Source organism: Eschrichtius robustus, chromosome 10 (assembly GCF_028021215.1).
Source record: "Eschrichtius robustus isolate mEscRob2 chromosome 10, mEscRob2.pri, whole genome shotgun sequence".
NCBI classification, from domain to species: domain Eukaryota; kingdom Metazoa; phylum Chordata; class Mammalia; order Artiodactyla; family Eschrichtiidae; genus Eschrichtius; species Eschrichtius robustus.
The window spans coordinates 76,174,641-76,246,729 of NC_090833.1; the positions used below are offsets into that span (position 1 = coordinate 76,174,641).

At 37.9% G+C, this 72,089-nt stretch overlaps 1 protein-coding gene and 1 long non-coding RNA gene across 3 annotated transcripts; one reads left to right on the forward strand and one right to left on the reverse strand.

Annotated features, from left to right (window-relative positions):
* Positions 1–16,086: 16,086 nt before the first annotated feature.
* On the forward strand, positions 16,087–54,482 carry LOC137770094 (uncharacterized). Of its 2 annotated transcripts, none has more exons than XR_011075124.1 (11): positions 16,087–16,131; positions 16,683–16,708; positions 16,976–17,131; positions 17,691–17,792; positions 18,522–18,645; positions 21,138–21,434; positions 24,797–24,917; positions 33,406–33,539; positions 36,208–36,293; positions 37,825–37,908; positions 51,646–54,482. It is a non-coding gene; the product is annotated as an uncharacterized lncRNA (long non-coding RNA). The 2 variants fall into 2 exon arrangements; XR_011075125.1 differs by having other exon boundaries at positions 51,649–54,482.
* LINGO2 (leucine rich repeat and Ig domain containing 2) lies at positions 22,002–23,852 on the reverse strand. The gene has a single exon (XM_068552841.1). It carries the CDS (start codon positions 23,820–23,822, stop codon positions 22,002–22,004), a length of 1,821 nt encoding a protein of 606 aa, XP_068408942.1. The 5' UTR covers positions 23,823–23,852.
* Positions 54,483–72,089: the final 17,607 nt, after the last annotated feature.

Below are 72,089 nucleotides of genomic sequence, written 5' to 3' on the forward strand. Positions count from 1 at the left end.
CATGGAAGCCAAGGGAGGAAAGTGTTTTAAGTGATGGGTGTGATTAACAGTGTAAAACTCTAGTGAGAGGTAAAGTAAAATGAGTGCTTACAAAAATGTCCCTTGGGTTTAGTGCCAGAGAGGCATTGATGATCCTTAGCATGAGCCATTTTGGTGGATGGATGCAGGTGGAAGGAAGAGTGGGAGGTGAGGAAACAGAGACAAAGGGATAGCAGCACAATATTTAAGGAATTCTGTGAGAGGAGAGGGATTAGTTGCTGGGGAGGAATGTGGGTTAGTGGATAGTGTTGTTTTAATAGGAGACTTTTGTGAGAAAGGACACCCGATAGTGTAAATTTGCTGAAATAAACGAGAGATAGGATTTAAAGAAGGAGGGGGCTGGACAGTTCCTCTGTTGTGATAAGAGGGAAGTGGGTTTAGGGGTGGGAATACTAGGAGTTTGATAGCAGGAAACTGAGGAGTTCCCATTTGATGGCTTTTAATTTTTGTGCAGTAGAAGTTATCTGCCGAGAGTGGAGAGCCATGGGGAAAAGATTGGAGATTTGAGAGGAGTTTTGAAATTGCTATTAGGGAGAATGGAAGAGGGAGATGATCATAAAAGGAAAAAGGACCAGAGCAGTTCTGCTGGGCAGTGTTGGTGATTATGAATTTATACATCTGAATGAATAGGCTGATGGGTAGATTATGGAGGATGGAGAGATAAGTTCAAATGAATTTACCTAGGCGAGTGGTGCCCAGACTGTGTTGAACAGGTCTTTTGTTAAATACCTAAGATGTGAATAGATACGTTGCTAAAAATAGAATAGCATGGCCAGGGAGGGGGAACCTAAAGAATTCTGTCTACTGTCTCCCTCACTTAGAAATTCACAATGTCCTTCATTGTACTGTGTGTCTGTGAGAAGTCTTAAAATGAAGTCTTCAACTTGCTAAATTTTGTTTAAACCAGTTTCCCCCTAGAGAGTTCTTCAAGATCTGGCCTCTGCCTGACGACCTTGCCACCTGTCAGTCTCCTGATCTACTGCCTCCCTCCCCATTTGTCCTGGACTATTTACATTTCTTTAAAATGCCCCAATCCTTCTTTCCTCAGGTCCTTTGCATAGGGTGTTCCCATAGCCTGGAACATCCTTTTCCCCACCCACTTTTCATATGACTGTCTCCAAGTAGAAATCACTTATGCCAGAAAGCCTTTCTCCGATCGCCCAAGCTTTGTGTCAGTTGTCTATGTTTGTCTGCTCTCCTGTTCTGAGGTCAGAGCACCCTAACTCCCTGTTGGCTTATAGTCTCTCCCACTGGGCTGTAAGCAGCTTGAAGCAAGGAAATTTGCCTTCTTTAGCACTGTTTCCCCAGCACAGGGTTCATTCAGAGTACAGGCTCTGTCAGTGGCTGGAGAGCCAATGATAAATGGTTCTTCCTTTCACCTTGTGCAGGGGAGGGGCGAGGTGCATGATTGCGAGGGATGCTGCGTCAGGTGGATCTGGCCCTGGGTGGGCACTGAATCAGCAAGCTCTGGGCTGGTGCTGGAGCCTTACGCTTCCATAGTTAACTTCGGTCATTGTTTTCTGCACACAGTTATATATATGCATGTTCCCATCATGCATATATGTAACACACATGCACACAATTTGCATTCTCTCTTTTCTCAGCTTTTACTTTTATCTTCTCCATCTGCCCTAGATTGCTTATGGAGTTATAGTTGTTTTCATACTCTTTTTATTCATCTTGATCTCTTTCCCTTCCCTTATAATGTTTTCCATAGTCATTCCTCTGGGCCTTTTGTCCTTTTATTTTGTCTTTTATTTCTTCTTCTTTCTAGGCTGCTTAAAGCGCCTCCCAACAGACTTTCAATAGGGATACAGAGGCTCACTTTGACGGTGCAGATGTTAAACAATGGCAATGTTCAGTGCTTTTCTTTTTTTTCTTCTTTTAATAAATGTATGTATGTATGTATTTATTTATTTATGGCTGCAATGGGTCTTCGTTGCTGCACTCGGGCTTTCTCCAGTGGAGTCGAGCAGGGGCCACTCTTCGTTGCGGTGCGCGGGCCTCTCATTGTGGAGGCTTCTCCTGTTGGGGAGCACAGGCTCCAGGCACGCGGGCTTCAGCAGTTGTGGCACACGGGCTCAGCAGTTGTGGCACATGGGCTCAGTTGCTCTGTGGCATGTGGGATCTTCCTAGACCAGGGCTCGAACCCGTGTCCCCTGCGTTGGCAGGCGGATTCTTAACCACTGCGCCACCAGCAGTGCTTTTCTTTTTTCTCTTTCTTTACTGCAGGGACTAGATGCATACAGTGTTTCACTGCTCATTCTTTGTAATAGTACAGCACAAGCAAAATGTTAATCAATTATGGCAGCAGAACTAATTAAAAAGCATGCATTATACATCTTGTGGACACAGTGTTCATTAGCATAGATTCTCAGCATTACACATTCATGTCAGAGGGAATGAAAAGGAAAAATTAAAAATTAAAAAGACATACATACAGAGAACCAGGCGCTTTGGTTTTCTTAAGACTTTTGTCAAGTGTATCTCCTTGTGGATTCAAATGTCCCTTTCATTTTTTGTGCGATTTTTAAAAGAAAAACACGATGTCCTGTTTTTATATATTAAAAAAAATCCAATAAACCTTATAATGACAAAGTTAATCCTGCTTTTACCCCCTCAGAAGCTTAAATGATACTCAGTGAATAGGTTTCTAGAAACAGAAACATACCTTTAATTTAGCTCTTCCATAACATTTCCTAATAGACATTTGACTGTGAGTAGCTCAGTCACTGGACTCTCATATTTGCAATGCTGTTGCTTTCAACTCAGTTCTTATTCCAGAGCCCAGCTTGGACAGTAGCAAGACAGGCCAAGTCAAGGGAAAGGGCAGCTCAGAATTGCCATAGAGTCCCTCCCTGTTTTTTGACTTCTTCCTTAGGAGGATATGTTGGCTCAGGCTTTTTGTGACAGTTTGGGCTTAAGGATACTGGACCACGTATCTTCTGTGCTGACACAGTTCTCTTGTACATAAGCACTTCTCATAAGTTTCTCTGTAGACACATTCACGTGGAAACCAATCTGATAGACAGTAGAAGTGCTGATATGGGGATGACCAGGCATCCTTTAGTCACTGAGCCAGGTAATGTGATGATTGGATTCTGCTTTTAACCATAAGTATTCATATCACTTTTTAGTTTCTTGCCTCCTTCCAAAATAGGATTCAAGAGCTTGAAATGCTGAGTTGATGACACTATTATAAGAGCTTTGCAACTCATCTCCCTACATTTACTCCTGGCCCATAGTCTATTCTCCACTCAACAATTCAAGTGAGATTCAGAAAATGTAAATCAGATCATACTGCACCCTTGTGTACAACTCTCATGCTTCCCATCATTTAGGAGAAAGTTCAGTCTTCTAAATGGCCATCTAGGCCCTCCTTGATTTGGCCCCATCTTTAATCTCATTTCTTATCGCCATCTGTCTTTTCCACTTTGCTCTAATAACACTGGCATTCCTGTTCCTTGGACATGTCAAACTCGCTTCCTCCTCAGGACCTTTGCACATACTCTGCCATTTTTTCTGACAGTCTTACCCCAGATGTAAGTATGGTTCGATCCGTCAGTTCATCCAAGTGTCTCCTCAGAAGGGACTTCTCTGACTACCTTTTCTGGAACACTAGGTAGCACTTATGGCTACCTGATCTTTAGTGTATATTTATTTGAAATGTCTTCTCTCTATCAAAATGCAAGCTCCTTGTGGTTAGGGGTTTTATCTCTCTGACTCAGTGTTTTTATAGCACAGTCTGGAAGAGTACCTGGTACACAGTATTCACTACACATTTATTGAATAAATGAATGAGTGAATCTTCTTTGGTGTACTTGAGTGAATACTGGTATTTAGATTTGACCAGTTATCAAATTCGGAAGGACCTGTTAGACACATGCCTCTTAATGTGAGCGCTTAAGAGGAAATTACATAGGATAGGACAGTGAAAAATATTGTAAAGAGGTGAGGCTGGTATTATTGCAGGACAATAATGCAGGGTCAGGTGGGATCTAAGTATACTTCATATAAAAGGACAGAGTGACAATATTACAGTTGCTTTCATCAAAACCTAAAATGGTTCATGAGCGTTCAGGGAAGAGCCCTCTTCTACCCAACTGCTCAAACTGTAAATTGGCATCTCTCTGGTGTCACTATTTATCAAAAGCCTCAAAAAGTTGCATTAATTTTTGACTCATCAATTCCACCTCAGATAATTTAGCTTACAAAATAATTAGGATCATGACACTCCTAATTAGCTCCAAAGACACTCGGTACAGTCATTGACAATAAGAAAAAAAATTGGAAACAACTTAAATATCCAACCATATGGCTTTGGTTAGATAAATAACAGTATGATTAGACAATGGAATTCTGTGCAGCCATTTAAAATAGAAAAATATTCACAATAAAATGCTAAGTGAAAAAAGAAGTTTATGAAACAATATGTACCCATTAAAAATACATATGTATGTAGTAAAATTGGTTTATGCTTATGTTGATTTAACTACCTAAATGTTACCAGTGGTTATCTCTTCATTTAGAGTGATTGGAAATTTTAAGTTTTCTGTTTTTTAATGATTCTATAAGGAACATTTGTTATGTGTGTATTTGAAAATAGACACCAATAAACCCCACAAAGAGTGAATGATTTGTGAAAGAGCTTCATGCATAGAAGTTTGCCTGTGAATATGCTTCTTCATGCTGTGACCTATCTTTGGGTTATGCACCCATTTATCTGACACACACTTAGTGAGCACCTACTGTATGCCAAACTCCATACTAGGTTATCCCTCTACCATGGGGATGCTGACGTCACACAACCCTTCCCCACCACTGTAGGCATTTCCCTGGGACAGAGGGGAGGCTCTCTCACACACCCCTTTATCTCCTTTTCCTTGAAGATATTTCCAAAATGTAAAGTGTCTGTGTTAGCCCAATCCCAAGGCTTTTCATTTTGGACAGGCCACTCTACTGAGATTTTTTTTTTTTTGCCCAGAAGAGCTGCTCCTTGATAGTAAAATGGAATGTTTGACCTGCAACAGTTTTTGTTTGAGGTCATCTCCCAACTGTGTCACTGGACTATGCGCCTGGCCTAGCTTCCTAAGACAGAGCTGATATACCTATTTTGTTTTCTACTGTACAAGCTGGACAGAGACAGGAATAAAAGGCACCTTGCTGAGTGACTTCCACACAGAGAAGTAGCTACAGGACAGGCAGTGATGTGATACCTCCTTTTCTAGGTGTCTTACTTGACGTGGGATCCCCAGCATATTAGCTCACACAGAGCAGGCACTCAGTAAATACTTAAGTGATTTACAAAGAGTCCAGATATCATCTTGCTTGTTTCTAATCTCACTGAAAGCACCCTAGAGGGGGGCCTGTTTCTCCATATACCAACTCAGGAACATGTGAAAATGTAAGGAATTTGGGAAGAGTACTATGTGTAGTAACTCTGACAAATGAAAGCATGCTATGGCAAAATGACCAAGATGAGAAGGCACATAAATAACCCATGTTGCATGGTACAGATTGCAAAAGCACACACAATTGGCCTTGGCCCTGCTTAATGTGCAGGCGTTTAATTGGAAACCTAAATAATAAATCAAGCTTTCTGTGTTGGAATCACTCTCTGTCATTCTGCTTATCTGTCCCTGAATGAGATGAATTTCCATAGCACGCTTAGATTGCTTTATTCGACACCAGCAGGCAACCACTGTTAATGCTTCTTTTCTCTCCTGGTAACTGGAAGGGAGTTTTCATCTTCCTGGGGGAGGTGGTTGAGCCAGAGTTGCCCCACAGAGTCCATCTGCGTCATTAACCTCTAGGAATAGAGAGCAGTCTCTGCCTCTCTCCTTCCCTAATTAGCAGAAGTTTCCACTGTACTTAATACCCAGTGTTCCCAAATTAGGCACATATGCTTCTGTGTTTCATATACCCCAAGACTTACCTCCCGTCTATAAAAAAAAAAAAGAAGGGTCTGCAGAAGAGAGATGATTTCCCATATAAAGCACACGAGGTTTCCTCTACCTATGGGTCTCACAATCTACTCTTATCTTCTGTTTTACTTCAACTCCAGGAAAATTCCATTCTCATCAAGAAAAATGTGTCAGCAAAAAGAACCCAGACTACTCTTGTTGTATAGGGGTTATATAACCAATTTCCCAAACCAGCTAATAAAAGGAAGCTTTATCAACATGAAGACAGGAGAGTTTTGAAGGTGATGAAGAGCAACAAGTTTTCTCCCTGTGGCGGCTATGATCGCAATCATGAGATGATAACTTCAGAGGAAGAGAAATGCCCCTTTGCCCTTTAAGATAGTCAATAAGCTTTTGCAAGCAGGCACCAAAGAGTCCACTGTACTCTCATTTAGGTTTTAATTAATACCAAATTACAGTTGTGTTTTCACAGCATCCCTCGTTAGATCCCCATTAGGCGTAAGAGAGTTCATCCGGATGGATGTCATTGTGAAGAACAGGGGATTGAGTACGAGATACAGGGCTGGTGCAGGGGGTGGGAACGGGGGCGGGGGACACGTGTAGAACAACGATCGTCACAGGCCCCCTTGTGACATGATTATAAGGTTTTGTTCTACTTAGGAGAGTTTCAGAGTTGAGGGGGCAGCATGGCAGAGCGCAAAGAGGAGGATGTTGACATTGGACAGCATCGGGTACATATCCTATAAAATGAGAAAAACTGGTGGTTGCCAGTGGGAAGAGGGGAGGGGAGAGATAGGAGTATGGGATTAAGAAACACAGACTACTATGTATAAAATAGATAAACAACAAGGATCTATCGTACAGCACAGGGAAATATAGCCACTGTGTTGTAATAACTGTAAGTGGAGTATGATCTCTCCAAACATTGAAGCCCTATGTTGTACACCTGAAACTAATACACTAGTGTAAATCAACTATACTTCAATTTAAAGAAGATGGTGCCCATCCACATCTAGGGTTTCTGGGAAGATTAATGAGCCTGTTTTTGTAAAGTTCCAGGTGCACGGTAGGTGCCCAGTCATCGGTGACCATTATTGCCTCTAATTTGCGTCTGTCAATGTCAAAGAGGGTCATATAGACTGGGCTGAGTAAGAGTAATTTTTTTTTAGAAGAATGTGAACTTTTAAGGATACAATTCCCACCATGATCACTGCAGAGGATTTTCTCAGACCCTCTTTTGATATCCTGAATGAGGGAGTAGGTAGGTTATTTCTCCTTTCTGGGCTCTTTTGTTGGCACTTCACCAGAGGCCCTGGAGTGTTGAATGGAGAGAAGGAGCAGGAAGAGGAGGAGGAGAAGGAACGGGGGCAGGAATGAATCATGGTGGTCGCAGCAAAACCTTTCAGATCTCTATCTTAAAACAGAGTTTACTCTTTAAAGAAGACTAAGAAGAATTGTACTGTGATAACAATTGCGATTGCCTTTGAAAGATAGGCATATAAAGGATGTGTTTTTTTCCTGTCCTCTCTGTATTTTCTACAATGAGCCAGCATATAGTACTTTTATAATTAGAAAAAATAACAGGAAACAGCCCCTTGTTAATTACTTCATTGTCCTAAGTCTCGTTCTAGACTTTTGAAGGAGTAAAGTTTGAGGAGCTTAGCGGACTCATGGTCAGATGTACATTAATAGGGCATGAGGGGTTTAGAAACTCAAATTCTAGCCTCAGAAAGCAGCACAACCCCAGTAGGCTAGGACCCTAGACCCCTTTAGAGTTTATAAAAGGCAAGGGCAGAGTATTCAATATGAAAGGATCTAGCTTCGTAAACATACCTCTAATCTCAGGAAAAGAAAAGTTGGTCCCTCCCTGATTTCTGGAACATTTTGTTCCAGTGTGGAACAAAGTCTAGGGGCCTAGCCTCTGATACAGAATTTTGGTTCTCTGGGAACCTCGGCGAACATGAGTAACTTGGACAATTGCTGGCTTATCACACTGAGCCTGGCACCCTGCTTCGGTACTATCAGCAAACCCAGTAGGAATTGCTACAGGGGAGCTTGGGAGCATCTTGAGTAAGTTTTAATTTAGGCAGTTATCTTCTTCAAACAGACAGTTTGGGACTCTTTCGGTCAAGCAAATGGTCTTAGCAAACACTGTGGTGCTTGTTTAGACGAGAACACTTCGATTGACGCTTCTGCACCAAAATAACTATGGAGAACAAGCCATTAGCCTGCCACTTAGCTCACATGGGTAAGCCAATCTGCATGCTGAAAATGGTACAGCTGACCTGGAATGTGAGTACATTTTGAGTAAATAGGAGAGAAAGAGATTTAAGAGGCTACAATTTTTTGCAGAATTATAACATAACTCTGGCGATGTGTTGTGAAAAACCAGAAGACACATCTCTTTAAGAACTTTGGTGCAACAGAATGAGAAGTCATATGCAATTGCAGAAAATTAATGACAACTAGGCCAGGGTCCTGAAGAGTCAAGGAGTAGTAAAGTCAGTGAAAACAAGGAGAGGACTTTTGTAGTTGTTGAAATCCCTTTTCATTCCAACTTCATTTGCTTGTATTGACTTAACTGACTTGTCTTCCTAATATTGTTACCAAACCAGGTTCATTTGCCTCATGCACACAAGTCAAAACCCTGAGACTCCAAGATTTGCAGCAGAGAAGGGGTTTATTCACAAGGCAGTCAAGTCTCAGATCCATCTCACTAAAGGAGAGGGGCTTGGGATATTTATGGCATAAAGAAGCAAGGTGGTCTTAGAAGTGGAGAGAGGTGATTGGAGGTAGGGAAAAGAGGAGGTAATCTGTGTTCTATGCAGGCATATCTGAGTTACATGCTTCTTCATGGGATGTATGTTTGAAAAAGGAGGTGCTTAGCATGATCTGAGGGTGGAATTTTTGGCCCTCTGACATCAAAAGGTCATTCATTGGACACCTGCACGGACCCAGTTTTAGGGTGAGTGTTCCCAATCAGACTTAGCCAGCTTGAACTAGACACAGCTGACTCCAAGTTCCTGAAAAACAACTTTGACAAACATCTTATTGTTTGGGCTAGGTGAAGGTTGCAAGGTATACAGTTTACAACAAAATAACTAAGGCAAGCTTGCTCACCCAAGGTGGGCTACAAGCAGATGGGATTTTAGCAAGCTGTAAGACTAGCTCAAGAATTTCTTTTAGTCACCAGTTTCTGTAAATCCTATGGTGCACCATTTCAGGATAGGTTTTTTAACTCGATGGGCCATGGTTTCAATATCATATACCATCTCTCATGCTCACGGTAAATAAAGGTGATGGAGCACTTGATTAATGTGCAGAAACCAACTGCTATGGACTGAATTATAGCAATAATTCACTATAATAATTATAGCACTCCCAATTAATATGTTGAAACCCTAACCCCCAATGTGATTGTATTTGGAGATAGGGAAGGAAATTTCCTTTTAGAAGGAAATTAAAGTTCAATAATGTTATAAGAGTGGGGTCCTAATCTGACAGGGTTGGTGGGCTTTATAAGAGGAGAGAGAGAAAGAGATATCTCCCTCTCCCCATGTGCATGTACTGAGGAGAGGCCATGTGAGGACACAGTGAGAAAGTAGGTGTCTGTAACCCAAGGAGAGAGCTCTCACCAGAGGCTGACCCTGCTGGCACCTTGATCTTGGATTTCCCAGCCTCCAGAACAGTGAGAAACAAATTTCTGTTGTTTAAGCCACCCAGTCTATGGTATTTTGTTATGGCAGTCCAAGCTAAGACACTAACGATGTTTTTGTTTTGTTTTGGTAAAGTTTCTTTAAATTACTATGGCAGAATCCTGGCCCAGAAATTTAAAAAAAAAAAAAAATCAAACTTAATTATTTTCATCTCATTTCCTAACTGACAGAGATAATATCTCATGGTTATTTCCCATCACTTGCAGTGACATTTTTTGCTGGAAAGAAAAGAGGTCATGTTACCGTACACCTTGGAAGGCCTGTTTCTTCACACCCATCTGTCTTAAGTGATTCCACAGTCAGCCTTGAATGTGGATCCCTCAGAATGGGTTCTTCTTAAATTTTTTCAATTCTAAATCTTGAACAGTTTTATTTTACTGTTTCCCAAGTAGATATAATTGAGCTATACCAATGAATGTAAGAGAAGGCTGAGCTTCTATTATAATTATGATTAAAATATGATAATAATGCAACACTATTAATGAAACATTAAAAGGATGAAGAGAAGAATAAATGGTATTTTAGAACATTCAAAAACCAAATACCTTTTTTTAGGAAAGTATTTTATTTTTGTGTCTCAACAGATGAAATTCATAACCTTGTTTTCTGATAAGACAATTCAAACGTACAAATCAATTACAACAATGTGCTTATCAGCTCCCCCCTCCCACCCCTGTATTTTAAAGCATCTGACAATTTTGAAGGACACCAACACAGTAGGGCTTAGCTAAACAATATGGCAATTAAAATTGGCCCTCTAAGAAAATAATTACAGTGGTTGTTGAAAAGAATTCGTCCTTTGAGCAAAACAGACAGCGTGAAAAGAATCATCATGAAACGGGAGGATTTTAGCTTCCCTTCCAACAAAAGGGAAAAGAGGATGTATGTTAAAACAATGGTACAGAAAGCTGGGTAGTCAGACTGAAAACAACAGAAAACCCTAGGCAATAAATTTCTCCAATGAAATGCATCCCCTTGAAAATATCCATTCAAACTCTTGTTTCATATTGAAGTAACTACCCCCACCCCCAGAACCTGGAAGGGAATCATTTTATTATCCTTTGTTAAAATTAGTTTAATAATTTTTCCAAGCTAACCTCTCTCAAAGAGAGGGAAATTTGTGATGAATCTTGTAGACATCATATTAAAGATAAACCAAGCCAATTGATGGTCAGTGCCATTTTAGATTCTAATTGTATTAGGGAGCAGACCTGGGCCTCCCAGGGGGAGAGGGGTTCATACTCAATGACCTTGTCCAGCCACTCTAAATCCTGTAGCACCTTTGTATTAGGCCCCCTATTCTACATACAATTCCCTCATGCTTTTACAATAAGCCTCACAGCACCCTTGTGAGGTAGGTAGTGTTACGGTCCTTTTGAGAGATAGGGATGCAGAGATGTTAAGTATCTTGCCCATTAACATGAATCCAGTGACAGAGCCCTTAGAACTTTTACTCCAGATCCTTGTCTTTTCAGTACTTAACTACACTGACTCCCTGAGAGTGGATCATTAAAGCAGGTAGGTCCTTAAAGCCAGATTAGTACCTGGCCATTTGGACACTAAGGCCCATCTCTACGTGATTTTGATGATGGAATGTGAAATAAGTTGTGATCAACTGTGAAAGCCAAAGTTAATACGGAGAAATGCAGGATTAAAGTTGGGACTACAATTTGATAACAATTTTATTTATTGATGTACTGTTAAGTTACTATGATAATGGATACTCAGTAGATGTTACATGATTAAATAGATGAATGAATGAATGAATGAGTGAATGAATGGAGATTGTGCTTGGATAGGTGGAAAATTAAATTTAGTACATATTTTAAAACTAGAACTAGAGAAATCTAATTTCCAATTTCTAATCAAGAATGAGAAGGAAAGAATTCAGTAGATTCCTGAATTTTCTGTGGGCATGTATTTGAGCTAACACTGACAGCATTTAAAAGGATATAGATACACAGACATTTAAAATAACTTTTAATATAGAATCTGTGTACTTACTGGTTTTGAATCCAAACTATGAAGATCAATATTAGAGGCATTGCCACGTACATAAATACCATCCATTTCTCTTCAAAACAAAATTCCCTTATGTATACCTATTTTCTCATTGCCATTTATTTGAAAAGCTTGTGCTCTCCACTTCTTATCAAATCCTATTTTGAAAATACATTGAACTAAAACAATGAACTTCTTCTCTCTTGACTCACCAGTCAGGGAACACTTTTCAATTACTTTCCATTTCTGTGAACCCATTTTTTTACTCCAGAAGACTCAGGACAGAAAACAGCTGCCATGTATTGAAACCAGCCCTGCATTAATACCAGCAAATTTTTTTTTTTTTTTTTTTTATTGCAGTGCCGTGGAAGGCTCTTGAGACCACTGAAGTAGAGGCAACTGGATTCTCCAGGTGTCGCTAAAGTAGAAGAGCTTATGTAAATCAAGATGGTGGAGCTGACTTGGTAATCTCTTTGCATTCACATTTGTTCTGTGTTCAGTAAATTAATTCCCAGTAGGATGTTTGAACTGATACACAGTGAGGCTTAAAGAAACTCTGGACACTATGGTATGGGTTTGTTTGTGTATGTGTGTGTGTGTTTAAAGAAGTGTTTATCTAAATTTCACGAGAGCCCTGAATGTATATAATAGATGTAACCTGTTAGTCTTTTGTACATCCAGCTAATAGCCCATGAGTAAAAGAATAGATTAAATGTAGTGAATTGTCTCTATGCTATGGTACCAGCATGCTTGATTTCTTGTGCTTAAGAATAATATGAGGAGTGATGCTGTCATTAGAAAAGGCTTATATAAATGAAGAGGATCTGGTAAATAGATTTATCTCCCAATATGACAGTGAACAAAATTATTCAATATATTCAATATACAACTAACTTTTGCAATCATGTTTAAGATTTAGGTCTTTCAAGTAAAGAGGTAACCTATGTAGTAGTATGTTGTTTCTCACAGAGACTTTCCGTGGGTTTTCATCTTTCAGACCCTATTTTCTTAGTGATTGAGTTCTGTTCTTAGTTTTCTTTATTAGAGGCAAACAGAATCGTGAGAATCCTCAGATAAACCATATATTTTACATCTGCCTTTTCTTTTTCCTTATCTTTCTCCTGGTAGCTCTTAGTAATTGTGTGTGTGTGTGTGTGCGTGTGTGTGTGTGTGTGTGTGTGTATCTGGCATTAAACTACATGTACTATATAGAGAGACTTCTTGACATGTTCTGACTTTCTGATTTACCCAGTTCAGAGTATTACGGAATGAAACAATGCCTGTATAGCTATAACAAGAGTTTTCCCTTCAATCCGAATTTTTTATAGAGGGTCATAATTTTTGCATTTAGTTGTTTATAAGAGTTGATGAAAGGCACCGAGTGACAAGCCCTACAAGCCAGTGTTTTCACATTTTCCATCCACCGGTGGCAGAATTCCTAGGTGAATTTCCGCTCAGGAATCCCATTAACGTTTCTCAATTTCCTCCTCTCCTCAACTTGGCCTTATTCCACATCAGTCTTCACATCCTGGGTTTTAGGTCTGACAATGAGGTAATTATGAAAAGAGTATTGGGTTCTATAATATACTTATCTGCCTTAACGGGAGTATGTAGGAACTCATAACTTTTATTTCTACTGTCTCAAATGACACAGAAACATTAACAGCCGGAGCAGGATGCCCATGACTAAGGAAAATGAGAGGGAGAAAAAGACCAACAAACATCCCCCCAACTCAGAAACTCAAAACTCTGATGGGCTTGAAGCATTCATGAGGCTTGAAATTTATGAAGCAACACATGGTCAGAATGTCCTTATAAGGACAGAGCCAGAAGCCAGACTGCTAAGAGTATATTTAGCTCTCATTTAAAAATGTGTCTTCATTGTATTGTCTTCTTCCCTCTTATCCTTATTTAAGAAAAAATCCTGAAGTATTGGGGCTATCTTTTCCCTGATCCGGGAACAGGTTATTGGACAACCTAACTTGTGATGTATTAGTTGGTAGAGATGTATTCCCAACATACTCAAAACTATATTCACGGAAAACCCTTCTCCGTTTCGGTCATGCTAGTTTAGTGGTATAAAATGAAAGCCCACTGGCAGAGATGTGACTCTTAGTTACGTAGCTTTGGCAGTACCAAAAAAATCTTCCAGGAGAAGGAAACCCCTTTCTGGTGGTAAGCTCTTCATTCTGCAGTTAAAGAATAGCAAGGCGGCCTTTTGTGAATTTCTTGCTAGCAGCCTCAGAATTTGAATATCTGCTGCTGCCTGGAGGTGAGTCTTGCTTGGACTTTCTTGTCATTTAGCAGTATGGCTTCCCGGTCCCATTCCTGCCAGGTTTCTGCTTCCTCCACTTACTCTTTCTTCACTGGAGGGCATCTCACAAGCTCTAGGGGGTGAAGATGAAACCACAGGATGACGCTCCCTGAGCACATCTCCCTAAAGCCCGTTCCCTTAAGCACCAAAGGTGAGGAGAGAGCACCTTTGCTCTCAGAAGAAAGAGTGCACAAAGGGCAGTTTTTACATTTTCAGTTCTTTTCCTCTCTTACACTAGACAGTCTTCTTTCCTTTTTTTACCAATTTGCCTGAAGACGAGAGGAAAGATTTTTCTCTTTTTAATATTTTGCGCCTTATCTTACACGATGTCTCGATCATAGATAGTTGGCTGAGTGAAAGCTAACTCGGAGAAGGTGACTAGATAATGATGATGTTGTGTGTATGGCTTGCTGAACCCTGCAGTTCTTGCTCAAATATATTTCATATCTAAAGTCATGGCCATTACTTGCTTTTGTAACCAACTCAAATGGATGAGATGATTTTGCAGGTGATACAGGATTTATCTTCAGTAAGGTTGAATATATTTCTAGTGTGGTTGATATGACCTAAATTTGGATATTCAGCGGGTCAAGTCATGGCCCCTTGGAATTTTGCTTACAATGCACCTGAAAACCTGGCCTCTGATTCCTTTCTGAGTGGTTTCCATTCACCCCAGCAGTAGAATCAGATGGCCCTGGGCCTGCTGCTTCTCTGACTGGAATTATTTGTAGATTATCTGTTCTAATAACAATGTTAAAGATATTTATGCAACCTCCTATTCCCGGTTAAGGCTCATATAACCTACCTCTCTCAATAAGGAAATATTTTCTGATAGATGACTCCAATTGTCTTTTATTACATTTCATTTCGTAATAATACCCAGATGGACTTAATTGAGATGTCAGAGGCTTAAGCCCTTTACATCAATAAAGAAAACATGTGTTCTTAACTTATTTTACATGTTAATAAAATAAGTTAACTTATTTTTACATGTTAAAAATAAAACATGCCCACAATAAATCAATATAATAATCAATGAAGCATAAACCTAAATCAAGATACTTTTGTCATTAGCACTAATTTTTTTTGAGAACAAAAACAAGCTATCAGGCATTTAAAAAAAAAAGTTTTATAGGTTGTTGTTTAGTAGCTTCCAGTCATGGGATGGTCCCAGAATAAGACTTTGATAAGACATTAAAGAAAAACACAGACACACGTTCTGCTTTCTTTTCTTTTTCTCCTGCTCAAGCTTATCAACTTTAAAAACAGTTACATTTTATACACTTAAAAAAAAATCCAATCACCCGCCCCTTCATATTTATATATGTATATATAAACAATAGCTTTAAAATTGATTATTATTTGGGGCATTTCATACCATACGGAAAAGGATAAAACGTAAGAAGACAGCTGACTTCGTATCAAAGCAACACACAGGTATGTGTGATACACCTGATTTTATAACTGGGGAGGAAAAGAACATGTTTCCTTCCAAATAGCCTCTAAAAAGTTTGTTCATGACTCAATTCCTATCTCTTGCCATCACATAGATATGTATATGACTCAGTGTGTTGCTGGACACACGTTGTTGTAAAGATTGAATTCTTTTTGCAAGTCTGAATTATCCTGCTGCTTAATCTTTATTTGTTGATTACATGGTATTGCAGATTATATTGATTTCATTGTAGTGGAGATTAAAAATAGTAAAGCAATTTAGAATAGGAAGTTTGCAAGAAAATGAAGAAAGTTAACATGGCAACCGAATTTCTGGGTTTTTGTTTTTTGTTTGTCCTTGTAGAATAGACCCAGCATCTTTGACTCTGACCCATTTGTAGTACGGAAAGTTATCTTTTGAACTTTATTGGAAGTAATACAGTTAACCAATTTAGGAGAATGTAAATTTGCATTTTTGCTGTCTTCTAATGGCTATTTTGCATATTAAAGGCAAAGCCTTCCTTAAAATATGCCGTACTCTCTTGATTATGCCAGCTCTTTGCTCATTCTGCTAAGGCTATAAATAAAGCTTCTATTTAAGGCTGGCATTATATCAACCCACCTGCTTCTAGAAGAGAGAGAGAGAAAAAAAATCAGAATCACTCAACCTGCAGATTGCTGTCAGCTTGTGATTATGTGAATGGTAAGTCTTAACTTTTAAAGTGTTATGTGAGATAGGCTGGAGGGCTTTTTAAAAAAAGCAATTTCCAGTTTAACAATTGCCCAAGAATTTCTGAGTACCAAAGAGAGGAGACTTTTCCCTGGGGAGAGCATTCATTGATGGGGTATGACAGCAGCTGGGGGGTGACAGTGGTGAGTAAGGCAGAACTGGAGAATGAGGGGTCATTTCGATTGTAGTATCAGGAAAGAAGGCAGGAATGGCGGGGTACGAAAGCTTTCCTCTCTCTCTGAGCTGTCTCAGGGGAGTTAGTAGCCCCTGATCATTTCCTCCTTCCTAGTCAGAATGTTCTCCAGGGAGAGGGGGAAGGGGAGGGGAGAAGAGGTATTAAAGACTTTGACCAACTGGAGAAGGGCAGTCTGGGGTACTTGCAAGCTTGTCTTGATCAGATCCCTGTATTTTGAAAGAGGAACATCAGCTTCAGTTCAGGCCTGTTTTAGAAAAACAAAGCTTTTATAAACTTCTTAATTATGTCTTTTTTTTTTTTTTTTTTGGCTGCAAACATTTTATTCTAGACAATCTGTTGAAAAGCTCACAACAGGTAAGCTGTTTCCATCCTCTAACATTTTTGAGAAAATATGCAGAGCTACATTTACTGCTACCAAAACAGAAAAGCCAACTTCAGATTTGAAAACCTGTCATTCGTTGTTGATTTAAAACATGGTTTACTTGGCTAAATCTTGCAAGTCTAGGCCTATGGCTGCTAAACCCATTTTTTGTTAGGTAACTTCTTAGCTAAATATCATGGCAAATCAGCTCTCATTTTGATCTTATTGACTTAGACTGTGAAGCTGTCCTTTCCCTGCAGCAGGACTTTTGCTGGAGTGAGACTGAGAAGGCTCTCTTTGGAACGGCTTTTGGAGGAGTTAAGGGAAGAGTAACAGAGATTCATGTCAAATGTTTGCCAAAGTACCAGGAAGCACACTCTGCTGCCTAACATGCAACTCTAAAATCAACAAGTCAGGTAATGGTTCATTCCTCAAGGCTTTCCACACACGAGGGCAAGCGTAACTCCAGAACGTCCTCAATCAGAAGAGAGCAAGGATTTTAGAAGAAAGGATGGGGCTCTCAAAGCCAATGGTGGAAAGTCAATGGAAATCACCAGGCACCTCATGTATTGATATTAGTCTAATGGGAAATGTTTCTAGGACTTTAACCCCAGGAATAAAGGGGATAAATCTTTACCTAAGTACTGAGTAGCATGAATGGCTTTGGCCTCATGTGCTTTGTTACTAGGTTCACGTGGCACAAAATCCATTTGGAATGGCTTATGTGAGCTATATAGATGTGACCAGGACATAGGTAATAGGGACAAAAAAGACACTGATGGAAGTTAAAGAAGAGGATAACCTCTGATGTTTCTTCAGTTAGAAGATAACTATAAAAAATAGTAATAAAGGAAATAGCATTAAAATGGATTCAAATGTCTCCCTCCAACCTTTCTTTAAACTTCTGATATTTTTTTGGTCAGGTCTTAGCCTTCTAAATTGAAAATGATGTGTATTTTTTTTTTTCTTTCCTAGAAAGCCTCAAGACATATTCTGTGGTGTTGAACAGCTTCTGAGAACAGTCCCTGAAGTTAAAACAAATGTCTTGATGTGGAGATAAAGAGAGACCCTGGAAGGGTAAGTGAATCTACATGGGGCTCTACTCAATTTTTCTTCTCCAAGATCACATCCTGTCTTTTGTACCTTATAATATATAAATATATTTGTTCCTGCTTGAGTTATGGAAAATGACAAAGGTCAGGCTTAAATGCAGGTGAGATTTAAATAACCCTTTTTTGAAAAAGTCATGGAAGATTGTAATGTCTGGACTCCTCTGAGAACTGAAGAGAACAGAATATTTGACAGAACAATGGAAAAAGAATCCACCTTGAACACTTTAGAGCAAATCCTGAATGCCTTTATACTACTGGGGAGTTGTTGGTGATAAGCAGGGAAACTTGAGCAAAACCAGAGCTCTGAAAATGTCCTCTGGGACTAGGAAATACAAGTCTTGGCAATTCTTGGTTTACATTTTCAAACTTTGAGAATATTTGAAAAGCTCATAATTATAAATGCAATGAAAATGAAAAAAAAGTAAGTAACATGAGAATTTGGAAAAGTAGAAATCCCTTGCCAGGAACACATTAGGCCAAATCGTTTGGTGAGTTATCATACTCTAATAACATGTATTTCAGACATTTGGGGGCATAGATCAATTCTCTGACCATTAGGGCTCTAGTCAGGGATTTTTCCTCTAGAATTTAATGCCTAGAGAGTATAAAATCTTCTCTGAAGATGCCTAATATGCACACAGAACTGGTCAACCCGGAATTAAATGCTGAGCCAAACAACTGTATTTCTTCTTAGGACAGTTTGAACAAATACTCTGGGAAGATGATGACCCCGAGATGACTACTCAGGGAAAAATTTGGCCCACTTGCTGATCTAAACTGCTGTTGTTTACCACAGTCTAGTTGGACCTAACAAAGAGGTAAACTGAGGCCATAAGGGAAAATTCCCTTTGTGAAATTCAATCCTAGAGCCCCAAAATTCTAGTCAATGGAACCCAAGATCAGAGCTTTGCAGTTATAAAAAGGAACCCAAGATCTGAACAGATAGTGAGAATGTAGAAAATTAAGTGGCCATTCAATTACCTATAAATCCTTTACTGTGATGCTTCAGACAGAAAGTCACAGATTCTCCTAGAACTATCTGGCCAGTACATTTTTATGATCAGATCACTTATCCAGGTGGCATATTTCTTTTTTTTTTTTTTGTAATCTATTGGAGCCCAATTCAAATAGTAATTTTACTCTTCTTGGAAACATTGGGTTTAGGAATAATTCGGAAGAGTACTACTTTAGTCCAATGTTGACCAAACTGGGTTCTGTGGAACTCTAGTTTTTCAAGATGTTTAACAGTTGCATCATGAGAAGAAGTGCTTCATGCTCAGATAAGTTAGAGAAATCCCAAGGTAAACAAAATTAAACAGGATTCTTGTTTATTGGACTTTTCAGAGGATTTATTAGGCTCAAATATATATTGAACCTCCAAGAGGTGGTTACAGAATGCCCCATTTTCCCCAACTTATTAGTTTATGGGACTTTTTGGGAAGAACACTTATTAATATCTTAAATAACTAGTGTTCCAGGGATCAGAGTATGGAAACCCCTGAGAGAGTGCAATCTCTTTTCTTCCTATGGAAGAATAACTAAATCTTTTCACGGGTGCGTTAACTTTAATCCAATTTCATTTGACTAAGCTTTTTGGTCAACTTTTATTTTGACAGAAAATAGCAGTTAGAATTATAAAGCCCTTTTATTAACTGCTAAATGTTTTTCTCTCTCTGTTTTTGTTGGCCGATTAGTTAAGTACTTACTCCATGCAAAGTACTCTCCACTAACTTTTGGAAGACTATCTCTCTAACTTTGCTCAGTTTTAAGTTTGAAAGACTCCATTCCATTTGCACACAAGTTGGAATTCTGATAGAATTTGTAAGATCTTGATTTGTATTGTTAGATATAAATAAGGTAGTTAATTGCCATAAGAGGGAAATGAATTTCTAAGGGATGTATGATAATCATCAGAAAAGTCAAATGAAAAATGATTCAAGCAGGCAATTCTTCAATCTTTCTATCTCATTTTCCGCCCTTTATTAAGGGAGACATGGGCTTAACCATGTTGCTATCCAGTTGGCAAAACAATTTCTGGACCTGTCACTTTTTTATTGGGGTCAATTTAATTTTATTGAAGTTACTCAAAATTTCAAATACTCAAAAAAGCCAGCTTTTTGAAAGTCAAACCTCCAGTCTGATATGTCAAGAAACAAACCCCAGAGACCTTCTACTCCAGCTTACATGCTGTCCAAAGGGTGCTCTTTTTTAGGTCTCTCTCAAAGTGTGAAAAGAGTAGATATCTATCTATTCTATGCTAATTAAATATATCATATGTCATGAATACACTCTATATTCAGTGCTTTCTCAGATCACATAAATATAGTTGACCCTTGAACGACATGGGTTTGAACTGTGCAAGTCCACTTATACACAAATTCTTTTCAACGGTAAATACTATAAGTACTATGCGATCTGAGGTTGGTTGAATCCATGGATGCGGAATTGTGGATACACAGGGCTAAGTTATATGAAGATTTTCAACTGTGCAGAGGGTCATCACCCCTAACTCCCACGTTCAAGGGTCAACTGTATATGCTTTGAAAACCATTGACTCATCCTTTAGCCAAATGGAATTATGTCTCATTTGAACCAGGTCACTGGTGGTAATGGCATGACGCCATTTTTTTAAACTATAATATTTTAACTTTGAGTACCAATCAGTAACACAAATTGAATTGGACAAACAGCCTTCATTCAGAAGGGTGAAAGTGTCAGCACAATTTAACCTATTTATAGGGGTAAATCTTAGTTTTTCCTCAGTAGAGAGGAAAAAAAAAAAAAAATCCGTAAGTGCTTTTTAATCTACCTTGTTTTTTGCCACTTCTTTAAAAACAAGACAGATTCTTCTTGTCTACACCAGACAATTTTCAAAATAAAAATCAGTATCTACTTGGAGAGGAAGCAGGGAGAAACCCTGAAGTTGTCCATTTAAGATAATACTGTGTTTAAAGTATTTGAATAGACAACAGCAGAGTTGCAGTAGCTAGATGATTCTTTAGACTGGAAGCAATCTAGCCTTCAGACAGCTATCATATTTTAAACAGATCCTTAGTTGCATGGATCATGTAATGCATGGATCACCCTGGTTTGTGTTGGAATCTGAGCAGAACTCCTTCTTATCCAGAGAGCTTTTAAACATCCGAATTGTTGATCTTAGCTACGAGCTGAATATTGCCCTATGAGTATATATAACAATCACATCCTCTTCCATTTTCTATTAACCCATTAGTAGCAATGGATGAAAGTAAAATCAAGTTGTGGTTAAATGAATAATTTTCATTATTAACACCTACCTTGCATTTTACAGGTATAAACAGTGGCACACCACCTTCTGGAGAAACCAAGGACTTTGTAACAGTAAACTGGTCCAGTGTGATACCACAAGTATAAAAAATATTCCATTCTGTATCAAAACTAGGCACATGCCTTTATTTATAGTAACAGAAGTTAACAGAATTGAGCATTTTTGCCTTGGGTCCTATTTCTTGGCATCCTACATCAGACAAACACATCTTTCAACATATATCCGCCCATAACTCCAGGGATCTAATCTCAGGGTTATCTCTATGTAAAGGAAGGTGAAATCACACTTGGATCGATAGTGGTGAGTAACTAAAAGCACAACCTCTCATTCATATTGCTTTAAAACATATACAGCATATATGTTTCAAAAAAAAAAAAGAGTAAAGAATATATTGATTTCTTTGTGGTGTTGAACCAACAATACGGTATGATGCAAGGCTTTAACAAATGAGAATCAGAGATACAAATTTTTCTGTAGAGTATGTTTTGGACAAATGTGTCTTTTTAATATGTAAATCCTACATTGTAGGTTGTTCCTTTTTATTTATTCTTTTGTTTTTGCAGTGGTAGAAAATGTTGAATAACTGTCCATGAGCATGAGCCAAAGGTCAGGTTCATTACTGAGATCCCCAGAATGCCAATATTTGCAATGCAAACAATTAGTATCCCACTGTGTGAAGGGCTCTGACACATGCCTGCCTGCCTTTAGGTGGCGAGTCTCCATCAGAAGTCCTCCTGCTTCCATGGACCCTGCTTTGACACAGGGACAGCCGCACTAAGCTGCCTTTTAACCTAGTGCTTTACTGTGCCAGGCTGTCTTACTGGTTACCAACAATGACACGGAAACAATAGTGGGAGTGGTCGACCCTCAAATCATTTTCATGTTGAATCTCCTGGGTCCAGACACCTCCCCTTCCACAACAGCACCATTGCTTTTTCGGGGCACATACTCAAGGTCAATGCTGTTTTTGTGTTTGCCTTTCCCTCGGCTCCACACAAAAAGAAGGAGAAAACAAAATAAAACCACTCCCAGGAATGTGAAACAGCCCATGGCTGTAGACACCAGTATTGTTTTAAGGTCCAGGGAAAAAGTATTGGCATTGGTGCCATTGGAAACGGTGTCATTGGAGTCGGTCATGTACATAGGGGTCCTGTTTGCATAAAGGAAGCGGTCTGAAGTGAATCCTTTCACAGTTAAGGAGGCTGTGAAGGTGTCATTCCCAGCGGCGTTGCTAGCGATGCAAACATACATCCCGCTATCTTGATCCTGGGCAAAACGGATTTCCAAGGTGCCATCGCCCAACACAGTGGCTCTTCCATTGGACTTGGTGGTGATGAAACGCCTTCGAGGTGTCACCCAGGAAATCACAGGCTCTGGGTCTCCATCAGCATTGCATTCTAGCTGGACCGTCTGCCCCTCATCCACTAGCAGATGCTGCAACTTCTTTTCACGGATTTTGGGTTTTTTGCAGGTAAAGTAAAAAGAAAGGGCAGTGCTATGGAAATCCTTGAATGACCTCTCACGAATGGTGTCTGGGCCAGCACACATGGGCTGCTGGCCACCGAACTGCAGGGTGGGGTGACGCTGCAGGATCCAGAGAAGGCGGCAGTCACAGGCCAGTGGGTTGTTATTAATACTCAGGACCTCCAAAGCCCTAGGGGAGGAGAAGACATTCTCTTCCAAAGTTTCCAGTAGGTTCTGAGACACATTGAGCACACGAAGGAAGCGGAGCCCTTGGAAGGAGTGAGGCTCAATGGTGCGGAGCTGGGCCCCCACTATATGAAGCTCCTGAAGGCGGATCAGGTCCGAGAACATGCCTGCTTCGATAGTGCTGATGGGATTGTAGGAGAGGTTAAGGTGGGTCAGATAGACCAGGTGTTTAAAGGCAAGGAAGGGTACAGTGGACAGGTTGGTGTTGGTGATTGAGAGGGATGTGAGGTTGAGACCATAGAGGCTATTGGCAGGCATCATATCCAGTAAAGGCCAATAGTCAATCTCTAGATGTTTCAGGTGGAACAGTCTTTTAAAGGCATACACGGGCATGTTGTTGATATTGAGATGCTTCAGATGCAGGCTGATGAGGCTGCGGAGATGGGAGAGGGCTTCTGTTGGTACCGCTGTTAGGTTGCATTTCTCCAGGGTGAGCTGCTCCAAGCTAAGCAGCCCACTGAAGGCCCTATGTGATATATAAACCAAATCATTATCCCCCACTTCTAGAGACTTCAGGTTATGCAAATCCTGGAACATGTAGTCCAGTAAAATGACAATCTTATTCTCACTAATGTCAAGCTTGGTGAGGTTGGTGAGGCCCGTGAAGACCCCCAGAGGGACCAACTTCAGGCGATTGCCCTTCAGGCGGAGGGAACGCAGGTTGAAGAGGTTGTTAAATGCTCCTGGCTCCACATTGGCGATGATGTTGTCACTCAAGTCTATCTCCTCCAGCAGAGGGTATGAGATGAATTCTTCAGGGTTGACACTTTTCAGCCTGTTCTTGCTGAGGTCCAAGATTTTGGTCTCGATGGGAATGCCCTCTGGGATGGCGATCAATCTCCTTCGGTGGCAGCTAACAGATTTGTTCTGGGCTGAGCACTCGCAGCGAGCAGGGCAGCCAATGGTGGATCCCATGAAGATTAAGACCACAGCCAGACCCAGGAATGGCTGCCAACATGATAAGGCCGTGTGAAGCATGACTCCCCCTCTTAGTCTTACACCTTGGTCACGGGCCTGCAGGAGAAGGGGCCAAAGAAAGGAGGAAGAGAAATTGAGTTAGGACATAGATAGGTAAAGAGACATAAATGAGACAGTGAGTACAATGAAAAAGACCCTGGATTTGGAACGCTACAGATCTGAGCTTTAAACCTGAGAGCTGCCATTGTTAGCTACACGATCTCAGGTAAGTTATTGCGTCTCCCTGTACTTCAGTTTTCTTGGCTGTAAAATGGAAATAAGGGGGATGATAATAGTAGCTTCCTAGAGTTATGACAATTTCATTATTGGACAACTAGAAAGAGACTATTACAGTGTCTGGCACAGACTGTGGAGCAAAACAATACATTTCACAAAAGGTTCTATTTTGAACTCAAAGGACCGAAGCAGAGGTCAATGGCTATGGGGACACCTCTTCAGTTTGAATCAGTGTCTGCATCTCTGATGTTTGGGATGTCATCCTCTGTTCAAAATGAAGCTAATAGAAGCTTCATTCACCATCAGGCCCTTGGGTTCCAAGTACAAAACAAAGTGACATTCAGAGGAAGAGGATGAGACCTTTTTACCTTCATATACAAGTTTTCTATTAAAAAGTCCCTTTCAGTTAGAAGGTGTACCTCTTTCATAATTCAGTAAATTTTGATTTATGAAGGGTTTTTCTTTTTTGAGGTAAACAAAAAGATCCTAAAAATCTCCCTGTACTCTTCGTGTTTATCATAGAGATGAGGCAGAATCAAGGCATCATAGTGGCTATGATGATGAAAATGCTTTCTTTAAGATTTTGGGTTAAATATGTAAGAGTGAGAAGAGTCATCATTTTAAGGAAAAAAGTGTTTTTAAATAATAAATGGACTATCATTTCTTCATATTTAAATTCAAACCCAGTAAACATGTTAACCTGAAATTAAACAGGTATCAAATGAGATTGGAAATGAGTATGTTTTAAATGTATATAGTTAAGCAGACACTGAACTTACGGCTCAACTGAATAGCGAGAGGTGTGTTACGGAGCAGTGCTTCTCAACCTGAGATCCCTGGGGGTGCACTTCATCCAAAAACACCATATTTTACTCAAAGGTAAGTTGTTTAAGGCAATATTTTTAGATAAAAAGGTATTTGAAGAAATTTCAGCATTTGCTGCTGAGCTGTAAGAGTATAATTCTCCAGTCAATGTTTACATATATGTCTCTGTCTGTATAGCTATGTCTACATCTAAACAAATCTATCCATAAAAAATAACAACTAGGAACAAACTTAATACTGAATCACTAGAAAAATGGCCTTAAAATGTAGAAAAAAAGTGAAGATGCAAAAAGTGCTAGCAAAATCAATTATAGAGGAACACAAGATTTAGTTTTGCCACATCTTTTCCAATAATTATATCTTTGTAGATCAAACTAAAATCTGTCTTGAAAACCAAAAGAAATCAACTGAAAAATTATTAGAACAAAGAGAATAAGTAAATGAACATACTGCAAAATGAAAATAATTTTCATATATATAAATCATTTAGAAAATATTACTGTGTAAAATGATTCCAGTCACAGCATCTCTGAAAAAAATCAAATTCCTTAGAATAAACTAAACAAGAAATACACAAAGTATTACAACCATTCAGCCCTACTAAGGAAACAAAATAAAACTTAACTAAAAAGAGGGATATAGTATATATATTTCAATAGAAAGATTCCATATTATAAAGACATTAATTCTTAGTAAATACATACATTTCAAAGAGATAATATTTTTAACTTGAAAAATTAATTCTAAAGTTCATTTGGAAGAATATAAATATGAGAAATATCAGAAATATTAAAAAATAGTAATGAAAACAGACTTACCCTACAAAATATTTAAACATAAATTACAAAAATAAAAAATAGTATCATGTTGACACAAAAATACAGAGTTAATGAAACAGAAAGAGTAAGGAATTATATCTAAATATATCTGAGAAGTCAGTATATGTGAGAGGTGGCATTTTTTTTTTTTTTTTGAACATCTTTATTGGAGTATAATTGCTTTACAATGGTGTGGAAAGGTGGCATTTTAATCCAGTGAGAAAAATATAAGTGGCTAGATATTTAGTGGGAAAATTTGCACATCAACTTCACTGGTTCCAGTACGATAAATTCTAGATGAAGGTTTAAAATGCAAGAACAAATAATTAACCAGAAGAAAATTCATTAATATTACAATAATAGAATTGAAAAGCCTTTTCTATGATGAAACCTAGCAACCATGAAAGAGAAGAATAATCTATTCAATTGTGTGTAGTTAAAAAGTTATAGTATAACAAGCAAATAACAGACACACACAACCACAAAGGCCATTGCTAAAATGGAGAATATCTTTTAGGTTTATAATAGATGAGGGATTAAACATAGTACTAAACAAACGGTTCTTATTAATCAATAAGGACAAGAGGTGAATGTCAATAGAAAACTAGGCAATGAATGTAATAAAAACTAAAAGCAGCTAATAAATATGTGAAAATCTGGCTAACTTCATTAGTAAGCAAAGAAATACAAAGTAAACAACAGGGGTATATCACTTTTGCTTATCAGATTGACAAAGTTCAATAATTATTTTTGCCTAGAATTAACAAGAGTAGAAGGAACTGATATAAGAAATATAAACTGGTATAATCTTCAGGAGGTTGAGGTACAACAATGAGGAGGTTAATGGATAAATTAAATTAAAAAAAACTAAGTTCAATATATTCATCCCTTTGAACCATTTTTTTCCTTGTAAGTTTTATTTATTTTTTTAAACCACTTTATTGAGGTATGACTGACATACAGAAAACTGTACATATTTAATGTATAGAATTTGAGTTTGGAGATAAGTATGTATCCATGAAACCATCACCACAATCTACGCCATAAACACATGTACCACCTCCGAAAAAGCGGGTAGATCTTATGAAGCTTTTCTTTTTCCCTAGCAACGTATCATAGGGAAATAATTTAACATAGATGTACATAGATGTTTGGTACAGGCTTGTATATAATATAGGAAAACTGGAAATATGTAATAGGAGTTTAGTTATACATTAAGATACAACCATACTATAAAATATCATGTAGCCAATAACACATAAGACTTAGGTCTATACTTATTAACATGGAAAAATGAAATAGATATATACACCTATTTGTGTGAATATGTATTAATATTTATATATATGAATATATAAATATATGTAGGCAAGGACAAAATTGGGATGATATAATGACAATGTTGACCATTATTATGAGATTGTGGGATTAAATGTGATTTCCATTTTCTTATAACTTTACATGCATTCTATTTCTTTCCACAATATACCTGTATTACTTTTATAAATAGAAAAACAAAACTATTTTGATTTTTGAAATTGCTTTGACATGTAAAATGTCATGGATATATTTTACAATAAGGGATCAAATTTGCATTGATATTTTTAAAGGTTATTTAAATTTTCATATAAATCTTAGCATCACTTGCCAATTTCTAAGAGTCTGCTGGGACATTGATAAGAGTTGTGTTGAATCTATAGGTTTTTGTGGAGAATTGATATCGTAACAACATTGTTTTCTAGCCCATGAATGTGGTACTCTCCATTTATTCAGGTCTTCTTTAATTTCCTTCAGCAAGTGTTTCTTCCTTTCTAACTTTTATGCCTTTATTTTTGTGCCTTTTTGTGTTTGCTACTACCTCTATGATAATGAATAGAAGTACTGAAAGCTATCTTCCTTACTTTGTTCCTAATCTTAAGAGAAACCATTCCTTTTTTTTTTTTTTTTTCACCATTAGGTTTGATGTTAGCTGTAGGTTTTTTCTTTTTTTATATAGATGCCCTTCATTAGATTGAGCAAGCTCTCTTCTCTTCCTAGTTAACTAAGAATTTTTTATCATAAATGAGTTATTGAATTTTGAAAAATGCTTTTCTGCATCTATTCAGGTGGTCTTGTTATTATTCTTTTAGTATGGTAAATAATATTGATTTTTTTGAATGTTACACCAACTTTCAACTTTTGGGATAAACCCCATTTATATAAAGTGTGTATATATATATACACTTATATTTTGTTGGGTTTTGCTAGTATTTGGTAAATAATTTTTCTATTTCATGAGAATTTTTTCTCTGGTTTTTAGATCTCTTGTGATGTATTTGTGTAGTGTTACTATGGGTAATAGAGACCTCATAAAATCAGTTGGAAAATATTTCCTTGGCTTCTATTTTTTAAAGGGTTGGTGTAGGATTGTTATTTCTTTCTAAAATATTTGATAGAAATTACCAGTGAAACCAACAGAGCCTAGAGTTTTCTTTGACTTACCTGTCAAAACATTCCCACAATTTCCTCTGCATATATTGAAATATTTAGATAATCTATTTTGTGTGTGTCAGTTTCAGTAATTTGTTTAAGGAATTTGTCTATTTCATCTAAGCTATCAGATTTATTTGCATGAAGTCATAAAGTTCCCTTATTCTTTTAATGTCTGTAAGCTCTCTAGGTCATCTCTTTCATTCCGGATATTGCTAAGTTGTCAATTTCTTTTTTTCGTGATAAGTTTAGCTAGAATTTTGTCAATTTTATTGAACTTTTCAAATACAAACTTTTACTTATATTTTCTCATTAATTTCTGTTTTATGCTTATTATTTCTTTCCCTCTATTTACTTTGGGTTCAGTTTGCTTTCTCTCTTTTTTTTAAACTTCATAGGGTAGAACCTTAGATCACTAATTTTGGACCTTTTTTCTTTAATATAAGCTTTTAAAAGTATAAATTTATACAGGACTGCCGTAGCTGCATTTCGCAAATTTTAATATAATTTTAAAAGATTATCATTCAGTCAAAAAGTTTTTCAAATTTACTTTGTTGACCTATGGATGGTTTAGTTTTGAGTTAGTTTATTTCCAAGTATTTAGATCTTTTCTAGATTCTTATTGTTTTTTATTTCTAATTTAATTCTGTTGTGGTCAGAGAACAAACTGCAAAATTACAACCTTCTAAAATCTACTGAGACCGTTTTATGGACCACCATACGACCAATCTTGATGACTATTCCATGTGTATTTAAAATAAATATGTACTTGCTGTTTTGGGGTGTTGTGGTCTGCAAAAGTCATGAAGATTAATATGGTTGCTTGTGTTAATAAGGATTGGAAACTTTTTCTAAGTAATTCTATCAGTGACAGAGCTGTGTGTTAAAATCTCCAGATATGTATGTGAATTTGTCTATACCTCCCTAAGTTATGTAGGTTCTTGTTTCACATATTTTGAAGTTCTGATATTAAGCAGATGTTCAGTTTCTGATTTACTGAATTTTTTTTTTTATCATCAGAAAGAGTCTGTCTTTGTCTCTGGTAATACTTCTTGTCTTTAAGTCGCTTTGAATGATTAATATAGCCACTCTAGCTTTTCAAGCTTAATGTTTTCATGGTACATATTTTTCCATTCTTTTATTTTCAACATATTTGTGTCTTTGTAGTTAAGAGCATCTCTTGTAGGTAGCATGTGGTTACATCTAGCTTTTTAATGTCTGATGATAGCTGCAATTTCTGCATTTTGTTAGACTGCTTAGTCCATTTAAATAGAAAATAATTACTATTATGGTTGCATTTAAGCATGCCAGTTTGCTAATCTCTTGCATTCTTTTGCTCCTCTCATTCTCCTGTCTTCTGTTTTAAACAGTTAGATTTTAGTGTGCGTTTCAATTCTTCTTTCTGTATTTATTTACATTATTTTTATTTGTTGCTGTATGGATTAGAGTATACCTCTCTAACTTACCACAATTTACTTACACTTTTTAAAGAATTGCTTCAGGTAAAATATATAGTAGCCTTGCAACAGTATATTCTCGTTTATAGCCTCCCCCCACCATCCTTAGTGGAGGGAGGTAATAGTGAGTTCTAGACAAAGGGAACAGTGTGTGCAGAGACATGGGAACAATGGAGAACACTCTGTGACTGGGGAATTAAAGTATGTAGTTCAGAATGGCTGGAGCAAAAATGCAAGAGAAATGGAGAGGAAAAGAGGCTGAGTGGTAATTAGGGGAATGATTTACAAGGGGCTTGTAAAGTGTGATAAGCTGTTTGCACTTTATCCTGAGGGCAATGGCAAGCCATTAAAGTGGTTTATGCTAAAGAGTGATATGAACGGATTTACATTTGGGGAAGATTAATCTGACTGCAGCATGAAAAATAGACTTGCAGGAGGGGAAACCTTGAAGCTGGAAACTCAGGAAGCTGTTGCATTAATTCAAGCCAGAACAAAGTGGTCTCGAGCAGGGTCATAGGAGTAGGCTTTAGTAAATGGACAGATTCGAGAGGTATTTTGAAACAGAGTAGAAATGCTTTCTTTATGAATTGACTGTGAGGGGTGGAGGAGAAGAGGCAAAGATGATGTCTAGCCCTCTGTCAACTGGATGGGACCTGGTGTCTCATTCACTGAGATGGCGAGCTTAGCAGTAACAGGATGAGGAATTCCTAGTTCCCACAAATGTGTCCATCACTGGGCCAAGATGTGTGGGCAGATTAATGATTTTCTACTCCTTGAAAATAATATTTTTCAAATTTCTGGGGGGTATTTCTTTGGTAAGGCAGGGAAAATGTACTTTCTATTACAGATTTGATGTTCAAGATAAAAGTTTTATTACGCACTCTGTACTTGTCAGTTTATTTTGACTTATGGTAAAGAATGAGTTATTTTTTACGAACTCCACTGCAGAGTGTAGTCTTTTCTGGCAGAGTTTGCCCAATCTACATATCACCAGTTAGAGAAGGAGATAACTGACATCCTAGTTCTGATTTATTTTAGTAATGTTTTGGGGAAAGGTTATTTTATTGCTTGGATCCCTTAATCGGGCTCTACGTCCAACATGGAAATGACAGTATCTAATTCAATCATGGCTGCAACTTAACCAGAAAGGAGTTCAACTAAAGGTGGATAGAAGCAAGTATCTTTTTCCTTAAAAAATTTGGTACTTTTGGTTCCAAAGTGAAGGACCATCACAAAGAAGGATGGATAAGGGCTCAGCAAGCTGGCAGCAGAAGAGCTCCCTTCTGGTCTGGACAGCTCCCTCATTCTACCTCTGTCTTTCAGCTAAGCAGAAGTAGATAATATGGGGCCATATCTCATCATAGTTCTTTGATGTGGTTTGGAAACTGTGTAGGAAGGTTGTGCTTTATTATTCTCATCACAATATTTCTTCGTTTTAGTCTAGAAGGGCAAACTGCTGACTCCATTTAGCTTCCACTGTCAGCGGAAGTCTTGTAATCAAAGCTTTCTCTTAATGTCTGACTGTGGCCACGGTTTGAAAAGATGAACTTCATTTCATTAAGAATAAAGCTGGAAACTAAAATCCATAGGAAGCCGACTAAGGCCTTTCTATTAATTCTGATCAAAGGGACTCTCAGGTGCAATGATGAGTACGTTTTTAAACCTAGTGTGTGAAGTTGGATATTTTCATACTTCAACTTTTTGTGTGCTGAGTGTATTTTACAACTCATTCTATTAAAGTATGAAACAAAAAAAAAAACCTAAAGGACTTAAGGAAGCAATGGAAAAATAGAAACAATATTTGGACACAAATACGTGGCTCAAATTCTGAGTTTGACATTTGTTAGACGTGGGACATGGGTAAGCTGATACCATCAGTGATTCTCGTTATCTTCTATGTTAATTTGTGGTAATAAAGCCGGATAAATATGAGGATTAAAGATGGTGTATGTAAGGTGACTAGCACATAAATAGCTGCCATTATTGTAAATTTTTAATGGGATAATGGCTTGGTTTGTTGAAACAGTATCTGTCAGAAGGCATGGCAAAGAAGACATGGATTTCCTCTGAGGACAGATTTGGAAGATACTGGAGAAGGAAATCCTCAAAAGGATGATACAGTGATAAAGAGAAAAGGAGAGTTTAAAACAGCCATCATTTAAAAAAACAAAAAGAAACGTAAGAAAGAAAAGAAAGAGGTTATGGTGATTGTATGTTGTTTAAAAAGAAAGCTTAGAAGAGAAACAGCTGCTTTGATGATTGATAAGGTAATGATAAATTTCTTAGCCTGGGAATTCTATGATTAATTTAGTTTTCTGACTGGCAACTGAACAAGGGCACAAAACAATAAATGGATAGCACAGAAATCTCTTTAAACCTTCACACTACCAAATGATAGGTTCATTTGTTTATTTATTTCCAGTAAATCTATTTCCCAAATGGAGAGATGTGGGTGATGAGGGAGGTAAGGTGGGGAAGAAAAGAAAGTAGAGGATTTAATGAAAAAAAGTGTCCAAAATATGTCTGAGATGGTAACTTCCAGGTTTCTAAAACCACAAATTCATAAATACTGGCCTGTGCCCAAATCAGATACTGAAGAGTTGTGAAAGTTGTATAAGACATTTGAAAACCAAGAGAAATCAATTTTAGTGTAAGTCTTGAAAGTCACCAAGGTTACCTAAGTTCTTTGAAGGACCTGAGTGAACTTGAGATTGAACCCCAAAGTCCCCGACCTGGCAGGAAACATTGGACTTGAACTGTTTTTCTGCAAAATAAAAATTATCCTTCTATGTGATCCCTAATTACCCTCCAAAGTATTGTATTTTTACCTTTTTCTCTCTACTCATTTTTGATAGGGAGGAAAGGGAAACTTTCAATATCAAGACTCCTCTTTAACATTCAAGGGGGAAATGGAAACAGCCAACATGAAAGCCAGGTTTGGAAGGCATCTGATGTGTTTTATATTTTTAAAACAAAACTCACAGATGTAATGATAAAATTACTTAGTGGCTCTTGCAGGTAGGTAAACAGCTATCCACCATTGTAGATACCTCTCAATTAATCACATGCAGATGAGCAATTCTGTAAATAGCCAAAGAGCATTTTGATCTTGAGTTACTTGGATAGAGACTGTTAGATGCTTGCAATTATCATTTGATTTATAGTCTATATAGATAATGTGAGATTCTGTCTGTATGAAAATTAGCTGTTAATGTGATTTAATGCAATGAAATTTATGTGAAATGATCATACAACTAGTAAACTGAACAAGCAGGACTCATGGATGTCGTCACATAGCATCTTAAATTTTACCCTCTGTTTTCCCTTTATAGTTAATTCAGAAGGGGTAAGGAGATCAGGAAAGTTCTTATTTAACTAGAACCATCATAGATAACTTAATGTTCTCTGGGACTTGTAGATTTTAAAGCTGATCCCTTTTATGTGGCAATTTCTGGGGCTCCTTGGGAGCCACAATAAAGGGATATCTCATTCATAGTTCCCTTGACCTGGATGAGTCAGTCTCTATTCTGGTTTGTTGAGTAGTCATCCCACAGTCCCCAGGAATATTCACCTCCAGCTAATGTTTGCTGAGGTCCCATTATCCTCCTACATGGCATTATAGTAGAGGACCTAAGACACCGTCCTTACTGGCTTTCTCATGCATGTTGCCCTCATTTGGCATGGGGAAAACTCATTTGCCCAGTAAAAACCGCCACCAGTGTAGCAAAATCCCAATACAGCAGCAACTTCCTTTACTGTGCCACAGAGAGGCTATCTAGCTTAACAATTGTTCTTTAGATTTCCCAGGAAGAAGTCAGACTGAAGTCATGGTGTGCCCTTAACTACAGTGGAAGACTCTGAAGGATTCCACAAAGCCTGTTGAAGCACTTACCTCTTGACTTGAGGAGAAGGTGGAAGTACCCTTCTTGCCTGTGAGTCATTTGCCTAAGATTATATAGTCCTAGTCAGTAATGGAGCCAGTATTTCTGTGCATTTTTTACTTCGAAGGCAGAGTTCTTACCATTTACCCTGTACTTCTTCCATCCTTTCTCACACGTTTTCACTAAATACAATTCATCTCAAACAGATGATAGCAACTATAACTATTAAAAAAATTTTTTTACTAGTAATGCTTTAAAAAAAAAAAAAACAGAGAAAAACATAAAATTCCCTCATCTTCCCTCTGAGCCATACTTTGGTATCTTTTTTCATGGTTCTGAAACAGCTTTCCACTGGACTGTATCTACTTCAAAACTGAGTTCATTTTGTATTCAAGTGACTAGTAAACAATTAGTAAAGCTTGTCCTAAGTCATTAATTAGTAGTTTCTGTTTAATCTTTCCTGAAACTGGAGCGCCCTCTGTTCTTGTGTTTATTTTGATCTCTTTGAAATGCAAATCATTTGCTCTTCTGCTATAGCTCTGAGTCTCCTTTTGGCCTACATAGAAATATTTGGACATACAGAATATGCCTGTTCTACTTAAATCTTTTACAGATGAAAATGGTTTTTGTCTAGCTTTGAGATGTGTCTCTTTGAAATTAATATTATTAACTATAGGGTAGTTGGCTTAAGATGCCTGATGGCCTCACTAATATATTATGTAGCGCTCCAAATCTGTAAGGCAGTATAAGGTAATGGCTAAGAGCATAGGTATGCAACAATAAAAATGTGTTTAAATCTTAGCCCTTTCTTAGTCTCAGTTTTCTTACCTCTAAAATGGGAGTAATTGTAACTAACCTACTGGGTTATTGTGAGAATATAAACGTGAGAGTGGATATGAAGTCGGATCTCCATACATGTTAACTAATATTATTATTATCATTATTATTTAGAGAAAGGAAATATTACAAATGATATCTCCTAGACATCTAAAATCTCCATTGAAGGGAGTACTTACAACCTTTCCTGATTAAATAGTCACTTTCAGGGACAGGCGATCTGGAAGCACTGGATTAGTTTATTAAGGTAGATATTAATGTCTGTTAAGTATCTCATATTACAAATGAGAAAACTGAGGTAACCACAACCCCGGGCAAAAATCCCTATTAATAAGTTACTTAAACCCCTCTGATGATAGAGTTAGGAAAAGCTCTAAAATAAGTACCTCACTATGGAGTGAAGAAAAGGTTGGCTGCCTTTCTGTGGTAATTACTCAGTCCTCAAGATCCACCCAGGCCAATCTCTATGAAATGTGTGACCACAGAGGACCACTTCTCTCTTTCATAAGGTTATTAAATTTTACTTGGGAAAATGAGATCAAATGGAGAAGAATTCTGTTAAGTAGTTTCCCTTTCAGATTCTTGAATCTTATCGATTATTCTATGAAAAACTGGACTTTTTCAAGTGTGGGTATCATAAATGGAGGGGAATCTCTCTGGAGATTACCTGATTTTAATTAGTTGGTGCTGACAACACCCAGACTTTTTTTTTTTTTTTTAACATCTTTATTGGAGTATAATTGCTTTACAATGGTGTGTTAGTTTCTGCTTTATAACAAAGTGAATCAGCTATATCCCCATTATCTCCTCCCTCTTGTGTCTCCCTCCCACCCTCCCTATCCCACCCCTCTAGGTGGTCACAAAGCACTGAGTTGATCTCCCTGTGTTATGCAGCTGCTTCCCACTAGCTATCTATTTTACATTTGGTAGTGTATATATGTCCATGCCACTCTCTCACTTCATCTCAGCTTATCCTTCCCCCTCCCTGTGTCCTCAAGTCCATTCTCTACATCTGAGTCTTTATTCCTGTCCTGCCCCTAGGTTCTTTAGAACCATTTTTCTTTTTTCTTTTACATTCCATATATATGTGTTAGCATACGGTATTTGTTTTTCTCTTTCTGACTTACTTCACTCTGTATGACAGACTCTAGGTCCATCCACCTCACTACAAATAACTCAGTTTCGTTTCTTTGTATGGCTGAGTAATATTCCATTGTATATATGTGCCACATCTTCTTTATCCATTCATCTGTTGATGGACACAGGTTGCTTCCATATCCTGGCTATTGTAAATAGAGCTGCAATGAACATTGGGGTGCATGTGTCTTTTTGAATTATGGTTTTCTCAGGGTATATGCCCACTAGTGGGATTGCTGGGTCGTATGGTAGTTCTATTTTTAGTTTTTTAAGGAACCTCCATACTGTTCTCTGTAGTGGCTGTATCGATTTACATTCCCACCAACAGTGCAAGAGGGTTCCCTTTTCTCCACACCCTCTCCAGCATTTATTGTTTGTAGATTTTTTGATGATGGCCATTCTGACTGACACCTAGACTTTTTAAAAGCTGTTCAGACAAGATAGCTGTTTTAAATCCCATGAGGAACACTCTGGAAATGAACAAATATAAATTTCTTCCAGCTTTTGTAACAGATAAGCCCTAATCTCAGTGGCTTAAACCAGTAGTTTATTAGTTCTGTTTCAAGAAAACACCGAGGGACTTGTGCTTGTGTATTTTGTGGCTCCACACTCTTCTAGAGCTTTCTTTCAAGTCTTTGCCATTCCATATGGAGAAAGACAAAGAAAGAGGATTATGGATAAGAGGTTTTCATGAACCAGACCTGACAATAGCACTCGTAATTTTTGCTGTTATTTCATTCGCCAGAACTCAGTCATGTGGGTACACCTATGCATGGGAGGCTGGGAAATGAAGTTTAGCTACGTGCCTATGAGGAAGAGAAAATAGGCTTGGTAAGTAGCTAGCTATTCTCTGACAATATATAGATAGAAAGTATCAATCTATACGCATGGTTATATTTTAAGCTTCTATTGTTTATTTATAAGTTATTCCAGAAGGGATTTAGGCATCTGGAAAATTACTTTATCATCTATCTAAAATATTATTGATGGAATTTTACGTTCATTCAGCTGTTTTTTTGTTTTACGTATTGGAGAAATAAATACAATCCTATCTCTCCACATGAAGGTTTAAATTTGGTGCTTATTGATATAACCATCTTTGCCAGATAGAGAGTTGCATCTAATATTTCCATTTACGTGCCTATTCTGTTAAGAATACTAAGTCATACTGATAATGCTAATAATGACTTAACTAAGTATACTAAGTATAACTAAGGCTAATTAGTACAACTAGGTGTAACTAAGTCATTATTAGATTCCTGGGTGATTGATAGGAATTTTATCATTTTTCTAGCTACTTTGTAGATGAGAAAATGAAGGCAAATGAAGCTTTTATTTTAAAGCTATAAAGCAAAAAAGCTAAGCAAGGACATGTAATTTTTATATCTCAAGACACTTTTAATAGATTTTTGCCTCTAACTTTAGTAGATACTTGAGGACTTTATTTTAGCAACTGATGGCTGCCAAATGATTGCTTGAATTTCCTCCAGAAAAGAGTGGGAAACTACCCAAAAAGAAAGTATAATTCAATTCAACTCAATAAACACATTATAAGTACCTTGTATGTTCAAGGCAGAGAGCTGGGGACATAGAGTTAATACAATTCTTGTTCTTAAACAGTTAATAGTCTAGTAGGGAAACTGTCCAGTAAACAAATTAATGATTCAGTTTTCCCAAATTAGAATCAAATTACAACTTTAAACAAAGATGCATTTTACTACATTATTTAATATGTTAAAATATTACATAAAACAATGTCCAGTCATGGAGAAATAATTACATTATCTGTAATTCATCTCCTTAAACTGATTATTATGCAGGAATTAAAATCATGGTTATAAGAGATATTTAATAACTTGGAAAATTTTTACATGTAAAAATGTTAAGTAAAAAAAGTAGGATATAAATTTGTATCTATACTATGAATATAATTATAGGAAAATAGCCTTATGCATCAAACAAAAGATTGAAAAGAAATACACCAAAATGTTAAGTGTCAGAATAAATACCCATTAGTTGTAGCAACAGTCTATCAATTGTGGGATTTTTTTGTTTATTTGTCTTTGTTTAAAAAATGTTTTCAACGTGCATTACGTTCCTTTGAAAAAATGAACAGAACATAAAAATATAATGAAAGCCTTTTGAAATTCAATCACAGCAAGCCTCTGTTCTAGTGGATAACTGATATATAGACATGAACTGCTATAGCTTTTACTTAATCGGCCACATTATCAAGTTAGGAAAGAAGGCAGGTCCCCTTTTTGGTTACTCTTTCTATTTTCCCTGTCAATGTTATAGTGCTCTATAACTACCTTATGATTTCCTACCATATATTATGTACATGTCGTATCTTCTCTCCTAGAATCGATGCTCTTTGAGTTGACATCCAAGGACCTTAATGGAATAGCAGTTCTCAACCATGGTGCCTCCAAACCACAAATCTAGGGTAAGTCAGTGGAAAAGGACTCAAGTCATAGATGCTAGAAAGGGAACTACACATAAGCCTCAGCCCATGTGATCTGTGCAGTAGCTCTTTTCATACATGAATGTGCCTATTTGTGTCCTGAAGGAAAATCTTGTGCTCAACACGGTATCTTGCCCAAAGCATGGTAACCCTTTATTAACAGGTCCTAAGAACCAGAGCACAATGTTTCCAGATGCCAGTCCTTTGTTACCATAGCATGAGTTTTGTTAAATCAGTGTGTTATGTGCACTATTATTTAAATCAACTCATTTTTAAAACCTAAATACCCTAAAAGTAAAAATTTACCATACAATTTTAAATGGAAAACCAGGATGGAAAGTAGTAAATGGGAAATAATTTTAAAAACATAAATAATGGAAACAAAATAATATCACATTCTAGCTAAAATTTCTTATCTTCCAAGGCTCTGAGCCAGAGACCGCATCTCCATTTGGGACAATGGTCAGGGTTGGAGAGGTCTTAAAACCGAGTCTTCCTCTTCCTTGTAATCAGAAGATGGACAGTAAACTCAAAAGGGAATAACTTTATCCTCATTAATTCAGGGTTACTCAACTTTTTGTACCTGCTAAAATCAGAGGATCGCATTGGAATGCATCCCACACTTTGGGAAATAGGCAACAAGCTTTTCACTTCCGATATTTCAGTTAGAATGCTGTAGGAGCAATGAGACAGAAAGGATGATTTCAGAGTCAGTCAGATACCTGACAAACGCTGGAATAGGGACGTGCACTCAAGCCCTCTGTCTACACGCTCAACATTCTCTAACTCGCATCTCCTTCCTCTAATACCCTCTCCTCTCCGTTGAAGCCCTGGGCATCTAGTTTCATCTTATTGCTTGGCATCACTTGCTGTTGATAGAGTATTCATGAATATTCCATCCTTCAACTGAGTTATTTCTAATGAGGGCTCAGAGAAATCACAACTCAATTTCTTGTTTATTTCTTTCCATTGAAAATATATACACAGGGCTGAGAACTTAGTTTATATATACATATATACATGTGTGTGTTTTAGATTGAGTTGGTATCTGTGTGTCTCCTTGGAGATTACACATACATATTACTTATGTTTAAGACACACTATATATACATCATGGATACATGTGTGTATCATCTATCTATAGATATATACACATATTAAGGAGGCTTACATATGTTTGCCAGTTTATTTATATTTTGGTAAACATTTCTGGAATCATAGGGAATCACATCTTAAATATTATGTTTACCTTTATGCAATATACATGCCAATTATCTTCATTTGGATAAACTGTGTCGAAAGAAAACCAATAAATGGCTCAGCAAACTGAGATTTTTTTTTATGACTAAAAATGAAGGTGAAAAACAGATAAGGTATGAAAGAGCTCAGAGAGTATAAAACAGCATACATAAGGAAATAATTCTACAAATTCTAAATTTGTTTCATGGAAAGTAATGTCATTCAAGGTTTTAAATCAGCCAATTCAGGGGTATAATTCATAGGTTATGTTTATGTGAACCTTTGGTTGACTATTTAAAACCAGGTGAAATCTTAATTTGGTTTTCAGATAAGACCACTGTGATTTAAACTAGGCCAGTTAGTACCTAATAATGTGGGTCCAGAGAAAAGGCAATTTTAACAATTTATAGGCCTTAAGTATCTCCCCATATTACATTTCAAAATGATGACAATTAAAATATTTATTAGATGCTTACTTTATATGCATTATATTATTTAGTTGTCAAAATAACCTCCCTCTGAGATAAGAACTGTTCTTGTTACCATTTTCTATAGACAAGAAAACTGAGTCTCTAGGTTAGGTTAAATTTACTCATCCAAGGTGGCGCAGCAAAGAAGTGGTACAAGTGATATTTAAACTAAGGTCTCTGTGGTTCTAAAGCCCTAGTGACACTGGTAAAAACAACCCTGGGTGGTAGGTGGTATTATTCCTATTCTCTTGGTAGAATATGCAATTGAGCCTTAGGGAGAGCTGAGCAGCCAGGTCAAGGCCATTCTTGTAGCAAGTGGCAGGGCAAGGATTCTAACCCAGCTCTGTCATTGACTCCAAAGCCTAGCTGGGCTTCCTCTGCCCATCTTTGAAAAAAATGTAGGTCTGCCATAGCAGAGAAACAAAGAACTGCTATTTTTCAACATATTTTATGAATTACATAAGCAGCATTTATTATATAATTGGTCTTAGCTTTTCTAAGGCCCCATGTTCTCAGCATGGCAAAACCCAAGGTTGGGGGGAGGTACACCTGTGTCCACTCTGGTGATCTAGGTTTTATACAGGTAGAGTGACCATAGAGGAAACCACCCAAACTGGGACACTCCTGTGAAGGGGTGGGTGCACTATTCATAATATTCTGGGCAACAAGTAAAAAACATGAAGTGTCCCAGTCAAAGGAGGCATTTGGCCACTATCCCGGGAGCATGTAGATTTCCCTCCTGATGGTCACAGGCTGGTGTTTCCCTTGGTTCAGGGGTTCTGTTACAACTATTCTTCCCCTGGATGCTGATCTCAAAACTGAGTTCTTTCAACATCAATATGACGAAAAATATATCTTTTGATCTTAATTGATTGATCTAGTTTTAGGAAAAAATTGTCTAAGATTAAGTAAATGGTCTGGGGTTAGAACTGAGCAAATTCTCCTGACTTTTGAGGGCTACGCTATCTTTACAGCCAGGGGACTGGAACAGTAAGAAGTTACCCTAAGTAAACAACATTGATTTTTGTGTTCTGTTTTTGCTCTGGGAAGAGCGATGCTTTTGACTTCTATTAAACCTGAGGAAATATTGCCTTTGACTCTCAGTCCTTGTTCTGAACTCCAGTGTGAGAAATTTGTACAGTGGACTGTGCTATTTTCTGTCAAAAATGTTATAATGGGAAACCAAGTTCAAAGACTTGGAATTGGCAACCAGTTATCAAGAAATCAGGCATAATGGTATGCAATGGAAACAGACACATCATGAAAATAGCTGACATGGAAAGGGAATAGGAAATTTTGGACAGTCTTACCTGACTCCAGTGCCCAATCTTGCAACTGGGGAGAAGTATGTTAACCATGGCACGTAAACTCAGGGAGTCTCAGTTTCATAATGTCAAGGATAATATCTCTACCTTTCAACTATTGGTTGAGATTTTTAAATAAATTAAGTACATAGAGTAGTTGGCAGATAGGAAGCCCTTACCAAATCTTGGTTCTCTCCTCATTTTACTTAAAGTAGCAAAGTCACACTCCAAGTTCTATATAACAAGACTGTTTAACTGTATTTTTCACATCATCAATCATATAAAGTCACAAGCTCTCTTTCTTTTCTCTTCCCTTCTTATCTTTCTTTAGTCCTCCCTCCCTCCATTTTTCCTTCTGTCTTTCTTTTTCTCATTCCATCTTCCTCCTTTCTTCCTACTCTCCCTTACCTCTTTCCCATCGTATTCAAACAAAGACTTAAGGTGGCCAAAGTATTATAAAATGTGACCTCCTGCACACAAAAAATAATTTGATGGAATTAGAAATTTGACCTTTCAAGAATTCATCATTATCAAAATAATTAACCATTTAATTAATCATATGTCAAGTTTGTTTATAAGACCTTTTGGGAAGGATTTCAAAGACCACATCTCTTATAAAGCTAACACTTAAAGAATGTGCAAACTGAGGACAACATTTTTCCTCTGGAGAATAAAATTCTCTATAGCAAATAGACACATGAATATTAACTTTAGATAAAATGCTCTTCAAATTTAGTTTGATTCCTTAAAGACAAATACAAAAATATTAGAATATGTACATATTTAAGTCTTTTACTATCCTTAGATGGAAACTTCAATGTTAGTGTTCATGTTTTTTTTTATTCTTTTCTTTGACACTTTCCCCATGGGACTTCAATAATGGGTCCTGGAATGGAACAAAAGTCACAGAAAGATTTATAAAAGGGGAATGAAGGTATGTAGGTAAAAGAAAGAGAAGAAAGTTGAATAATCAAACTCTTTTGTCTTGGTTTAGGAGATGGTGAGGGCATCTAAGGATTTATTGTATGAATATAATTTTCCAGTACTTTTTAGCATCAGCAGCTGGGTTCTGGTAATTGAACTCTGATTACTGCATAAAGAAGTGAAAAATAGATGTTAATTAGATAAAATTGTCTGAAGAGAATAGCAATGTTTAGGAAACCTGGGACACGAGAAAGGCTTTCTTCAAGTCTGTTTAACAAGGGAAAGTTTCCCCTCTTCATCCTAATCCTCCTTTCTCTATCTTCTCAAAAATCCTCCTCAGAGTCCTCTAACAACCTGTCCTGAACAAGTCAATGCTCCACTGTACAGAGTCTGGGATAACACTGACCTGTCCAGTGATGGAAACCTTGGGATTTGAATGTGGCACACCACCACCACCAATCTACAATCTCTTCACCAGCGAGGCCAATTTAAAGAATAAAAGGCCTTACTGTCTTTCGTCCAAGTAGAAATTTTGGGGTATTCCAGATGAGAGCGCTGACTTTGTATTTTCTGGACCAGTGAAAATGAAGGTCCCAGGCTGCTATGTTGGGGATGCAGGAGAGAGGCTACTCCGAGCTGCTATCCTCTGCGACAACGCCATCTGGGTCCCTTTACAGTCTTCCTGGGATTGAGGTCAACAGCTCCAATTGAAAACCTTTTATTTCTCTGCACTCTTTTATTAGGAGTCATCACAGGTCTCTAGAGAAAGCTTTTGGGTGGGTTTTGAGTGCTGGGGGACCTGTGTAGTTTTGTAGAAGGATAGGAATGCATGGAAACAGAAGGCAGAGTCAGCTTCCTATTAAGTCACCAAAGGCCTGCAGGTACTATTTATTGGGATAACGGGAAAGTCCTTGACAAACCTGTAACACCATCCACCCAAGGCCAGTCACCATGACTGTGTTCATTGCCACATAGTATTGCATGCTTTTATTCAGGGATTATCATCAGAACAGTAAAAGTTCCCAGAATAAAAGCACTATTCTTCCTGTTTACTGAATGTAATTTTTGACCATTGATAGTTGGGTTTCACAAACAGGGAGTAGGTAATTAAAATATCATTAAATGCATTTGATTTACTCAAAAGTTGAAACTGCAGCCATCATTAAGGTGAGTGAAGAGAAAGTTAATTTCTTATCACTTTAGGGGTAAAAAGAGTCAATAGGAGAAATATATGAATACTATTCTCAGCCTAATTGGGGAATTCCAAGCCTATTTAATGCTAGAAAATCCCAAAATGCTACTTGTTTTTTGGAAATATTTGCTGTAAGAGTCAAAGATGGGAGATTTAGAAACACTGTGATAACTTATCAAATCTGCCCCAGACACACTCAACATACTTCATTTTGTTGCCAGAGAAGTTATTAAATATCTAGACCTCTGATTTGCATTCTAGGACTATAAGAATAAAGACCTGGGGACACTTTTTCTTCATCATGGGTTTAGCTTTGTGGACTCTGACTACAGAAATAATTATTTAGATAACAGCAAAGGGATGAGAGATAAATTCTGTGTGCCTAATCCACATTTTTGGTTACTGGCAAGAATTCAGTGATTGATTAGAGTTAAGAAGTCAATACTGTGATTAACTCTCTACTTAATGTGCCAGTCTTAGTAACATACTATTTAAAATATCTTTCTTTTTAAAAGTGCCCTTTAAGGAAAATGTGTGTGTTTGGTTCAGGATACCTGACCTACTGGAATAGTGGTGTGCTGGTAAATGTTTAACAGCCAGTTTTCCAAAAGAAAAAAGTCCCCTGTTTTCTAGCCATTACTGATTCCTGTGGTGTAAATACTCCCACTAAAGCCCATCTCTACCTGACATGATATCAGCATATTGATAATTTTTTGTGAAAAATTATCAATTGACTCTTGCAAAACTGGTACAATTTGGATCCAACACACATAGTAACTGAAACCTACCACTTTGAATTAAATAACTTCATATATATTAACTAGGGCAGTATTTTATAGATCGTATATAATTTTGTATATAAACTTTATGTGATCAAATGTGGTAACAAATTCCCTGTATTTAAAAAAATTGTTATTGACTGGGGGGTGGAGAGACAAGATGGCAGAGTAGAAGGACTTGAGCTCACCCCCTCTCACGAAAACACCAAAGTCACAACTAACTGCGGAACAAACCATCAACAAAAAAAGACTAGAACCTACCAAAAAAGATATTCTACATCCAAAGACAAAGAAGAAGCCATAATGAGATGATGGTAGGAGGGGTGCTTTCATGAGAAAATCAAATCCCGAACCCACCACGTGGGTGACCCACAAACTGGAAAACAACTATATCACAGAAGTTCTCCCACAGGAGAGTTCTGAGTCCCACGTCGGGCTCCCCAGCCTGGGGGTCTGGCATAGGGAAGAGGAACTCCCAGAGCATTTAGCTTTGAAGGCAAGTGGGGCTTGAGTGCAGGAACTCCACAGGACTGGGGGAAGCAGAGACTCCACTCATGGAGGGTGCACACAAGTTTCATATGCACTGGGCCTCAGGGCAAAGCAGTGACGCCATAGGAACCTAGGCCAGACCTACCTGTGGGTCTTGGAGGGTCTCCTGGGGAGGCAGGGGATGGCTGTGGCTCACTGGACACTGGTGGCAGAGGCCCCAGGGAATATTAATCGTTGTGAGTTCTCCCAGAGGTCTCCATTTTGGCACTGAGACCTGGCCCTACCCAACAGCCTGTGGGCTCCAGTGTTGGGCCGCTTCAGGCAAAACAACCAACAGGGTGGGGACACAGCCTCACCTACCAGCAGACGGGCTGCCTAAAGTTGTCCCGAGCCCACAGCCACCTCTAAACACACCACTTGACATGGCTCTGCCCACTAGAGGGACAACAGCCAGCTCCACCCACCAGGGGGTAGGCACCAATCATTCCCACTAGGAAGCTTGCACAAGCCCCTGGACCAACTTTACCCATCAGGGGACAGACATCAGAAACAAGGGGAACTACAGTTCTGCGCCTGCAGAATGGAAACCACAAACACAGAAAGTTAGACAAAATGAGATAGATAGCAGAGAAATACATTCTAGATGAAGGAACAAGATGAAACCCCAGAAGAACAACTAAGTGAAGTGCAGATAGGCAATCTACCTGAAAAAGAATTCAGAGTAATGATAAAAAAGATGATCCAAGATTTTGGAAATAGAATGGAGGCACGGACTGAGAAGATACAAGAAATGTTTAACAATGAGCTAGAAGGTTTACAGAACAAACAAAAGGAGATGAACAATACAATAAATGAAATGAAAAATACACTAGAAGGAATCAATAGCAGAGTAAGTGAGGCAGAAGAACGGATAAGTGACCTGGAAGACAGAATGGTGGAAATCACTGCCATGGAACAGAATAGAGAAAAAAGAATAAAAAGAAATGAGGACAGTCTCAGAGACCTCTGGGACAACATTAAACACAACAACATTCACATTATAGGGGTCCCAGAAGGAGAAGAGAGAGAGAAAGGACCTGAGTAAATACTGGAAGGGATTGTAGCCAAAAACTTTCCTAACATGGGAAAGGAAACACTCAAGTCCAGGAAGCACAGAGATTCCCATACAAGATAAAAACCAAGGAGGAACATGCCAAGATACCTATTAATCAAATGGACAACAATTAAAGACAAAGAGAAAATACTAAAACAACAAGGGAAAAGCAACAAATAACATACTAAGGGAATCCCCATAAGGTTATCAGCTGATTTTTCAGCAGAAACTCTGCAAGCCAGAGGGAGTGGCAGGATATTTTTAAAGTGATGAAAGGGAAAAACCTACAACCAAGATTACTCTACCCAGCAAGACTCTCATTCAGACTTGACGGAGAAATCAAAAGCTTTACAGACAAGCAAAAACTAAGAAAATTCAGCACCACCAAACCAGCTTTACAACAAATCCTAAAGGAACTTCTCTAGGTGGAAAAGAAAAGGCCACAACTAGAAACAAAATTACAAATAGGAAAGCTCAATGGTAAAGGCAAACATACAGTAAAGGTAGGAAATCATCCACACCACAAATATGATATCAAAACCAGAAATTGTGAGAAGAGGAGAGCACAAATGCAGGATATTGGAAATGCATTTGAAATTAAGAGACCGGCAACTTAAAACTATGTATCTATATCTATATCTATATCTATATATATATATACCTATATCAAAACCTCATGGTAATCACAAGCTGGAAATCTACAATAGATATACACACAAAAACGAAAAAGCAATTGAAACACAACACTAAAGATAGTCATCAAATCACAAAATAAATGAAAGGAAACAAAAGCACGATGATGCAAAACCTATGGGATGCAGCAAAAGCAGTTCTAAGAGGGCAGTTTATAGCAACACACTTTTACCTCAGGAAATAAGAAAAACCTCAAATAAACAACCTAACCCCACACCTAAAGCAAGTGGAGAAAAGAGAACAACCAAACCCAAAGCTAGTAGAAGGAAAGAAATCATAAACATCAGAGCAGAAATAAATAGAGACAAAGAAAACAATAGAAAAGATCAATGAAAGTAGAAACTGGTTCCTTGGAAAGATAAACAAAGTTGATAAAACTTTAGCAAGACTCATCAAGAAAAAAAAAGGGAGAGTACTCAAATCAATAAAATTAGAAATGAAAAGGAGAAGTTACAATGGACACTGCAGAAACACAAATGATCATATGAGACTACTACAAGCAGCTATACACCAACAAAATGGACACCCTAGAAGAAACAGACAAATTCTTAGAAAGGTGCAACCTTCCAAGACTGAACCAGGAAGAAATAGAAAACATGAAGAGACCAATCATGACTACTGAAATTGCAACTGTGATTAAAAACCTTCCAACAAACAAAAGTCCAGGACCAGACGGCTTCACAGGCGAATTCTATCAAACATTTAGAGAAGGGTTAACACCTATCCTTCTTAAGCTATTCCAAAAAATTGCAGAGGAAGGAACACCCCCAAACTCTTTCTATGAGGCCACCATCATCACCCTGATACCAAAACCAGACAAAGATACCACAAAAGAAGAAAATTATAGGCCAGTATCACTGATGAACATAGACGCAAAAATCCTCAGCAAAATAATAGCAAACTGAATCCAACAATACATTAAAAGGATCATACACCATGATCAAGTGGGATTTATCCCAGGGATGCAAGGATTTTTCAATATCTGCAAATCAATCAGTGTGATACACCACATTAACCAACTGAAGAATAAAAACCATATGATCATCTCAATAGATGCAGAAAAACTTTTGACAAAATTTAACACCCATTTATGAAAAAAACTCTCCAGAAAGTGGGCCTAGAGGGAACCTACCTCAATATAATAAAGGCCATATATGACAAACCCTCAGCTAACATCATTTTCAACAGTAGAAAGCAGAAAGCATTTCCTCTAAGATCAGGAATGAGACAAGGATGTCCATTCTTGCCACTTTTATTCAACATAGTTTTGGAAGTTCTAGCCATGGCAGTCAGAGAAGAAAAAGAAGTAAAAGGAATCCAAGTTGCAAAAGAAGAAGTGAAACTATCACTGTTTGCAGATGACATGATACTATACATAGAAAATCTCAAACATCCTACCAGAAAACTACTAGAGCTCATCAATGAATTTGGTAAAGTTGCAGGATACAAAATTAATACTCAGAAATCTCTTGCATTCCTATAAACTAACAACAAAAGATCAGAAAAAGAAATTAAGGAAACAATCCCATTTACCATTGCAACAAAAACAATAAAATACCTAGGAACAAACCTACCTAAGGAGGCAAAAGACCTGTACTCTGAAAACTATAAGATGCCGAGGAAAGAAATAGAAGGTGACACAAACAGATGGAAAGATGTACCATGTTCTTGGATTGGAAGAATCAATATTGTCAAAATGACTATACTACCCAAAGCAATCTACAGATTCAATGCAATCTCTATCAAATTACCAATGGCATTTTTCACAGAACTAGAACAAAAAATTTTACAAGTTGTATGGAAACACAAAAGACCCCGAATAGCCAAAGCAATTCTGAGAAAGAAAAATGGTGCTGGAGGAATCAGGCTTCCTGACTGCAGAGTATACTACAAAGTTACAGTCATCAGAATAGTATGGTACTGGCACAAAAACAGAAATATAGATCAGTGGAACAGGGTAGAAAGCCCAGAAGTAAACCCATGCACCTATGGTCAATTAATCTCTGACAAGGGAGGCAAGTATAGACAATGGAGAAAAGAGTGTCTCTTCAATAAGTGGTGCTGGGAAAACTGGACAGCTACATGTAAAAGAATGAAATTAGAACATTCTCTAACACCATACACAAAAATAAATTCAAAATGAATTAAAGACCTAAATGTAAGATTGAATACTATTGATATAAAACTCTTAGAGGAAAACATAGGCAGAACAATGACAAAAATCGCAGCAATATCTTTTTGGATCCATCTCTTAGAGTAATGAAAATTAAAACACAAATAAACAAATGCCATGTAATTAAACTTAAAAGCTTTTGCACAGCAAAGGAAATCATAAACGAAACAAAACGACAACCCATAGAATGGGAGAAAACATTTGCAAACAATGCAACTGACAAGGGATTAATCTCCAAAATACACAAACAGCTCATGGAACTCAATATCAAAAAAACAGACAACCCAATCCAAAAATGGGCAGAAGATCTAAATAGACATTTCCCCAAGAAGATGTACAAGATGACCAAAAAGCACATGAAAAGATGCTCGATATCGCTAATTATCAGAGAAATGCAAATCAAAACTGCAATGAGGTATCACCTCACACCGGTCAGAATGGACGTCCTCAAAAAGTGTACAAACAATAAATGCTGGAGAGGGTGTGGAGAAAAGGCAACTCTCCTTCGCTGTTGGTGGAAATGTAAATTGGTACAACCACTATGGCGAACAGTATGAAGGTTCCTTAAAAAACTAAACATAGAACTACCATATGACCTAGCAATTCCACTCCTGGGCATATATCTGGAGAAATCCATAATTGGAAAAGATACATGCACCCCAATGTTCATTGCAGCACTATTTGTAATAGCCAAGACATGGAAGCAACCTAAATGTCCATCAACAGAGGAATGGATAAAGAAGATGTGGTACATATATACAATGGAATATTACTCAGCCATAAAAAAGAATGAAATAATGCCATTTGCAGCAACATGGATGGACCTAGAGATTATCATACTAAGTGAAGTAAGTCAGAGAAAGACCAATATCATATGATATCACTTATATGTGGAATCTAAAAAAATGATACAAATGAACTTATTTACAGAACGTAAACAGACTCACGGGCTTTGAAAACAAACTTATGGTTACCAAAGGAGAAAGGTGGGGGGGAGGGATAAATTAGGAGTTTGGGATTAACATATACACACTACTATATATAAAATAGATAATCAACAAGGACCTACTGTATAGCACAGGGACCTCTACTCAACATTCTGTAATAACCTATATGGGAAAAGAATCTGAAAAAGAATGGATGTATGTATATGTATAACTGAGTCACTTTGCTGTATGCCTGAAACTAACACAACATTGTAAATCATCTATAATATAAAATAAAAATTAAATGAAAAAAATTGTTATTGAGTACAAAATGCTGGTGTGCCTCCTTTTACAAAACTGATTGTTTCTGAAGAGCTGCAAGTGAATTGAAAATTTCTCAAATTCATTACAAGACAAACTAATATAATTTTATGTGCATGTCTTAAAATGAAAATTTCTTCTATTACAAATATACATATTTAATTTTTCTTTTGTGTTACTACATTTTCACATTTGGGAGCTATGTAGTAAAGTGAGAGAGGCTCTTCATCACATGTGGTGCTGATGATTTGAGAGCAAGTGTCTATTAGGCCTCATCTTGAGGACTGGAAGGCAGTACAGACTAATTGTTAGGCCTGTGGGTTCTTGAGTCAGACTAGTTCTGCCACCTGCTACCTGAATGAATGAAGTTGGGAAGTTACTTAACTTTTCTGCTTCAATTTTCCTTCTGTAAAATGGGATAATAACAGTATTTACCTCATAGTATTGTCACAGGCTTCAACAAGTTTAATATACGTAAAGTGCTTAGAATAGTGCCTGCAACCTATAAGGACCACATACTGCTGTTTTTATGGCCCCTCATGATGTATTTGGGGAAGGCAGTTGACTTAAGCTAGGAGTACAGAACTTAATAAATATTGCCTTAGATGAGTTGTCTCAAGGTAGGGGGCCCAGCAATCTGTGTTTTAACAAGCTCTGCGGGTAAATCTGATGCACACTGAAATTTGAGTACCACTGTTTGAGATTACCACGAGGAATTCCTGAGTTCCAGAAGAGTTAGCATTCTTTCCAGAGGATTTGACTGATCATTTGAAGATTAGCTGTACCAGAATCACCTGTAGAGCTTGTTTAAAATGATCCACATTTGTGTAAAGTGTGAGAAAATACTTAAATATGTCTTGACTATATGTGAATAAAACAGCTCTGGAAGAATACAAAGATAATATTGGTTACTTCCATGGAAGGCAACTGGGTAGATGAGAGGAAGAGGTGGGAGAGAAAATGTTTATTATATCTACTCTTGTCCCTTTTGAATTTTGAATGATACACAATTTAAAATTTTAAAACTTGTACTATAAATATTATAAATTAAATTTTATATATGTATGTATATAATACAGATCTGGGGGTTTTATCCCAAGCATACTAACTCGGAATCTACAATAGCACCTGCCAAATCAGAATCCTTGTGGTAGATTTCTAGAATATCTATGTAGTTGCCTTGGTTATCATGATGGCATATAGGCAGATACCTATCTATTGCTTATTTCCATAGTGTAAATACTCCCACCATGACCAATTTCTAGCTGTGCTAGTGGTTTGATGTTGCTAAATTGTTCTCTTCATTGGGCCAACAGAAAAAAAAGGAGACATATCCATATATGGATAGATGAAAGGCATAGTTATGGCTTGTATCACCTGGAAAGCCTTTATATATGATGAAATATTATTGGGACTATGAGGTAGGAGCCTTGGCTTCTATCTGATCCTGACACTAACTGGGTAACTGGGTAAGACCCTTAACTTTTCCATCTCTCAGTTTCCGTATCTATCAAATGGGGACATTAATAACTGTCTTACTTACATCACTGGGTCAAGTGGGATTAGATCCAACACAACTTCTAAGATGCAAAGTTAATGAAAAAGGTCATTAAATTTGGCTTTGATAAATCGATTGCACATTTAGGGCGTTTTAGTAACACTTTGAATTTAGTTGGGACAGAAATCTCTTACACGCCAAATGGGACGTGAGTTTCTAAATAATTTTAAAATTGTACAAAACTATGTTTAAAAATCTCTTTCTCCCAGTAAGAAAATGCAGGGGAGATTAGTTGCCTGTCTTTAATCCCATTCAGGTTGTACAAAGTATGTGAATTTTACAGTATCTCTAAGACTGTGAAAGAGTTTATTATTCCAACAGAACTGAACACATTCGACTAAAATTGATCCACAATGCCCTTGCCAAAAGAAAAGCACTCACTTTATCTGAATTATTATTAATTAGCTTCCCACACAGGCTGTAAAAGTGCCACATGTGAACCTGCCCAAACATAAGACGGAGGTAAATGAAATGATGGCTCGGGCAGTGAAATAGAACAATACCGGAAGGGGCTTTCCTTCCTGGCACATGGCCTGCCTCACTATCCTTTTGTTACAGCAGATGAAGCTGGTGCCTGAGTTCGAGTGTCACGTGGAGAGCTGCTTGGCCTCCCCACAGAGGGACCTGTCCTCAACGTCTCTGCCTGAAGTCAGCCTTCCGGGAAGGAACATGGACCATTCTTACAAGACAGACTTCTCCAGTTTTGAACCAGAGTCCCTCTTTGCAGCAGAACTGTTACATCATGACTTAAACTACGCCTTTCTGCTGAGGCACATCCAGAGTTTGTATTTCCATAGAATAATTTTTGAGACCAAATTACCTGAATTCAGAAAACCTCTGAATAATGAAATAGCTATAATTTATATGCCAGACACTGTGCTGGCTTCTCTGTGTATCACCTCATGTACTCCTCACACCTGTATGAAGGAGGTACTGCTGTCATCTGTTTGGTGGATGACACGATTGATTCTCAGAGCCCTTAGGAAATGGACTTGATGTCACATGCTCACAGTAGGTCTGGCTCTGTCATCTCTACTTTTATCCACTGCGCTGTACGGCCCCCTCTTTCTAAAAAAAAAGACTATTCAAACATTTTACCTTCATTTTTTCAATGGATTTAAGTTGTAGGAAGGAGATTCATTAAGTTGTATGAAGGTACAAATCTAAATGTTGTACACTTTCTACAGTTCCCAGGAGAGCAGATGTTGGGCCACGAGTCAGACTAGCTGGAAAAGAATTCTCTGTGTGACAGGAATACGCTATGAGCTGGACCACTCCCGTGATATTTTGCAGAACCTTCTGTATATTTTTTGATCTAAGTTTGGTTTCGAGCACAGACATCTCTGTGAGAAATCCCATGAGAAGATTCCACTAAGGCAGCGACAAAGACTCGTGTTCCAATCGACTTTTTATGTAAATGGAAAAAAAAATGAATTGGAAGCACACACCTGAAAATTCATAAGAGGCTCTCTCTCAGTAATTATGAAATATTAATGGAAATAGACTCTAGGCATCATGCTAAAATTCGGACTTTGTCTCCATTTTTTCTCTTTCAAAAAAGCAGACGACCAGAAGGGAGAATGGTGCTCACAACCACACCATAGGCATGAAGACGGGAGGTGGCATTTCACAGTCACTCCGAACGGTCAATATCTGAGAATTAAACCTCCCAGACAACCAGGGAAGCTTCACCTGCTGGGAATATTCATGCCCCTCTGGGTGACGAATTCATTACTTCAGGAGACAGAGAACTCGAAGGGCGCCCGACAATTTTTTCTGTGGCTTACCCTTATGTCCTCAAAAGAAAAATATGTTTTGCTTTTGCACTTCCCCAGGTTACCATGACTCCGTGGCTACTAGTATAAATAGAAATAAACTATTCAGAAGCATCTGTTACAAATGATAATATTCTAGGGAGAACGCTTGATGACATATCCTCAGAAGACAAATTTTATTAAAAATAAAAAAGTGTGAGTATGATAAACAGCAGCACTATCACAGTATACTTTTAAAATATTTATTTAAAATATTACTACTGTGTTAGTGAAATATTTAAAGTGGTTATCTGAACTGCTCCCCAATCACATGGAAGCCTAAACATGTCACCAGCCAATACAGCAGTCTCACACTGGCACCATGCTTTACAGAAAACAATTCATGCCAAAGAGTGACTGCAACTGTTTTTAACAGGAAAGAAATACATCTCAAATTAAACAAGTGCTGAGACCAGACATTAAGAGATGCGGCAAGCTGTTTGCCCCAGATTCAGGCTCTGCAAACAAGCCCCGGTGGGCGTCAATGAAAACATTTTTGGTTCAGTTGAGTGTGTGCTCTACTGCTTTTAGCTCCCTCTTTCTGGATAGTGTCTCCGGAGAGGACCTCTCATCAAAGAGCCTTTTCGACCTGGCCACACTTTATATTGTTTTTGTCTCTTGTACCCTTTGCTTCTGGGATGGGATGGATGTAAGAACAATTCATCTCCAGATTCAGCTTTGACATTGATTCCATCCTGAATTCTAAAATCTTGCCAGGCTTCTTTAGCCTCTAAGTGAGCGATCTTTAGTTGAACTGCAATTCAGTGCAACAATACTTTGGAGGAACACTGATCACGTGGCTGGAAAGAGACAAACAGGTTCTACCTGGGAGAATTTACTTCTAAATGGAGTCTCTCCTAGACTTACTTATTATTATTTTTAATATAGAATCCAGCAAAAAGGGCTGAGATGCCATTGAATAGCTCCATAAAACTCTCCTCACACACATTTTGATAAACCTAATGCTTCAAAGTTGAAAAGCAGAAAATACAGAAAAGTGGTTGATTCTTTTGAATAATAATTGATATCACTGATTGAGAGGGTACTATATGCCATGCACTGTGCCAAGAACTTTACTCACCATTTACCAACCCCAAAAGGAAAACTACCTTCTATTTCACAGAACTCAAGGCTCAGAGGAGTCAAGTCACTTGCTCAAGGTCACACAGCTGCTAAGTGGTGCAACTGGAATTTGAACATTGATGAATCCTATTCCAAACTCCGTGCACTTAACTGCTAAACCTAAAATAGGAAATATGCTTCGCATTGTGTAACAAATCTAATCCATGGGAATGGCTACCCGAAGCACTGGGTTGAGAAGGCTGTGTGTGTGGGCTCACCAGGAAAGAGGATCAGATTAATTAGCCGTGCAAGGTTAGTGGAACTCTTGTGCCAGGATTTACCATCTTCATTTCCATTTTACTGTCCCTCAAGTCATTGATCTTTATGTCCTATTTCAGTTTGCTATGAGTTTAACACACACAGGAAGGAAATGCAGTGAAGTGGGAAGACATAGGGTTAACGTACTCCTGGGTCACTCTTTCACTCGGTTATCTGGGAGAGGTCACTTAGTCTGTTTTTCATATATGTCCTGAAGGAACTGAACTGGATGATCTTTAGGATTAAATATAATGTGTAAATATATATTTTAAAATTATCGTACCAATGAAGTAGTTTTTAAATTATCTTGTGAATTTTGTTTTATGTCATTTTCTATTCTCTTCCTGCTAGTAATCTACCTCAATGGAAAAGAAAAAGAGGTGTGATAAAGTACATAATCTTTATGGAAAGCAGAAGCATGCATTTTACTTCCCCTCCAGCTCACTTCTGCAATGTCAAGACAATTTGGAAGAACATTCCACTGTGATCCTTCGATATTAAGGACAATAAGAAAATGAAAGATATCCCGTCATAATAAGTGGAAAAATTCTATTATCACATATTAAAGGACAAAGGCTTACAAAGGAAATACTAAAACCAACTCTTTCTCAGAAATAAGCAAACCAAACCCTTAATGTAAATGAGAACCAACTGAAAACCAGAGTTGTTTTAAAAGTGTGGTTCAAGGACCTACTGTATAGCATAGGGAACGCTGCTCAATATTATGTAACAACCTAAATGGGAAAAGAATTTGAAAAAGAACAGATACACGTATATGTCTAAGTGAATCACTCTGCTGTACACCTGAAACTATCACAACATTGTTAATCAACTATGCTCCAATATAAAATACAAAGTTAAAAAAAAGAACTCCTGCAAATCAATACTAAAAAAGACAGACAACCCAATGTAAACACAGACAAAAAACTGAACAGACATTTGACAAAATTGCATATTCATATGGCTAACGAATAAAGGAAAACATGTTCAGAAAAAACCAGTGTGGCTCCTGAAGAGAAAGAGTCTCATTGCACGTGGGTAGTCATCCTTTGTCACTAATTAAGGGAGCTGGGTTCCCTTTCCAGCCAGTGTTGACATACGAAGGGGACAGGGCCCAGGGTACAGAGTACCTGTTTCCAACACTAGCTATTCAGGGTGCTTTAGCTTCTGTTTCACTGGGTGGCAAGAATCTTGTTTTGATGCTAAGAGACAAAGGTGCAAAGGAAGGGTTGCTGTCCAGTCAGAAGAAACGAAATAATGTATAGTATTTGTTATACAGCAGAAACTAACACAACATTGTAAAGCAATTATACTCCAATAAAGATGTTAAAAAAAATAATAATGTATAGTAATAAAGCTAGTCCAAAACAGAGGTAGAGAAAGGCACAGCTCTGGCTATAATGTCCTCAAACTTGCAGGATGCCCAGTACATTTCTACATCATTCATTCATTCATTCATTCATTCATTCATTCATTCACTTCCCTGGCAATGAACTAGCAAGAAAATTCCCCAATGAATAATCCATTTTGCTGGTTAAGTCTGAGGCACTCAGAGTTCCAGAAAGATAGCCAGTACCAGATAATCATCCAGGATTCTGGACATCCAGTATTGTACACTATTATCATTATTTTTGCTTCTAAGTCCAAAAGACAGAATGTATTGCCACTGCCCTTAAAGGGACTATCTTCAATGTTTGACCACCATCAACAAGATGATTAGCTTGCCTTTCACCATCTTTATGAAACTACAGATGTTGCCTTGGCATTTTTCCAGGCCTCCTTGTGTCATCAGGCCTGTAATGCCTTCTTCATTAGTTGGTGTGCTATTCATTTCTGGTCCTGAGTGAGAGGGCTGTCTTGTTCTTGACCCCACTATGCAGTTGCTTTGATTTCAGGTGTAAGAGGTTGGCCAACCTGGGGTGGGTGAAGATATTCCTTTTGCTCTTACACACATCAACCGTGAGGAGACTCAGGCAGCTTTGGGGGATAAGAATGCGATAGGAGAAGTGCTCCTCAAGTGGTCCTTTTTCTGTGTTCATGTTTAGCTTCTAATGTGATGTAATGAATTATGAACTAAAGGTAATTGGAGGATTTGTGCCCTCTGTGCAGAACAGAAGTGTAACGTATGAAAGCAAACCACAAGTCAATTAGGAGAGTTGATCACTCTTTATATTGCTCTTTAATGAAAGGAAATAACCCTGATAGATTTTCCTTGGAATTGCTGATGAGTGTGTATTTGTAGTCAACACATGGGGCCTTTTATTGATCTCAGTCAAGTTAAAATTTTATTAACAAGTCAGACACTCATCTGTATTTTTCCAGAAGTTCTCTCTCTCTAAAAGTCAGTCAATACAAATGCCTTCTGTTTCTCTTTCTCTCTCTCCCTGAACTGACATTTAAGTACCTGATCCTGATATGTGCTGAATACTTTCTCATGTATTATCTCATTTAATCCTCCTGACAACGTTGTAAATTACTATTTTTTATCTCCATTTACAGATAAAGATATTGAAGCAGAAAGAGGATAAGTGAGTTGCCCTTTATCACACAGGTAATAAAAAGCAAATCATGGACTCAAACAGACCCAGTTTTCCCTGACCCTGAGGTTCATGTGATTTCTGCAAACCCATATGGTCTCCCAGAGGCAGAATGAGGGTAGTTTTGTAGCATGGCCTGATTTGAATGAAGATGATGAGAAAGATGAGGCTGATAAGGAAATGCACCCACCCAGGCAGCCTAGGAGCTGTCTTAACCCACCCAGGAGGGCCCTGGGGCTGTTGCTCCTCCTGCCTGGTTCAAAGAGCAGAGTTTCCTGTGCATCCAGCTTAGTGAAGAGCCAGCAAGTCAAACATGGCACCTCTAAGTCAAGTGATAGAATTCAGCAATTGTGACCCTAAACCTTTTGAGACTCAGTTTTGTCCCTTGGTTTTTAGCGGCTCTAAAGCAGATACAACTGTATTTTGAACAGTATTTCTACTCCCTGACTGTTTGGATTGAGTCTCCTCACTTTGTTCAAAGGCTGCTTTTAGACATCCAAGCAACAGGAACCACGTTAGAGAGTTTGAGGTTTAATCGATAAAATTGACTAGGAAAGAACTCAAAAGCCACACTGCCTGCTTCCATGCTTGATACACTGGGCAGACACTTAGTTCTCGTCTTGTTTTTGATCTACAGACTCTGTGAAAACTGTAAGTTTTCCTTCCTGCATGAAATTTTAAATTAGAGCTTGCATTTTGTTCTGCGGGCTGCAGGGTTACTGCGGCAATCAGCTCCTGAAGCATAGGGATTTTATCTGAGAAGCAGCTTAATGGAGATTACATTAGAGGTCAGGGTTTTGTCTGTGTTCATCTTCTACACGTTGGGACCCTGTTCCCAAATGGATGTGCTGATGCATACTCACAATCTCCTCATAAATACACTGTACATAATTTATAATCAGGCTGCTGCCAAGAATCAGCTCTTTTGATGAAAGGAAGTGAAATGTACTTTAGGAGCTAATGTGTGAGAGATTTCCAGAAATGTGAGAAACAGTTCAGTCTAGTGAAAACACGCGTGCACACACACACACACACACTTATTAAGTATTTTCTAACATGCTGGTTCTAAGAAAATCATATGCATTAATGCAATTCCCCTGAAAACCCAATGGGGTAAGTTCTGTTTTTCTTCCCATTTTGAGAATGGCAAACTAAGGCACAAAAACGTTATGTGACTTGCCTTATTTAGCTCACACAGCTAATAAGTAACAACATTGGGATATTAATACTAAGCAATCTGGCCAAAGATGATATATCCTTAATTGTTCTACTATCCTTGCTCAAAATTTGTTCTGAGAGCAGAGAACCTAGCTGGGAATCTCAGACCCAGCTTTGTGATCTTGAACAAGTCACTTAAATCATGCTCAGCCTCAGCTTCCTATCTGTAAACTGGTTAACAATAATACCAACCTCTCATGATCGTTCAGAGGAGTTAATCAGAAAATAAGCACGTTTTGTAAACTGCAAAGTGCTACATGTGTGTCATCAATCAGTTGTGGATACAGCACATGATACACACTGTGTCTTTCCTACTTTGTTCTTCTCTGTTGCCCTGACTCCATCCGATAATACACTAGACACATAAAAACACGTAACACTTAAAATAGTAATTTCTAATTAAATACATCCAAGTGACCTTGAAATATCTTCCTAAATCATGATGCTAACAATAAGGGTGTGAATACATCATTTTTTCTCAGAGAAAATGGGGAAATAATTTTAGAGCAATGGGAACAAATTGTGCCATCTAGTTATGAAAAATACATGCAGCTTAGAGGCTCTGTTAACATTAACATCAAAATGTTAACTCAAAAATATTAGTTAATGTTAGAGATATTCTCACCATTAAAATAATGACATGGTTGAGGACTGGTATTCTGTACCTTTAGTGTGTAGACTAGAAGTGCTTGTCAATCATCTGAAGGGGGTGGGACATTAATAGAAAAGAGGCACAGTGAGGAAGTGAGAGACCAAGTGGGATAGGCCGTGGGCTTTGGCTCTGGATTCAGCAGCCCAGGTACAAGTCTCGCATCCATCCAAAAGCCATTGGGTGCTTACACATGCCAGGCTCTGTCAAGTAGGTACCAGAGATACAAAAACACATAAAGACATGGTTCTTGCCCTCCTAGAGCTCTCCTGCTCACCTGATGACCCTCGGGACTTTATGTCAGTCTTTTCATCTTACTAAGAAAAGCCTTGGTTTCCATATCAATAAAAGGGAGCAAGTGAAGAATCAGAGAGGTAAAGTCACCTTTTAAAGTTTATACAATTAATTGGAATGAAACTTTAGATTTCTAATTCAGTGTTTTCTGCAACCGGATCTCACTGTTCCTTTTGCAATTTGCAGCACTGTTTGTTGCATTTCTTAAGTGTGGGTACAATATGCCAAGATATAAGTGATTAATTTTTTTCACATTCTGCCAGGGTTTACTTTTTATTGCCATATCACTTTTATTTGCCCAAGATTAAAAATTATTTCTCTTTGAAAGAAATAGTTTAAAAAAAGCTAAGCCACAGACTGGATAATTTTTGCAGCTATATCTCTGACAAAAGGCTTTTATCCAATTTATAACAAACTGTAAGTGATTAGTTTTTGAGTTTTCCCAGATTGTTTTCTCTGCTTACCCACTAGAGATTTCTGGCAAGGTCTACATTAGAACCTACCCTTCTCTTCAGCTGTAAGATGTAGTCTTGGACAGTTCCAGGGCTGTACAATGGAGAAACGATAGAAAAGCAGGCAGGGGGAAGCAAAAACAAGGGCTGTAAGAGTTTTCACTGGTTTTGAGAAGCAGAGCTGTACTGTATGTGGCAATGGATTGGGAAGAACCTGGAAAGGGATTTAAAATTTTATTGCTGGGGGATTTCCTGTCCCCTTCATAATATTGAGTAATACTAGTTTGAGTTGTTTTAAAATTATTCTTGGTTGCTGGGACTGTGTTCATTTAAGCACAATAGTGCTCTGAAATTGATCTATGAGGGTCACAGGTTTATGAGCCCTGAACAACCATTGCCTTCATTTTATTAGCAGTGGAAGGCTGTGTGTGGACCTTCCCAATGCATCTTGAATGTGAGAACCAACTAGGCTTTAATAGGTGAGCAATGAGCTGTAGCACATCTGGCCAGGGGAAATGGTGTCAGGAAATGGAATCGAGCCTTCGGAACATTTGTCTTGTTAAGTACATATGTTCCTACTTCAAAACTTCCTTCAAAGCTCTGAGTAGAAGGGAAACACATCATTTCCTTATCATGCCACCTGGTGGTTGAAACTAACAGTCAATAGGCCTGCTCTTGGGCTCTGGCTTAAGGTCTGAGAGGAATATAGAAAGAGCATAGTTTATTTTACACATAATAGTTTGTACCTCTTAATCCCCTATCCTTGTTAGGCCCCCCTTCCCTTTCCCCACTGGTAACCAAGACTGTTCTCTATGTAAGCTACAAAGATGTATTGTATAACACAGGGAATATAGCCAATATTTTATAATAACTATAAATGGAATAACCTTTAAAAATTGTGAATCACTGTTGTACACCTGAAACATATAACATTGTACATCAATTATACCTCAATTAAAAAAAAGAGCACCATTCTTTTCTGGGCTAAGGAGATGGAAATTCACTATAGGACACTGACAAAGTCAGCATCATAGTTAATCCATTTTCTGTGCTTCTAGCTCTAAATTAGACATCATAGCTAACTCTTGCTCTAAATGTTTACATTCTAGAAGCAGAGTGGAGTGAGGAGAATGGTGTTACTAGTTTATATTCATCCTCTATTACTTTTTAAAATCCTTACCACATCATACGTGGTGGTATTAATAGTATTCCCATTTTACAAATGGGGAAAGATTTAGAGAGTTTTAATGATCTGCTTAAGATGTAATTATCACAGTAGATGTTGGGGAGGAGAAGAGAATGGGGTATTTAATGATGAGATAAAAGCTGTAAACAATGGTGTTTTGGGGGGAGAGGCTAAACTAAAGTAAGCACTTCTGTTTAAAAAAAGCAATTATTCACGTGTCTCTTGACCCTGAATATTTTAGTTTGACAGTCTAGGTGTGATATAAATGCATGGAAATGAGACAACAGAACTGTTGTGACATTCTTCTTTCCAAGTGAGGAGAAAGGGTGTGTCTACCAGTGGGTTCTCATTCCTCAAGATGGGTGTCATAACACATCAGCTATGTGCATCATGTATACACGTGTATCTATTTTTTCTCCACTTCTTTTTGGCTCTGGGTCTGCTTTGATGTGAAGGTGTGAAATTTTAGTTAGTCAAAATAATATTTCACAATTTACAGTTAGGCAGAATGAGTGGGTTCCAGAGATCTGCTGTACAAAATAGTGCCTACATGCAACAATACGTTATTCTGTACTTAAAAATATGTTAAGAGGGTAGATCGCATGTTAAGTGTTCTTACCACAAAAAAACAAACAAAAGAACAAAAGGACAGAAGAAAACTTTTGGAGGTGATGGAAATGTTTATTACTTGGATTGTGGTGAGGGTAACACAATTGTACATGTATACCTTAATCGTGTCCTAACTCACTAAACTGTATACATTAATCATGTGAAGTTTTTTGTATACCAATTATACCTCAATAAGGCTGGATAAACAAACAAACAAATAAATAAATAAAACTATGTCTGTCTTTAAAAAATTTAGCAGATCCATAGCAAGGCATCAGGCATACAATTCACAGTATGCATCCAACATAAAAAGTTAGAATACCCCCAATTTTTCCCTTGAGCATGTTCTCCCCAAAGTCTCTAAAACCATTCTCCAGATGATGTAGAACTATATATTCTAAAATACATGGTTTTAAAGGCAATATGTGATGTGATGATTTTTAAGACTATGGTGAAAGGAGCTAGAGGATGGCGAGATACGTATAAAGGTAGAAAAATGTGTGGCACTGTTTTTTTTTTTTCTTTTTGAAATGTTCTCCCACCATCTAAAAGGATAAGTGGCATGAAAGAAGCCTCCCCGTAGGTCTTCTCAACTCAGAGTCAGGAAGACCTGCTTTGGGGGCTGTTTTCTATGGGATGAGGGTGAGAAGTGGTAATTCCCACTTTTTCACGAAATCTCACTAATGACCAACTTGTTTTGTGAGCCTGAGGTAATTATTAACTTTCCTACATTTCAGTCTCCTACTCAATATAATGGAGTTCAAAAACCCGCCTGAAAGCATATATATGAGGATAAAAATGAGATGATTTTTTACAATGAGCTAAGTATCTGTTATATCAGATCTTCTTAATAAGCAGTTTTTGATTTTGAATCTGAATGTTAAACACTTTCAAGGTGGTAGAGTATGTCTACAGTCAGGGAAGTTTCACTTTTTAAAAAATAATTGGTTTAAGTATGAATTAGACTTTCAACATCAGCATGGAAAGTACGATGCCCTGAACAGCTGAGATAATAGCTTTAGATTGCTGTTATATTAAATAAACAAGATATTCTATTTGAAATTATTTTCTTTGAATGCCAAAAAAAATCGTTTGGTTATGGGAGAAGTGGGATTATATGTGAAGCAACCCCTGGCTTTATGCATGAATGATACTATCTGTTGCTCAGACCATAGCCTTGGAAAGAGTGCATAAAATCACGTGGACTTATAAAGTTCCACTTATAGAATGAGGGGCCCAGCTTCATTTATGACTCTTTGAATATCAACCACCACTCCCCCCCCCCACACAAAAAAACTCAACTGACCTCCCTGGAGACTTGCTTTTCCCTGACTCTTCCCGTCTCTGTAAATGGCACCACCAAGCATCCAATTGCTCAAGGCAAAAATCAAGAGCTATCCTTGATTCCTCTCTCTTACATGCCCCTCATCCAATTCATCAGCAATGGGATTGATTACTCTATCTTCAAAAGGTAAAAGCTGAGACACTAACTACTTCTCACTATTTCCACCACTGCCACCCTAGTTCAAGCTGTAATTACACCTCTTGCCTAGATGACTGCAGTAGCCTCTCCATCTCCTTCCTCTATAGGTGCTCACACACTGGCCTTCATAATTTCCACTCAACTTCCAGAGCAATCAGGTCACCCTTACCCCACTCTTCACCCTCATTGTTTCCAAGTCCACATAAGAAACTCTTGTTTTTAAAGCCAGGTTTACAAGGTTTATATTGTCATTTTTTCTGTCCTCTTCCTCTGTTCCCTCATCTCTAGCTACACTAACGTTATTGATATTTTTGAATGTCGCCAGATCATTCCCATCTTGAGACATTTGCAATCTCTCTTCCTTCTGCCTGGAAAACTCTTTCCTGGATCTTTGCCTGATTTGCTCCTTTACTAAGTTCAGGATTCTGATCAAGGGTCCATCTATCATCCTTTCCTCTCATCCTGATTTGTTGTTCAAAGCTTCTGTCACTCCCTGGAACTGTATTATATGTTTATTTGTTCATTTTTGATTGTTTAGTTTCCCAGTGGAAATATAAGCTCTATTCAGGTGGGGACTCTATTTATCCATCGCATCGTCCTCAAAGTATACAGTGTATTTTCAGTAAGTACTTATTAAATGACCTATTGAACCGTGTGTGTGTGTGTGTGTGTGTGTGTGTGTATTGAACCGTGTGTGTGTGTGTGTGTGTGTGTGTGTGTGTGTGTGTATGGGAACTACAGAAGAAACTACTCCATGAGTGGAAGGTTCTGGCAAGCACTAGGGGATGAAATGCTTTGGGCAGACATGCTTTGGGCAGCCATGAAATGCTTTGGGCAGACATGGCCAGAAGGCCATCATCATTATCATTCATGTGGCAATTGTACTGTCACTGTGTGCTACTGGAACCAAAGCCCCATGACCAGAACAAAAGGACACAGATAACTGTGGGTCAAACACTGTCTTGCACTCTTTCATATATATTGTCTCATTAAGTTCTCACCCAACAAGACTGACATTTTTCTCATATAGGCCAGATGAGGAAAGAGAGACCTGAAAAGGTAAAATCACTTGACCAAATTCATTCAAGAAAGTGGTAGAGCCAGGATTTGAACCCAAGTTTTATGACTTCAAATCTATTGTTTTCCCCCTATTGCTTCTTTTTCCTTTTATTGAAGTATAGTTGACTTAATTAGTTTCAGGAGTACAACATAGTGATTCAATGTTTTCATACATCATACACCATACAAAGTTATTATGATATTATTGACTGTATTCTCCTCTTGCTTCTACATTGCTACCAAAGTTAGGAAAGCTCATTAGGATGTAAGAGAAGAAGAGAAATAAAGAATGAAGAGGAGCCCCAACTTTAGAGGCTTCAATTAAGCCCCATTTCTATATAAATCCACCCCTGTTGCTCCAGCATGTATTAAGTAGTCTTTCCTTTGAATGAATTTTTGATAACTTTCATTTAGCAAATAGTACATGCTTTCTCCCACTTTTACTGATGATATACACTGTCTAGTTATTAGACTGAATCGTATGAAATTGCTAATATTCTACTATTCTTGACTTACAGAAATAGCAATTCAACAATTAAAATTCAAATCTGTCTGACACAGAGTCTGTGTGCTTAACCATTTTGATATACTACATCACCTCTGACAAAGAGGCATCAAATGCATTGCTCTCTGTAGATATAAGACGTTCGTGCCATGGAAATAAATATCACACACTAACTGCTACCTGGCATCCATTCTTCCCACCGTACCTAAAAACAGAGAACTGACTTTGCTCTGCTGAAGAAGCCAAGAAGTTCAGGACCACCGGTAAAGAGAGTCACTTTCCAAGGGGCAAGAATCCTTTCCTGCCTACTTCCCACTAAATACATTTGAGCAGGTCAGGACCATAGCAGGTAAACTTCACACTACACAGAAAAGCCATCAATGAATCAAAAATCAAGGAAAAATAATACAAATCCTAATGATTCCCCTAAGCTCTGTTCTTCTTTCTCAAAGTACTTATAGTAAGGAACTCACACCATTACACATGGAATTTGGTTAAGCAAGATAAACAAGTGGACGAATTTCTGTGTACTGAGTTACTGGTGGTGTCTACTGCTTTCTCTGTAGAGCTAAGAGAGAGGCTAATTTTTCCTCTCTGGGATGATTCACTTGTGGCATCAGTCTTTTTACCTCAGAACAAGCAAATGGACTAGGTGACCTCGAAGGTTACCCCCATAAGCCCTCAAGATCTGTGCTCAAATGATAACACAAAGATAGCTGAGAGCTTCACTTGGGCTCCTCTTCTCTGGGAACTATAATTAGTGCCATTCTCTCAAGGCTGGGCAGAAGCCAGGCATAGAAACATTCTTATTTTTAGAACACTGGAGCTGGTTGCCCATGAAAAGAATATAGACAAAAAGGGAGGAGCAGGCAACGTGAAGGGCAACTTTGAACACATAGGAACACAACTCAGATGTTGATGATGAGTAACAACATCGCTGGCCATAACACAGCGACTATGTAACTTCACATTTGGCAGACTAGCTGTCTCTCCCACCTCACAGGATGCCTATGGAGGTAGAGCATTTCTGAAGACAAAAATTGAGGAATAGGATTTTCTTTCTGTAGAAGGAAATCCCGTTACGTATTTGCATTATTTTGTGGGGAATGGACCATCATCTTAAAATATTATGTGTTTCAATGCCTGCTATGAGTCAGCTGAGCTGTCTTCCATTTCAAAAATGTGTCCCTGTTCCCCATCTTCTTTCACCTGCCTCTTGATTTCCACAAGATTCCAGCTGTCATCAAATCCATACACTCATTTTCACTGGTTTCTCCAGCTAAACCCACACCTGGATTATGGGAAATTCCCACCCTGGGCATTCAGATTAATTAATATTGCTTTACTGCTTCTTTCAAGTTACTTGCAAAGGTGATAATAACGCAGTTGGCTGTGAACCTCCGTAACTCGCCATCAGTTTGATGAATTTTGATTGAAAAACGCCCTTCCAGTCTTTTGCCCTAACCTATTACTGACAATACTGTCAGCTTCATACGCTGTCTCAAATCCTTACATTTTCTAAAATTTGAGTACTCATTCCAAGAGGGGCTATATATAAGTGAAAAAAATAAGATAGCATTTCAATCATAGAAACAGCGGTTACATAAATTATGACATACAGGCTCAAAGTAATGTATGCACCATCGCTAACTTATTTAACAATTATTTATTGAATCTCTGTGCCATACCCTGTGCAAATCACTAGAGCAGAGGCAAAAGAAACCGTCTCTTGGTGGAAATAGTCTAGTACATAGGGAAAAGAAGCAAAAAAAACAAAAAACAAAAAACCAACAAAAAAACCACATACCACAATATTTCTGCTATTGACTTACAGAAATAGCAATTTCTGTAAGTGGTATGTGGTTTTCTAATACAACATGGTAAATGTTAAAATAGAGGTGAGAATAGCATGCTTTGGAAAAATAGAGAAGGGAGCAATCAATGCAGCCAGAAAACTAGTCGTTATAGAAGCTCTTGTAGCAACTAGGATAGAGTTGTTTATTTTATTAATTTTTTAAGTTGAAGTATAGTTGATTTACAATGTTGTGCTAGTTTCTGCTGTACAGCAAAGTGAATCAGTTATACGTATACAAATATCCACTCTTTTTTAGATTTCCTTCCCATTTAGGTCACCACAGATCATTGAGTAGGGTTCCCTGTGCTATATAGTATGTTCTCCTTAGGATAGAGTCTGATGGTATAATGTAAAGTGAAAAAGAATAAACTTGGATTAATACTATGGACACATTATATGTACATATGGATGAGCATTAGAAGGCAAGGAGGGAAAATGAAGTTAATGGGTTAAAGTGGTAGATTTCTAGTTGGTTTTTGCTTTGCTTTCTCTTTAATTTTTGTAATAAATGAAATTTTGGTGAGGGAGTGTTAACTAAGTAAATGGAGCCTTGGGTGAAGCATCACTTTCTAAAATGGATCTTGTCTAAGAGGCAGTGCAAAAGCAAACTGACAGACTTCCTGTAACAGGCACGTGAAGCTGATGGGTGGATCCATATTAACGTCACTGAAAAGGCCACATGTGGAACCATTGGAACTGTTTTCTCCATATATTAGTTGGACTATGTTGTCATTAGACAGGAAGTCAGCCGTAGAATCAATAATTCTCTGGATAATAGGCATTAACCACTTGACCATGGTTAATGCAAAGGATTTACTGACTAATATGAAAATTTGCGGATGATGCTAACATTTGTCCAGTTTTCTGGAGGTTAGGTTAACGTTTGAATTACAACTTAATTTACATTAATATACATTAATCTATCATGTATAATACCATACATTATGTTTGGTGATTTATTCCTCTTTTCCTTGGCCATTTCAAATGTATCCTAGGTTAGGAAATAGATTTTCTTTGCTTTTTTGGTAACTAGCATTTTGAGGCTGGATTGTGGATCATTTGAGTATTATCCTTGGTTCCTCAAGAATAATATGTCAATATTAACTCTGACTTCTTCCTCTTCAAATACTGTGTATCATTAAAAGTCCATATCAAGCTGTACTCCCATGAAATCTTTTCTGTCAATAACAAACCCTAAATGGGAGCTCTTTTTCCTTTTCTTAACCCATGTTTAAAGAGATAGGGATTAATAATTGATCATTTCTTAATATCTAAATATTTATATGTACTAGTCTTCACCACTATACTTAATTAGAAATTCCTTAAAGGGAGGTAATTTTATCTTTTATCACTCACCCTTAGTACCTAGCTTAGGGCTAAAAGCATATAAAGAGCTCAACAAATGCTTATTTAAAAAAAGATTGATTTATACTTTCACAACACACACATACATATCTGTTACTTTCAGCTCTAATGGACACAGCTTTCAAAGAACCTCTTGTATAGGGATATGTCCAGTTGAACTTTTAATCTCCCAAAGAGGAATTTAATATTCACACACATTCAGCAAGATTCCTTGCAAAACCATCAGTTATTTCTGACACATAATGGTTCTTGCTGGTTTTATACCCAATTTAATCAAATCCCAGGACAACTGGCTGCAACATCTGTAGCTGGGTGAACCACATAGGCTGCTCAAGGTCAGGCCTAATTATCCACATTTGCACTCATCTGGCAGATGTGAAAGACTTAAGATTTGCATGTGCTCATTAATTGAGGGGCAAGCTCTTCTCTGCAGAATTCAGCAAAACTCCAGCTGAAATATAATGGCATTCATTTTGAGGTAAGATTCCCAGGTCATTAAGCACTTTGAGATATGATACTCTCTCTAGCAAGAGGGAATTTGAGTCTAGATGAGCTCCAACCTGGCTCTTTCCCTAAAAGCTGTGTGACCTTGGGCAATTCCCTTACTCTTGCAGAGCCTCAAACCGCTGCCTGTAACACAAAGTTGTTTTGCTAATGGATCACTAAGTACTGTCTTTGATCAGACTATGATTCACTATTATTTAATTAAATACCTAGATCTAATTTTTATTGTGCACTTACTATGTGTGAGGCAATATATTTTTATGGGTTTGCACTGTGCACCAGGCTGAAATTGGGTTTAACCACCATGAAGATATATTTGCTAAAACAGATCTGTTTGCCTTGTCTGAAAGCTACCAATAAGCCAGTAGTTTGTTCTCTCTTTAAGATCTAATGGTTCTAAAACAAGTTGGATGCTACTTTAATGCAGTCATTTTCCAGCCACTAAGCAAGTCATTCATCCCTAAATTGTGTTCACTGGAGCAGCTGATACTCCTTTCTAAGTGTAGGTTTTCAAGGTATTTATTCTAAATAGATTTTAGGAAATGAGTTCACACAAGCTTTTTTTCTGAAGTGGACATCAGTCTATGATTTAGTCGCTATTTTAAAAATTATAATGTGCTAGTTTTCTATAATACACTTTACTTGATACCCACTGTGGTAGCTTGTCTCCAAGATGACAGCCATCAATACCTTTTTTCCCTGTACACACTTCCCTTGAAAGGGAAGGTCTATTACTCTTCCTGCTTGAATCTGGGCCGGCCCAGATTCAACTACTTTGATCAACAGAACGTAGAGAAAGTGGTGCCATGTGACTTCTGAGGCTAGGTCGTACAAAACTTTTCAACTTTCACCTGAGTCTTTTGGAATGCCCACTTTGGGGAGGCCACCTGCCATATATGAAGCCCAACTGCTCTTAGACCACTATGCTGTGGGGAAGTCCAAGCTAGCCATGTGAAGAAGCTTCACATAGAGATGCCTGACCAGGCCTCAGCTGTTCCAGCCCAGGCACCAGTGAGGGAATCTTCAGGTGACTCCAGTCCCAACCAGCATTTGCCTGCAGGTGTACAAGGACCCAAGCAAGTACTACCCAGCTGAGGCCTATAACTACCAGTGCATGAGACAAGAATAAATTATTACTTTAAGCCACTACATTTTGGAGTGGTTTGTTACATCACACTAGATAAATAGAAAAAACACTAAGCTCAGAAGACCATAGTGTATAGAAATTTATTCCTTATGTGCCTTAAGTGCCTCAGATTCTACTAGAGGGTACAGATTAGGGTCAACCTAGAATTCTGTCTTATTTTTTTATGCTGGTTAAAATGTTGGTAGAATAGAGAATTCAAGCACACTTAAGAATGCAGAATCAAGAGTCATAAGGTCTCTTTTGAGACCAAACTCAAATATACCTAGAGGAAGAAAGACATTGGGCCTTCGACCTCAGGTTCCAGATAGTGCACCAGGCTGGAAATTAAACAAACAAAACAAAACAAAAAACACCAAGACAGAGAAACTAAAATGGATTAGGAAGGCCATAACCAGAAAGCATAAACCATGTAAACTATCATGGAGAAATGCCTGGATGAGACACTGATGGAAGAGAGAAAACAATTATGCTTTGTGTGCAAGTGCAACTGGCCAGGTGACTGATGAGATATCTGAATTCACAAACCCCTTCAGCTTAATCACAGCGTCTAATTGTGAGAGTGTATGCATGTACGTATGTCGGGGTGTGGGAGGCCTGAAGAGAAGGATACTCATTGGGCTTTCTGCCCTGGAGGCAACAGATTTATGTGTGGGTGAGTTGTTTCCTCTGGGGTCTCCCTGGTGGAGACTGCCGCTCAGGCTTCTGGGATGCCCTGCCAGAAGTCTTCATCTGAAATGTTAGCGAAGTCATTGTACATGATAATGGATATCCCTAAGTCCAATGAAACAGAGGCTGTCCTAAGGCTTGTTACAGCTTGAGAGAGAGAGAGAGAGAGAGAGAGAGAGAGAGAGAGAGAGAGAGAGAGAGAGAGAGAGAGAGAGAGAGAGAGAGAGAGATACTGATTTATAGGACTGGAGAACTCTCAAACACATGTTATTTAACATAGATATAATGGAAATTGTACATGAATAGAAGGCAGAATGGATTTTAAATGACAAAATTCTCCTCTCACCCAATATGAGATCCTCTATCAAATCATTGTGATATCAAATAATTGTTGTTACGGTACTTGATTAGCTTTTGAGGAGATTGGATTGTTTTCTAAAATCTCTTTCTTAGATATGATAACAATGATGTGATATTGATTTTAGATACTTAACAGGATAAGCTCAATGAAAAGACCAGGTGTGAGCGAAAGAGAGCCTGAACACCACCAAGAATTGCTCTGGAGGGGGTCGTATTAAAGCTTGAGGGGTAGGACAGAATGACATTATTCCAAAAGCAGTGTGTGAGTCACTTTCTTTCTAACTTGTGATAGGTTTTTAACTGAAACAGCATTATAAAGGATGGTTAGCTTTATTGGGCAGCCTTCAGTAAACAGTCTCAACGTATCATGTAGGCAAACAGTGGTATTAATAGGCCTAAAAGAAGGAGAAAAAAAAAAAGAAAGAAGGAAGACTGGGTGTTAGCTTCCTTTTGGCTCCTTCATTATAAATTTTAAAAGTCTGAGTCAATGGGGTTTGATTAAATGCTTTAATAAAGATATCGTGGAAAATCCTTTCTTGATACATGGGACTTTTAGATGGTTCTGTGCTTATCATATGGTTAACTGGATTTGCTAGAATATAACCTCTGCGTTCTTGACACACTATTCAATCAGACAAGCATCTATTGAGCACCACCTGAAAGCCTAGCGCTGTGCTAAGTGCCATAAAGCAATAGTTCTGACATTAGTGGATGTAATAGACTTATAGAATTTTAAAAAGTGGGGAAACTATCATAAAGTTGACAAGTCTTTTTTATTTTCCAAGAAAGCAGATATAAAAGAAAACAACTGCTACCTGTTCTCATAATTATTCTTCACTGCAGCCTGGTAGGAACTTTACTCAGACTCTCAATTGGAAGTCACTGCACTGTGCAGTACCTAAAATTCATATAAAACATATTCCCACCTGCCTAGTCATTTTCTCCTGACATGTCAGCTTAATTCTTAGTTGAACAGTGACTAAAATTGATGTTCCCTGCAAGACAATTCCAAATTACTTTCATAAAATATTTTAGATTGATCGTTACACACAAATCAATCTTTTAAATTCTAGACCATAATCACCGTCAATGTATTTTTACACAATTTTAAAGGACGTTTCTTAACCTACTATGAAAGGTTTTCAAATTTTCTTTTAAAAAACATAGAATCCTTTCTTCAATTAAAATCTTATTCACGAAGGGCTTCCCTGGTGGCGCAGTGGTTAAGAATCTGCCTGCCAATGCAGGGGACACAGGTTTGAGCCCTGGTCTGGGAAGATCCCACATGCCGTGGAACAACTAAGCCTGTGCACCGCAACTACTGAGCCCACGCTCCACAAGAGAAGCCACCGCAATGAGAAGCCCATGCACCACCACGAAGAGTAGCCCCCGCTCGCTGCAACTAGAGAAAGCCCGTGTGCAGCAATGAAGACGCAACGCAGCCAAAAATAAATAAATAAAATAAATTTATAAAAAAAAATCATATTCAGGAAGACCCGTATCCAAAATAGATCAAAGTGAGCTGTTCTGATTAAGCAGTCTGCTGGGCTCCCCTTCGCAGCTTCTCCATGCCACAGTGGCCCACAAAGCACCTCCACACAACTCTCAGGGCCGCATAGAGCAGCCTTGAATGGCTCCTGATCTAACAAAGTTAGAGACTCGTAGAGCTTCTAGGTCAGAAGATACCTCAGAGATGGTCACAAATGACAGAATACTGAGTGAAGTAAGTCAGACAGAGAAAGACAAATATCATATGATATTGCTTATATGTGGAATCTAAAAAAAGGGTACAAATAAACTTATCAACAAAACGGAAATAGAATTACAGATGTAGAAAACAAACTTACAGTTACCAAGGGGGGAAGCAGGGGGTAGGGTGGGATAAATTGGGAGATTGGGATTGACATATTCACACTACT

Bases quoted from the DNA above. Each gene is read 5' to 3' on its own strand.
- LINGO2 (XM_068552841.1), bottom strand. From the start codon at position 23,822: ATGCTTCACACGGCCTTATCATGTTGGCAGCCATTCCTGGGTCTGGCT.